We start from the raw sequence: 72,089 nt of genomic DNA on the forward strand, positions 1-72,089 counted from the left end.
GCGTGGTGCAATAGTGGTCTAGTGTGACTTGGGCATAAAACATGCTCCTTGTTTCTCTACCTTTCCTACTGATCAAAATGAGCAACTGGTTCTCGTCTTGTATTCTTGGTACCGTACGTAATCAATACCGAAGAAACGTTGCTATCTTATTTTTTTCTTATTTTCCCCTATAGCAAGTATAAAAAGCATCACCAATTGATACGTTTACATATATAAAATTCATATATGTATAGCATGTATGGCACATGAAAATATATAACACTGCCGCGCGCTCTCCGTGTATTCATTTACTCAATTCGTGAATGGCGTGCTTTGTAACTAAACTCACGAATACTAGTGTTTGTTTTATTCATAATTTCATTAAAAAAAAAGATGTGGTAAAAAAAAAACTATGATTGCAAGAGAAACATTTTTTTTCCACCAGACATTAAATGATGATGAAGTAAGCAAGTGTAGTCGCACTATCTGGGCATGAATAAATAGTAGACTGTATAGGGTTCTGGATAGTTTTATTGTTCAATGAAGCATCAAAAGAAACCCTGTAATATAATATCACATTTAATAACAACGTATATAAATCAATTCTCTTAAAACATGTATTTATTTATATCAATCTGATAAATTTACGTAATATGTACATGTGTACTTTCAAATAATTAACCAATTTACTGTAAAATACGCCACAGCTTATGAAATTACCAAAATGTGCAATTAACCTTATCTAATCAAAATATAACTTTCTGTGACATTCGAAACAGAATTTAACTTGTCAGAAAAGCAAAATAGAAACATAGTTTCTCATTTAACAAAACATTATTATATACGAATTAACCGTTAAAACTATAAACAAACAGTCTAAGCATAATAAGCAAAAACTGGGAAAAAAGGCCTCATTTTTTTTTATGAATAATTCCTCATAACTCCAAAAATGTAAATATTTCATAAAAGTTGGTAAAAGTGTTTTTGAGTTATGTCCAAAAACTGGGAAAATTCCCCTTTTTTCAATAAAAAAAATTCAGAACTGATAAACCTAAAATCTGATATTTATAAAAATTTAAAGGTAGCTTAAGTCAACAGATATATACAATTCACTAAAGTTTCATAAAATTTATGAAAGTGTTTTCGAGTGATTGTCCGAAAACAGGAAAATCCCCCCCTTTTAAAGCATAAAAATTCATGACAGGGAAACGTAAAATCTTAAATTTATAAAATCGAAAGGGAGCTTACGTCAATAGATATAAACAGTTCAACAAAGTTTCATGAAAGTTGGAGGAAGCGTTTTTTATTAATTGTCCGAAGTGTGGACGGACGGACAACGGTATACCATATTAATATATCCCGTTTTAGACGGGCGTATAAAAACCAAGAAACAAGTTTTAAAAAAGGCTTAACACATAGTACAGATATAAGCGTGCTCGAAGTTTGTGATAGTTAGTTCAAAGCGAATAACAACCAATAAACCATCATGTGTCTGAGCCTATAAAATCAGTCAGTAGAATTGCAATAGATTTTGACCAAAAAAAAATACTGTAATTTTATTATCGACACCTGTGAGGATTATAAATCAATTATGTTTCAAATATATCGACCGTTAATTGTTTATCAGTTTTTTTTTCTGTAAGTTAGTATTATCAACAGAATCTCTAATAAAACTATGGCTTTATAATTCTCTTCATACCTTTTTTCTATTACATCGCAACACAACGATTTGATATATACTGATATGAACAGAAAAAGATGTCGCTTACACGGAGGCGAAATAACAACCCAACTAAACACATAACCAACAGTCTCTTGGGAAGCACTTTTATTGTATTCAACAGAAGACAGGTGTCTCAATACATATATTATGTCAACTTCCTAATCGTTTGATAAGTATGATCTGCTTTAAGCAACTATCAAGTTATTTTTGAAACTGAGTCACACTGGAAGTACATTCGCTTGCACAAACTAAATGTACTTATAAAAAAGTTAAGTAATATAATAGAATAAAAAAGAAGAAGCTGGTAGCCTTAGTTCGTTTTGTATTTAATTTTTTGTATTTAAGTTTATTAATATGTTTCGGAATTAAATGTGACGTCCATTTTTGATGAACTAGTACACATTTGTGTAAAGGGTACAGCTTGAGCACGACTCCGTGTTCCAGAATTTCTCGCTGAAAGGATTTATAATAGTAAAAATAAGGGTTTAAGAAAACATTAAGGATGTTTTTATAACATTTCATACTGTGAACTGTATATTGTGTATCACGAAACATTCATATCTAACATATGCAAGTGTTATTTTGATATATATTCAGGCCTGTGACTTAAAAAGACCCAATAACATAGTTTTGCCTGTTTTTCTTATAATGACCCATATGACCATATTTTGCAATCATTTTTTTCTCAAATACAGTTAAGAAAAAAGGGAATTAAGTTTTTTTTTAGCCTACCTTGGACTTTTGATGTCGTCCCTTACTTCTTGGCTTTCAGGAAGCGTCGACCATGTGCATTATATTCTGTCATCATTACGCCACTGCTGCAGTCGTAAATGATGGTAGCGAGGATTAACTATCGCTAATGCTTTACCAACTCTAGCCTCAGACACGTTGATTCTTTTGCTTAACAAATGGCCTGTCATCATTTTCCCACCGTATGAGGTTCCAACCTGAAAATAACACACACTATGCGCACATCACGTTTTAAATGTAATTACTAGTATATTTTCCATGTACATGATGCATATGGTTTGGAATATGTTTGAGTCGATCTATGTCGATCTGTTTTTTTGTTTTTTTGAAACTTTTTTTGTTATTTCAAAAGAAGATTGTCACTGACTGAGACCCATTTTTTGTGTCGACACATTTGTCCTATAACACTCGTTTTGCTTTCACGTATTAAAGATGTAAAATCATATTGAATAAAAGGTAATAGAATGTACATAAAACAGAACCTCATGGGAACTGTTTTATGTTTGTTGAAATACTATTCACATAATTATGATATATTCTTTGCTACATTTTTTTTCTCCTGTAAAAGCAAATATAAGAAGTCATTCATCCTTCGAAATATACATTTACCACACATACATGCATGCAAGTTAATTTCATATTATCTTTTATAAGATGATGCTTATTTGATATTCTGCGACAGAGAATTGTAAATATTATAAGCTTGGGATAAACAAGTTTGTTAAACAGATTCAAAATTAGAAAAAGCTGTACAATGCAGAAAAATACAAATTTGAAAACAATATAACATTTACACCCATCCCTCCCAACCCCACTCCACCCGCGAACCCTGCTCCTAGAGCATGTACAGAAACTGGCATGGACAATATCTAATATTCTAATATTTTCCCTCCTTTTCTAACCTGTTTGACATATTCAGCCACGATATGGTCAAATGCTCCTTCGTCTACTCCGCATCGCTTGATAATTCCATTTTCAGGACAAAAACGGCTTATTGTTTGCGCTGATGCATGCTTGATTTCTAAAGAAGTCAAGTGTTGAGAAATGCCTTGGTGTGTTCTTCCGTCAAGTATCATTTGTTGAATCAAACATCGATGGTATAAAAGTTCTTTTATTCTTACAACATGTACATGTATGTAAACAAGTGACTTCTTCACTTCGAGAGAACTAAATTAAAGATTTCAACACCGACAATTCAAAGAAAGAAAAGACAAACTAAAACAAAAATAAGATAGATAGACAGACAGACAGATAGATAGTCACAATGAATGACATATTGATAGATCGAAATATAGATATAGACATGTAGCTACAAAGACAGCTAGATATTAGATAAAAGAAATAATGATTTTTTTTGGGTCATTATTGTACTTGTCAGTGTACCATTCTTGTTTGGAATTTGTTGATACCACACATAGTTAACACACACACAACTTAAAAAGATCTTCAAGATATATTGGGCTTAAAACAAGAAAAAAGAAAACGGAAATAGTAAAACATTTAATAAAAAGTGTCAACAATTTAAACATTTAAAACGCCTATATTGAAACAAATTACATTTCGTTCTCATTATTAGACATTTAAATAATGAAAAATTTTCAACTTTCAATATTGCACAGTAAAATGAAAAATGAAAAATTGGAGCATTTTTCATTTTTCAATATTTGAAGTCAAATTGAAAAATGCTCCACGTTGGAGTATTTTTAATTTTTCAATATTGTAAGTCAAATTTTTCAATATTGTAAACTAAATTGAAAAAGGTATTTTCGATATTTGCTTTTAAGAATGATATTGAAATATGTTTTGTTTTCTAAAACAAGCAACTACAAATGTTTTAATCAACTACATCTCTCAAGGACGTTGTAAGTATATCAACACACCTCTACTTTAAACCTTAAAATACACATCAGATGTTGGGAGAAAAACAGTTAAACAGGAAATTTTATTTCGTTGCAATATGTAAGAATAACAATTAAAATTTATTCTGCAAGAAGTTTGAACTATTTTTTGAAGAGTGACACTAAATGTAGATTCATGGTATACCGCCAGTTAGAATTGTACAATCGCAGTACTAAGTCGGTCAAGTTATTTTCCCAAATCTGCAAATTCGGAGACATAATTGTAAATTATTGGTTAGACTGTTTATTTATTTATTGTATTATTCAAAATGTTCAAACAAATATCAAATTGTGTGTATTTAGAATGAATGTTTTTAGCTAAGCCATTTAAGTGGAAATAACTGCTTAGAGTAAAAAAAATATACTAGACTGAGAGGGAAATTTTACTTGCATCAAAAATCTATCTCAAAGATTTTTTAATGCAGGCAAATGTGTTTTTTTCATGAGCAATTGAAACAAATAACCAATTTTAAACGACCGATAGCTTGAAAAATAGTACGGTGACCCATACTATTTATTATATTTTTGAAAACAAACCATAGAAAAATCTCAATTTTTGAAAAGTATAAGACAAGTCTATCTCAGGACATATATACCGATGATCTACCTTTTAAATAGATTGATATGATGTAAAGACAATTTACTGTTTTCAAAGCCTTAGTAGTGCCCACCTGATTATTCTCGTTTTTGTGGTTGGTTTGTGCTATCTGTTTGAAAAAAAATCCATCTCCTTTCCTTTAATTTATATCATTATCAGAAAATAATATCAGGATGTAAAACTCAAAACATATAGGTATTTAATATACAAAAAATCAAATAATTCTTATTTCATTTTAATTTGTCTATGTCCTAAAAGGCACATTTAATTGACAGAGTCGTAGGAAGCCTCGCTGAATGAACACATTGGAAAAATGGCATTATTTATAGTTTTCTAGGAAAGCTTGCTCACATTTTGGTAGCCTAAAAAGCACACACAATAGCAACCAGTATTTGTTCAATACATTTAAATTCTTACTCTAGTGTTTAATTACAAAACTGTTTCTGAAACATTATTTGAAAGAAATTATGCGAAGAACAATAACTCAATGAAACAATTCTGACTTTGCCAATCTTCAATATTTTAAAATTTAAAGAACTGATCATACCTTTTAATACATTTTAAAGTATTTGTGTACTTCCTGTCATATATCAGTATTAATTATATATACTACCCCAGGCATAGATTACCTTAGCTGTATTTAGCAAAACTTTAAGAATTTTGGTCCTCAATGCTCTTAACTTCGTACTTTATTTGGCCTTTTTAAATTTTTGGGATTCGAGCGTCACTGATGAGTCTTTTGTAGACGAAACGCGCGTCTGGCGTATATACAAAATTTAGTCCTGGTATCTATGATGAGTTAATTTACTATTATTGCACATTTGTTTACTATGTTGTTCTAGTGTATATTTGTTGTTGTTAGTTGAAATAATAAATTCACATACCCCATGTTGAGTCTTTAGTGAAATAAAATGTCTAATGTCTTATATTAACTATAATGTCTTGTGTTTTACATTTTAACAGTACATTCAAATATTTCACAATTATAATGTTTTTCTTTTGTTGATTTTGTGATGTATGTGATAAAGAAGAATTGGCTAATGACTTTCATTATATCATCTAACTGTTCCTTCTTTAATGTTGAGACAGAAGTCTAAACCTGCACATAAATGTAAAGTTTAAAATGTTATTAGGTGCGTTGAATTAATAGATAGCAATCTTGATGGCTTGTCTAAATTCTGCATCATTACAATGCCAATATGTAAGCGATATATTTACCTCCCTCAGTAATTCTGTACATGTACATATGTTTCATTTTGATCATGCATTACATTCATTTGAATTGTTTATTTGTACCGTTATTCCTGATGTTAAGCTTTAGTGAAATAGATAGTTTCAAAATTTCAATGTTTCAAAGTTTCAAAATTTATAAGTCCAATACTTCATTTATGTATGATATATGTATAACGCATGATATTGTATAATCTACTTACTACTTCTTGATTATATGCATTAATTAGAGACCTTTTTTGTCACACAATATCACTGTTTGGATTCGAACAGTACTGATTATTATCATATATATACGAAACACGCGTTTGGGATATCATAAGCCGAATAATGAGTACCCTTAGTTGTTCCACCTCTGGGCACAGAGTATCTTAGTCATGTTGATTTTGTTTTAAATATTTTGATGTGTTCAATGCTAGCGCTCTTCGATGTCGTAATAAACTTGCATTTCAACTATTATAATTGGAACACGACTGATGATTCATATGAAAACGAAAACGAATAGATATGAACTGTCATATTCCTGACTTGGTACAGGCATTTCCTTATGTAGAAAATGGTCGATAAGTTTTGATCTACTTACATTTTGATAACAAGTCAGAAAATCAGACAGCACAAATATGTCATAAGGCGACAGCAACAAGTTTTGTTTCCTTCTTAGAGAGCTATACCTATAGCCTCTCATGTACTTTTGATAATTTCTGCAGTATGGGTATCATTGTACAGTCTAGTTCTTATTTATATACCTATATGGAGTTATTTTCTTTCAGAACTATAGGTCATTCTTTCGAAGAATCAACCCGGACGATACCATGTTTCAATGAAATATGCTCAAAGGCGTAAAATAATGACCTGTGCGAGGTCATTACTTTCCTTGATAAAATTGTAACCTATAATTTACTTCAAAATTATATTCGTCTGATAGTTTTTTGTTGCCAATTTGGGAATTTATTTTTTTTAAGTTCAATCTATGATAGATGTAAAAAAAAAGTCATGCCCGCATTTTAATTTTAGAAACAAATAATGTGAAGTTTTGTTAATTTATCGCTACAATCGTGACATTATCATATAGGTGAGATCAATTTAAATGTAATACTTTCATAACACTTTAAGATAATGCCAGATTTAGGATATTCTTGTGTAAGATTATGAAAATCTTATTGATTCACATTGAATAGGTTGATTGATTGATGGTTGATTAACGTCCAATGACAAATATTTTATGCATGTTCAGGGCGATACACACTTAATAGGAAATCATACTGTGAACTACATGTATTGATACTCGTTTTCGTGTAACATGTACATGTACATTTGTACCACGATTTTGTGTCACCTTTCTAAATTCTTCTTTCGATTCAATTCAAATTGTTGAAAAAAAAACTTTTTTGCAACAGATAGAAAGAAAAAAAAACATAGCACACACACACCCTTTTTTCCATAAACTAAGTTGGTAAAATAAATTACTTACAAAGTGTTTTGTATTGTTTAAGCACCATTATCGGATGGTCACAAATAATTTTTGCCTTACTTCATGCAGTTACAGTAACATTTTTGTTGTGTATGGATAATAATTTCTAAGGTTTATATGTAGATTTATTAGTGAGTTTTATTTCACATTCTAAATGAGCCGTAGGGCGTATTAAAATCTGAACGCATTAGGAAGGAATATCCCACTTTAGTATTGTCGGTAAAATAGGATGCTAAATTTTGCAAATCATTATAAAAAGCATTATCTTTTTGAAGTTATATAAGTCAGATAATGATATTTCATGCATGATATTATCTATAACATAATTGACAAGGTGTCTGCCATGAAATCGTGAGTTCAAATGCATTCAAGATACGTTCGCCATGATTTTAAACCTTTCCTGCTTCTGGTCTCCCTTTTGTGCATGTCTTGCTGCAGCGGAAGTATTGTTAATTGCTGTTTGTATTTTGAAAGAGGGACGAAATATACCAGAGGGACAGTCAAACTCATAAATCGAAAACAAACTGACAAAACCTGGCTAAAAATGAAAGAAGTCAAACAGGCGAACAATAGAACACATGACACAACATAGAAAAACAAACAAAATAAGCAACACGAAACATACCAACACTAGGGGTGATCTCAGGTGCTCCGGAAGGGTAAGCAGATCCTGCTCCACATGTGACACCCGTCGTGTTGCTAATGTTATAACACATCCGGTAAACAGTCTAATTTAACCTGTTGCAAATTGTAAAAGACAACAATGTTAACAATGTCTAATTAGCTTATGTGTTGTGGTTTTGTTATACAAGTCATTAAATGTAACCATTGATACTTACGACATTCGTAAAACATTGTATGGATTCAATGCTAATAAAGGAGGATAGAAAAGTAAATAGAATGATACAAAATGTCAGCACAAAGAATCTTCTGCTTTATTTGCGTATCTGACACTTATTTTTTATCTTTTAAAATTTGGTACTTTCAGATGAACCTTTCTAAAAAAGAGAGGAGACGTTCTTGACAAAATCCTAGCTTATTATTTGTTCAAAAAATAAAATCACAAAAATACTGAACTCTTCAAAACGGAACGTCCCTAATCAAATGGCAAAATCAAAAGATCAAACAAATCAAACGAACGGATAACAACTGTCAAACACCTGACGTGGTACAAGCACTTTCTAATGGAAAAAAATGTCAAAAATACAGCAGTGAACATTACGTTATATCTAAATCACCGAAAATATACAAATATGTAACAAAGAAGCACACAATGGCATATAGACCAAGCATATTAGCAAAAATTAGAGACAAGAATTTACCATGATAGTACAATAACAGAATTAAAGCTTACTGTGACTACATTTTGTACCAGACCAGGTTAGAATTATATATCGCAGAGCATCCTTGCAACCATTGTATACATTATTTTTTTTAACGTCTATAGTTCGTATCAATGCGGTTTAATCAAAATTGTAATTGACTCATTGACATATGTATATGTATCAAATGTATTTAGTTAGGAGGTTTGCCCTTCAACCAATATTTGGGTTACCATAATCAGGTTTTTATAAGATTATGATTCATAGCAATTCGTAAAACTATTTCATACATCTTCTTATATAAAACGTTTTATTTTATCAAATCGATGCGGTTAAATTATAGCATTTGTTTTGGCCTGACATTCGTTTAAGTCCATCATTTCTATGTGATAATATAGGTAGAATATGTGTATAAAGTTCTGAGTTGATGCCTGTTTCGTTTCTTTTTTAATATCAGATAGAAATGGATTTATAGATAAATCAAATCAGTTTAGAATTAAATTAAATTAAATAGATGTTGTTAAATACTGAAAGCGAGAAAAACGAAAATAAAAACAAAACAAAAACATAAACCATAAAACTTGGCATTATATGTTTATCTTCAGCTTGTAGCATATCAATATCCATAACCATAAACTTTAAAACATGTTTCCTCAACAAAATGAATAATGGTCAATAACAATATTCAATATTTTATTAAAAGGTAAATTTGACTTGTTTGTTTATATGTGTAACTCATATATATATATATATATATATATATATATATATATATATATATCAGGTTTTTTTTAATTCGCATTAAATCAATTCATAAATGGAAGCAGAAATGGAAGCAGGAATGGTGTAATGATTGGTTCCTACGTGTAGTTCAAATGAAATCTTAACATATTTTACGCGGTGTATTTTTCGCTTTCATATTTACATAACAATCATGATCTGGTGCTTCACTACTTAGTTCAAGATCAAATGATTTATATATATATATATATATATATTAAAAATTAAATACACAAAAAGAGTTTTAAAAGCAGCATTGTCTAGCGCTTTCATCCATCTTGGGACTTTTCAAGACTATGAACGTCGTTATGAACGTCGTTATGGGGAACACATTAGTATTATGACGTAACGTCATTGTTCGTAAAATATTAGTATAGTATGACGCAACGTTATTGTTCATGTAACTACTAAGCATTAAGCTTGGCGTCAAACACTTTTATAAATTTTCTTTCTAGTTCTTTACGGTATTCTTCTGTTGGTTCTGTACATTTGAAGAACGGGAAAAATTTGAATTTTCCTCCCGCACAAATATCTAAATGTTCGCTCAACGGAATTTGTCTGTACTCGGGTTGCCGTATTTGCTGTTTATGGATCCTGACCCGTTCACACACACTATTTCCTGTTTGACCGATGTAGTTTTCTTTACAGTTGACACATGTTATACAATAGATTACATTTTCTGATTTGCAAGTCATATTTGCGTTTACTGTAAATTTCTTACCGTTTTTGAAATATTTCGTACTGCCTATTTCTAAGTAAATATAATTGTCTCTGGAACATACTCCACAGCGTGAATCGCCACAAATTTGTACGGATGATATCTTCTTAACTATATCAAATCGCGCTTTTGTAAGTTGGCGTTTCAAATTTTTCGGTTGTCTTCTACTATAAATGATCGATTCTTCTGTTACCAAATTTTTCATTGTTTCACTTTGATGTAAAATCGGAAAATTCGATTTTATAAACTTGAAGGCATTTGGTAATGACGGATCATGAGTAGTCACAAACGGGAGGATATCATCATCGGTTGTATGTTCCTTCGGTGTCCTTAGTTGATTTGTAGACATTTTATTTGTCCTCTCGATACTGTCATCTATAAGTTTTAATGGGTATTTCTGCTGTAAGAGATACATCTTCAGTTCTTCTAACCTTCTTTTGCGAAGAGTTTTATCTAATACAATTGAACATACTCGTCTTGCCATACAATATGGAATGTTTCTTTTTGTATGTGATGGGTGGCATGATTCAAAATTTAAATACTGGTGTGTATCTGTCTTCTTGTAATAAATATCCGTAATGATTTTATTGTTTGAGAGTTTAATTAAAATGTCTAGAAATGGGAGTTCCAAGTTACTACTTTCAATAGTGAATTTTATTGACGGATGCAATGAGTTAAGAATTTCATGGAATTTTTCTAAGTCGTCTGTTGATTTACTCCATAATATGAAACAATCGTCTAGAAATCTTTTCCACTGTTCATAAACATAAGTTTTGAATTCCTGTCCAAAAATCTGACCAACTTTTTCGTATAGTATTTTTTCTAAGTAAGCCATAACTAAATTGGCATAGGTAGGCGCAACTTTTGTTCCCATTGCAGTTCCTTTAATTTGTTTGTAGTATTCACCATCGAAATAAAAAATATTTCCTTCAAGGATGATTTTCAAAGCTTTTACAATTAATTCCGTATCGAATCTGCCGTCGACAATTTCTCGGTTTATTTCAACCCAATATTTTATTGCCGTTGTTCCTAGATCGTGCGGTATATTTGTATACAAGCTGGTAACATCAAATGTTGTAAGGAGTGTATTTTTCGGAACTGTTTCAGGTATATACCTCAAAAAGTCTATATCATCTCTGACGTAACTTGGTATTAGCGGACATAACTTTTTTAATATTAGATCCAAAAAGTGACTCATTCTTTGAGTTGGTGATTCAGGGCCAGCAACTATTGGTCTCAGTTTAAGATCGCTAGGGTTGGGAGATTCAATGTACTTTTTATTCTGATGTTTTACAGCTGTTTGGATTGTATTACTTTTGTGTATTTTTGGTAACCCATAAAAGTTAGCTTCTTTTGGAGTAAAGTCACACAAATAAGCAATTTCATTAGCCGTGAATGATTCTGAGTATTCTTTCACCAATCTTTTAATTTTTCTGATTGTACTTTTATCATTGTTTTTACGAAGCTTGGTGTAATATTCGTTGTCATTTAGCTGTTCTAAAACTTTCTCCCTATAAAAAGTTTTGTCCATTATAACTATTCCTCCTCCTTTATCGGCTTCTTTTAAAATAATTGACGGATTATTCTTTAATTCTTCTAGTGATTTTTTCTCCCGTCTTGAGAGATTCTGTTTTGTATTATGATAATTGATCGGAAGTTTCGAGATAGTGTCTATGAAGGAATCTAAATACTCGTCTCTTCCTGTGTTAGGAGTGAAAGTAGATTTGTTCCTTACAAGTGATCCATCGTCGAATTTGCCGTTTCCGAAATATTCCCGTAGGCGCAGTCGTCTTGAGAATTGTTGAATATCCGATTTTAAGATAGTTGTGTTTGGAGTAGGTGTAGGTGTAAATTTAAAACCTTTAATTAATAAGTCTATTTGCGAATTGTCAAGTTTTGTAGATGATAAGTTAATAACCTTCGGATCAATTCGATTTGTAGTTTTATTCAGTTCGCTGGAGCATGTAGGTTTGGCGGTTGTTTGTTCCGGCCTCTTCCTAAAAAAGAATTGAATGTGCCCCGGCCTCGAGATGCGGTCCTCCTGTTAGAGTCTTCTCTTTGTTGACCACGTCCTCTGTTGCCTCCACCTCTTACAGTTTCTCTATTACCTGTGTTTCTTCCGCGTCCTCTTGTTTTCCTGTTTCTTTGTCCACGAATTTGTGTCCACTCTTCATTATCCCATATATCGTTTTCAGGGTAACTTGGTGATCTATCGCGACTTTGCAGGAGTTCAACCGGCTTAGAGGTATTCCGTTTTGCATTCGTTTGTTTCGAATATTTTACAGATTTTGTATTTTGTTCTTTTCCTCTGTAACCAGTAACTGCTGTTGCGTAACTTTCAGTTTTTTTCGGTTGTGAGCGGTTCTTCGACGCGTTTCTTTTCTCATATATCAAAGGACTTTTTTCTTCTTTTCCTTGTTCTTTGTCCTTTGTTAGATATTTTGGCTTTAGTTTGAGGATGGATTTGTCACCATATGAGGCTTCATGTACACCGCTTGAAAAGAAACTTTTTTTGTATATATATATATATATATATATATATATATATATATATATATATATATATATATATATATATATATATATATATATATATATATATATATATATATATATATATATTTTGATAAATAAAAAGTCCTTGGTACAGAAAATATAATTTAAAAGTAAAAAACACAAAAAATCACATCATAAATCGAACATTGTTTCTGTTCCAAATTTATTACTATTGTGCATATACGTCGGGCTAAATTAAAAGGAATATTTCGTTTGGTATGTGACGGGTGACATGACCTAAAATCCAAATACTGATGGGTATCAGTGGGTTTACAGTATAAGTCCGTTATTATTTCTTCTTCTTCCTTGATAATATTGATGTCTAGGAATGGGAGTTTTGAAGAGCTGGAATCGTAAGTGAATTGTATTGATTCATTTAAGGCATTCAGCATTGAATGAAATTTATCTAGTTCAACTTCACTTTTTGTCCAGAAAATAAAACAATCATCAAGATATCGCTTCCAATTTTCTTCAATGTAAAGTCTGAAGTTTTCATCGAATTCGGAAGGTATCTTTTCGTATAGTTGTTTTTCTATGTAACCCATAACCAGAGTGGCATATGTTGGTGCCACCTTTGTACCCATCGCGGTTCCCTTGATTTGAAGGAAATAAGTGTCGTTAAACTGGAAATAGTTGTTCTCAAGGATAAGTTTTAATCCTTTGATGATGAAGTCCTTAGAAAAACGTTCCGGAATTTCATCTAGATACTTTTCCAACCAGTATTGTACAGCTTTTAATCCTAATTCGTGCGGGATGTTCGTGTAAAGGCTTATTACGTCAAAACTCACTAGTATTGTATCAAGAGGTACCCGGTCTGGAATATAGTTTAGAAAATCCATGTCATCTCTGACAAAACTTGGCACTTTTATACAAAGTGGTTTAAGTAGGATATCAAGGAGGTTGCTTAGCCTTTGGGTACTACATGAAGGTCCTGCAATAATCGGTCTTATTTTAAGATCAGTAGGCCTGTTGATTTTGATATACATAGAATCACAGTTTTCTACATGGTCTTGAATTTCCTTGGATTTGTGGATTTTCGGAAGGCCGTAAAAATTGCTAGTTTTAACCTCAAAATTTTTAAGATAATCTTTTTCCTTATCGGTAAGGTTGTCAGAATATTCCTTTATTAGTTTTCTTATTTTCGACATTGTGCTTTTGTCTCTATTTCCATTTAGTTTTTGGTAGAATACCCCGTCTTCAAGTTGATTAAGAACCATGTCTTTGTAGTGATCTTTGTCCATAATCACTATACCCCCGCCTTTATCCGCCTCTTTTATTATAATTGATTCATCATTTTGAAGTTTCTTTATAGTCTTTTGTTGAGACTTCGGCAGATTTGATTTTACGTGTGAATCGACAATTGTCACCCGTCACATACCAAACGAAATATTCCTTTTAATTTAGCCCGACGTATATGCACAATAGTAATAAATTTGGAACAGAAACAATGTTCGATTTATGATGTGATTTTTTGTGTTTTTTACTTTTAAATTATATATATATATATATATATATATATATATATATATATATATATAACATCTTTGAGTCCAGTTATATAAGCTTACACTAATCAATTGTTTCCCGATTGCTATAAGTATTAGTTTCCGCATTATAGATATATTTATTCATTTCGATTGAATGGCATGTTCCGGAGGTCAAGGAAGTAAACGTTAAAGGAAATGTAATTGACGGATAGACCGATACGTTGCTATTACCTTTAAACAGGATACGAATAACATTCACAGATACATGGATAAAATAAGTAAAATTCAGTAACAAATACAGGCAGGACCCGAATTTGTTACTTTCTCTTAAGTATTACTTTAAAAAGGTTTAAAAAGGGTGCGGAAATGTCTCGCTACATTGAAGACCTGTTGGTGACCCTCTGCTGTTATTTTTTATTTGGTCGGGTTGTTGTCTCTTTGACACATTCCCCATTTCCATTCTCAATTTTATTAAACAAATGCATGAATTACATCAGTAAACCAGGATGTGAATGTATTCCAATATATATATATATATATATATATTTAAAGGTTGATGCGACATGTTGAATTATTTCTATGCTAACAATCTGTTGTCTTTCCTTCACTTTGATTTAGATCTGTGTTCATCTATACGTATTATATATAGCTGTGGACTGAATCTTTTATTTCTAAACATTTTTTGACCCTATAGTGATTATAATTCATAACATAATTGCATTCTTATTATTTTACAAATAAAATGTTTTTTTCTCAATTCCAGTAAATAAACTCATCATAGATACCAAGATTACAAAATATAGATTTTGTCATTTTTAATTTGTTGTTTTTGCTTTCTTATTCCTTTTAAACAGCAGAAAGATAAATTTTATTAAAATCATATATATTGTGATGCTTGATATACATCTATTATAAGTTTCATTGTGTTTAAAGCATTGACACAATTATTAGAAGTAGGATATAACAAACGTATTCCCTTGACTTCGAACAACTAAAAGTGTAAATGTTAATCAGTCAAATATCAGCCTTCATATCTTCATAGGACATCAGTATCAATGTATGACAAGTTTTAGTATTTGTATTCGTGAACACTATCCTTGCAAATATCAGTTTTTCGATCTTCAAACTCCGTGCATTATAGAACTTTCATGCATTAAAGAGACCAATGTTTTCTGTTTTTTTTTTTGCAATAATCATTGCATTATTATAGCTTTAAGAAGACTGATTTTATTTTATGAATAGAAGCATGAGTTTTAGATTTTATTTCACTCATCAAAGTTGTATTTGAATATCCTAAAACGAGAACATGTATGCATGATATAATAAACGTTTTAACATATCTATCCCTGCCTTTCAATTTTTTTATGCATAACAAAATTTTGTTAGTCCCGAAAGTTACATCAGTGAAACTTAATCAAGAAAACCGCTCCGGTCTCATCAATTTCAAAGGAATATTTATTTTTATTTTAAAGGGTTTTGAAATAATTTACTGTATAATCATTAATCCTGAATATCAATCTGGACATATCGTGTACCATTTCTTCAAGAGTGGGTTTCAATTCAATAAAGTATTACCTCCCATGTTTGTTTTAATAAATTGGAAATAAATGGGAAAAAATGCGTATTTTATTTGATTATTTGACTTCGTTAAAGTTATAAACTTTCAAAAGAATGACAGATGCTAATAGCGAAACATGATTCTTCGAGTCGTTGTCAAAACGATAACAAACTACTAGTGTATTTGCTATAAACATTCTAAAGACAAATAGACGCAGTTAAGAGTTATTATATATAATTATTATCTAAGTTTCAATGATTCAATCTTGACATTCGTAATTTTCATCATGTACTCTACGTAAAATGGGTAATATAATGATAACAAAAAACATCAAATTGATCAACCAAATTAATTTCTTTGCAAGATTGCTCTTAATATAAAAGTAAAGGCAACACAACCGTAACATGCGTAATGATTCATTAAAAAATAGAAGGTGTGGTATGATTACCAATGGGACAACTCCCAATAAAAAAACCTAATGACATAGAAGTTAACAACTACACGTTATCGTTCGGCCTTTAATAACGACCAAAACCTATACTGAATATTAAACCGTTAAAGGCCCTGAATGACAAATGTAAAACAATACAATAAGAAAAAAAAATAATTGATGTACGAAAAAAAATAAACGACAAAAGACAATACCTGCATTACAGGCTTCTGACTTCGGACATGCAAATACAGATTGTAGTGAGTTTTAAAATTTTTATTTTCGCCTATTTATCAGTTAATATTGTATTTATAACAGGAAGTCCTAAAATGTTTTATCAAATACTTACAAGTATTTGTCTAACGTCTTGTCTAGTATTTGAAATTCACTCTATATGTGTACATCACGCAGTGCAATCAATTTAAATAAGAACCGGCAATTCTAGAAATAGCTCGATCAGATTTCTTCCCGACAATAGTTCTAATGAATTAAGGCTAAATTTGAGTGAATTTGATCTGTTGAGTTATTTACCTACTACACAAAAACGGTGCATACTTTCTGTCATCCGACATGATCATATTTTTTCTAGCGATCGAAATGGCAACATTTGGAGTAGACAAGACAATGTTGACGTCAAAATCTATTTGGGCCTTGTTTTTAAAAGTACATTGTATAAATCGTAATGTTTATATCATCGTACATGCTCTTTCTTTCAGAGACACATGATATCTTCGCGAAATAATTGACAACATAAACGAAAAGAAAACAGATACACATTAATACTAAGTGTTGTAAACAGCCGTGAGCTAATTCTACTGATCCCCATATTGTGTTTAGCTTTGTTTTTAAAGAGTTATAAAGAAATTATTTCTATAAATAGTTTTGATAATTAGCAAATTGAAATATTAGTAACATAAAAAACACACAAATGACGTAAAAACATTCAAGCAAACAACATATAATAATATTCAGATGAAAAGTTTCAATCAAACAATTATATCTTGACAAAACTTTTTCTGTTTGCCCACAAAATGTAGTAGTTTGCATTATTTCAGATTCATGTTGAACAGGTTTAAAATGGTCAAAATCTTCTAAAAATCAAGTTTCGGATCCATCAGATAATTTTTATTAGTAGCAGGTGTAAGTTGCTGCATGCAATCAGAACAAATGACTTTTCCAGATGCAGATTGTGGCACGAGTCTTTACCCCCTCCCCCCCTAAAAAAAGACGTTGTGTGTGACACTTTTAAGCTCATTCATTTTTGGTGTGTTTTGGTGTGTTTCGTGAGCAAATTTTGAAATGGCAACGTATGCATGTGGTTTCAACTTCACGAAATTAGATGAACACGGCCATTGTTGAACATACAAATCAATGTATTTACAAGCGCTGTCATTGGTTGGAAAGGAAAATTAAGTCGAAGGCGGCGTTACATCTACCTGTATCTAGATGGTACTTTGCTGTATATATAACTTTTGTCTAAGTCTGTCTAGGATAATGAGGGGGTAAAGAGGGTCAGAACAACACTTGGCTAGCAAAATGTTCGAAACCGGTATTGTAATGACGAAAAGGTACGCTTGACTTGTCAATTTATGTGAGAAAGTTTGGGATGTAACATCACAACGTCAAGCCATACGGGGTTTCTCTCATGAATACAATATTACTCCATGTTACATTAACAACGCTTGATTGATATGAAATTAAATGTCAATTATTGTATATCCTATTGTGCATCGAAAAACATAGCTACACAAGCAGTAACTGTGTCATCGTTCGGTAGTTTGCATCATATTTAGATATAATTAGATTGCTTCAAAGATATTATTAACGTAAGAAGATGTGGTATAATTATCAATAGGACAACTCACCAAAAAAGACCAAATAACACAATAATAAGTCACCGAACGGCCTCCTGCAATAAACAAAACCCATGCCGCATAGTCAGCTATTTTTAAAAATCCTCGAAATGACAAATGTAAAAGAATTCAAATGAGAAACTCACGGCGTAACTTATGTACAATATAATGAACGACAGGCAAACATTGTAGCAGTTTTGTATATGTTCGCACACGTTTCTCTTATCGAATTACATCATTAATAGCTAGCTATTTCATGCATTTGTACTAACAACAAGTAAATTCTTTATGGCGTCACGTTATTGCATTAAACATGGCAAATAATACTTATTATTGAATTTGAGTTAGTTGGTAATGAATAAAGTATTCTTTTATTCGTAGTTTGAAAAAGAAAACTAGATTAGAAAAATATTAATGATAATGTGGATATGGAAAGGTCATAGCAATTCCAAAGAAATTATTTCTTTATTTAAATGTTTTGTATTTTGTTGGCGATAACTAAGGAGAAATCAGATTACATATCCAATCACGGTTTGTACTTTTGACAAAATGGCTAAATGATAAAATGCACCAGCATTTATTCAGGTTTCTTAATCAAACCAAATTTGACGATGGTTCGAATAGCTCTATGTTCTTGATTAAAGACTATTTGTTTACATTTTTGTATAAGTTTTCCACTCATTATGTCAAATGCTTCTGTTGCCTCTTGTTCCCTACTAATTTTGTTATGATGATTAGTGTAATTGATTGTATTTAAACGTTTGAAATGTTAAGATTGATGGGTAATTGGTTGTCTTAAAACGATTAAACATTTGAGATTTATTGCTATTGAACTGTTATTTATTGCAAACGACTATTCAAGGAAATCGACCGATTTTTTCCCCCTGATAATACGATAGAATCACACATTTCGAAAGGGAAAACTAATGTTACTTTGTTTGTTACAGACTTCTTTAATTTCAAAATGTCTATTTTAGACCATTATTGCTCTACTCCTTCAGAATTGATTTCGAATCTTCACGTTTACTACAATCTGGTTCAATCTTAATGTACTTTTAATAATTATTATTACTTTCCTTTAATGGCAGCAAATCCTGATATTTAATTTGGAAGAAAACTTTGGAGAGAAGATAAACTGGAGTCAACATTAATGTTAACGTTAAAGTTGGATTCAATGACGCAAATGTTCTTTTTCGTGCACTCTTTGCAAAAAAGGTTATATGACTATTATACTTATCTTTTAGAAACAAACTTGTGTGCTTATTAATGTTTTTAATAAAAGGTTTAATATGTTTTCGGTTTTGTATGCTTTTATTCGTAAACAATTCCAGTATATGCTTTTAATATTCATAAAAACAGAACATACCTATTCGCACATTTTGAAGATTTTTTTGTTTTTGTGAAATTTAAATTATTTAATACCTTGAAACTTACAATTGATCGGTGTCAATATAAAATTTTAAATTGAACAAGTAAAATTTAAATGTTTCAAACAAATTAAATAGAAATTATAATATGTGATTTTAGTGCCAATGAAACAACATTCCATCCAGGACTCATTTGTAAAAATTTAATTTATTGATTGTTGTTTGCTTTACGCCGCATTAGCACAAACAAAGGCTATATCGCGGCGAGAGCTAATTCGAATATTTTTACAATTTGATGCAGATTTTAAAATCAGACAAAATTTCCTGCAATTAACTAAATTATGTTTTAAATAGAATAACATTTTTATATTTTATAATATATTCCAACTTCTTTTAAGAATGAAACAATATTTGTAAATCGAACACTATTAAATAAATCATACATATTATTGACATTGAAATGCTTCCTACGAATATCAGTAAATAGGCGAGTGACATTTTCAGAAAAGACGCTTAGTTAGTGACTTTAATTAATGCACCCATCAAACACACAGCTGAACTTTTTATATGTTATAGTATAATATCTGAACTTTTTGTTTTGGTCGGTCGTAAAAAATCGTACGGTGCAATCTTTGTAAAAATTGAATTAAAATCGAGCAATAATCCAAATTGAAAAAAACAGTTTTAAAGCGTGAAAAATTCACATGTAGCTTTTATTTTTTGTTGTCACAATGCAAAAATAATGTACATTTAACATGTCAATGTATAAAAAAATACTTTTCAAAAATAACAGAAGTAAATTTTGCGAAAAAAACCCGATTTTTGTAACATTTATGTAATTTTAAAAAAAATGATGCCAATTTTCATATTGTTTTTCATTTCTTAAATATTTTCGGCTTGAAACCCAAAATTAATGATATTCGTATTATTCAAAAGTTCATTACTTGTTTAATACATATCGTTATCACTGTATTATTCTTGATTCTATACACTTTTACACACTCCCCCTTTTCAATCAAATTTCCGAAATCGCCTTCTTTGTTAAAAAACAAAAAGGAAAAATACAGAGCTCCGAAGAAAATTCAAAAAGGAAAGTCCAAAATCAAAAGTCCAACACATCAAACGAATGGATAACAACTGTCATATTCCTGACTTGGTACAGGCATTTTCTTATGTAGAAAATGGTGGATTGAACCTGGTTTTAATGGTAGCTAAACCTCTCATTTCTATGACAGTCGCATCAAATCCAATTATATTGACAACAATGTGTGAACAAAACAACAAAAACAATAGGTAAAAATGTCACAAATAGGGGTAAATAGTCTTATTCGGTAGGTCACATTCGTGAAAAGGGAACGGGGTTGTAGTTACGACATAAGGAACATATCCGATATCATCTGTGAAACAGATATTCCATAACGGGCAACCAACTCGTGATGGCGTCCGGTAAATTTACAAAGTGATGATTTCAACTTCACCATTTGGAACTCTTGGTTTAAAAATAAAAATTCACACAGTCTGGAAGCTGGAATCATCTCTTTTGTCGTAAAGTTTTGTTTTCAACCGACCTCATAGTCAATTTCTAGATATAAGTCATAATCAAATGGCAAAATCAAAAGCTCAAACACATCAAACGAATGGATAACAACTGTCATATTCCTGACTTGGTACAGGCATTTTCTTATGTAGAAAATGTTGGATTGACTGGTTTTATAGCTAGCTAAACCTCTCACTTGTATGACAGTCGCATCAAATTCAATTACATTGTCAACGATGTGAGAACAAAACAAACATACTCAAAGAGTTAAAATGTCAAAAATAGGGGTACAGCAGTCAACATTGTGTTATCATCTTAATCACTATAAAAACAACAAATGTAACGAAGAAGGACAAAAAGGCATACATAAAATTTAACATCCTCATTTTGCTTATCTTATACGATTTTATTGATCTATGTAAAGTCTACCCGTAAAGGATGGAAGGTTTTCAGTACTGGTGTAAAATTGAGCGTTTGAAATTCGCACAGGTAGACATCAAATAATTTTGTCGTTCAAAGTATGACGGCATACATAAATGCAGAGTCACGTAAAGTAGATATATCAAAAAACAGACTTAACAGTAAAATTAATAATAATGAATAAAATAATTGTGTGGTTCAAAGTATGACGAGATACATCAGAGTCACGTCAAATGTATATCATGAAAAACAGACTTAACAGAAAAAGTAGTATTAATGAATAAAATAGTTTTGTCATTCAAAGTATGACAAGATCCATAAGTAAAAGTAATATTAATAAATCATGAAATAATTTTGTCGTTCAAAGTATGATGTTTTACATAAGCACAGAGTCACGTCAAATGAATATCTAGAAAAACTGACTTAACAGTAAAAGTAATATTAATAAAGACAAATAAAAGAATACTATAACACGTTATTAAGATGATAACCAACGTCAGTACGCAAAATCTATACTTCAAGACCATCTTGTATTATTTGTGAAGTTGATACGGAATATTTATCAACAAGTTCTTGGTACCTTCCGATGAACTTTTTTAGAATTGCCTTTAATTTCCCTAAAGGTAACGGACCTAAACGCTTCGAAAAAGGGTATGAATAACCATGAAGGCACATTTTTTGGTACAAATATTACGCAAAGTATAAAAAAATAAATTTCAAAGGACCATAGAAGCTGATATGTCAACGTTTTTTTTTGGTAGAAAACCAAAATCTTATTATTCTTAGTCAATTTGCACTTACAAAAGGCAGATATTATGATTAACTATTGAACAAATACTTCTTTCAAAATTGGATCAATGCACATTTTAGTTTTGCAACTAAAAGTACGCAAAAATGTGTAAAATCTGATATTTTTCCATGAACTTGAACGTGAGATGTGTCCATCTTTTAAATTCCCTACCGTTTTAACCATCGCATACGGTAGACTTATTGATGATGCAAATTTGGTCTGTATTTTAGAGGAAGCATAATGTAGGTGCTGGGGCCTCGTCAAGAGCCTGTATGTTGACATGCTATAAATACTTTAATATATGGGGATATCTATTCATTCAATTGCCAATTTTTAATTCTTCGTAGATATTTGAAATACAATAAATGTTCTACCTCAGGCGTATATATTACCTAAGCCGTATTTTAAATAGGATTACGTGTTTTTAAATATTCTTGAATGATGTTTTACTTGGTTCGAGCGTCACAGATGCGTCTTATGTAGACCGGGGCCGTAGCGATAGTCCGACGCTTCGATAGTCCGACAGTTCGATAATCCGACGGATCGATGGTCCGACGGTTCGATGATCCCACAGTTCGATAGTCTGACAGTTTAGTGGTATTTCTACTTCATATGTATGTGAGTCGGAAGTCATATATATGCATGTACCAGATTTTTTTTTAATTTGATTGTGGCGGCTATCTTGTTAGCAGGTTGAGGATTTTGGAAATTTTCCTCAAAGGGGACCACTCAAGGACCATTCAACCAAAGTTTCGTCCCAATTGGCCCACTGGTTCAAGACAAGAAGATCTGTATGTGAATTTTCCGTAGAATCCTTTGTTTAGCTAAGTTCAGCTGTGGCGGACATCTTGGTTGGAGATCGGTTATGTCGGACAAAGTTTTCGGAAGGGGAACACCCAATGACCATTCTACTTAAGTTTGGTCCCAATTAACTGGTTTCAAACAATCTTTAAGTGACGTTCCCATAGGGTCCTATGTTTAACTTAGTTGATTAGTTCAGCTGCGGCGGCATTATTGGTTGGGGTTTGGGGACACTGAACAACTTTTAAAGGGACCACCCAAGGACCATTGCTGCAAAGTTTGGTTCAAATTGGCTTAATGGTTTCAGACAAGATGATTTTGAAGTGAACTTTCTATAGGCTATGGCAGCAATCTTGTACTATGGATTGAGGCATTAGACACAATTCTTAAAGACGACCACATAAGGACCATTGCTGCCAAGTTTGGTTCAAATTGGTTCAGTGGTTTCATAGGAGAGACTCTTTAAGTAAGATGTTGACTAACGGACGACGGTCGCCAAGTGATGGCAAAAGCTCACATGATCTTTTATGGCAAAAGCTCACATGATCTTTTATGTCAGGTGAGCAAAAAAAAAAAAAAGGGCCCCGTGTAAAACAATTCAGACGAGAAAAAAACAATAAACGGAAAGCAAGTGTGAACTTACAGCAACAAACAAAAACAACCTCAGGGTTAAACGTTTTTTCTGGATTAAAGTTTTCCGTAGACAGTGGTGAAACAGCACGATAAAAACCACTCTTTCCTTCAACATCGCCAGTATATAGCATGAATTCTCTGTCAGTTTTTCTGGTATTTTAAACCGTTGTATATTAAATCTTTGCCTCCGCGATTTTCAGCAATGACCCTAGCAGCCATTTCAGAGATATAATAGAAAAGGGCAGCAGAGTCCTTTATATACCATCTTTTCATGGGAACTTACTCAAAGATGTCAATTTTAAAACTAATTATTATCTGTGTAATAAGTTAAAAACAATAATGGGGATTCAGTTTTGAGAAAGTTAGGTCTGTCGCGTCTCGGAAGCCAGATAGAACGTCTTGTGCCTGTGATTAGTCTATATATCTAGTTGTATATGACTATCGAACCGTCGGACTATAGAACTGTCGGACTATCAAACCGTCGGACCATTGAACCGTCGGATTATAGAACTGTCGGACTGTCGAGCGGACCCCGTTTCGGGGCGGGGTTTACCTCAAAGCATTTAGTCTCTGGTATACAGAGATCATAGTGTCCTTTTAATCATATTTATCGGGCTTATAATATGATATCTTCAGGCTTCTTATTCTTAATACGGATTAATAATTTAAGAGGAATAATGTCCGAGGGTCAACGATGACCTGACACGTCGTTGTATTCTAGACATAGAATAACTATGTGCTCTTTACGAGTTCTATAACTAGTGGAAATTATGGTTGGCGATGCACCATGTTTATTGTGCATATATAGTTTTTTTTATTAAATATATGTACCTTTACCAACAGTTTATGCTCTTACATGTTCTAACAGCTCATCATCTATCTTTGTTCTTAAGAAAACTCTCTTTTAAAGCTTTCGAAATCATTAATAGATGGCGGGTCTATCACAATTTAACAAAATTCATAATGACAAGTAGATCGTTGATGCAAGAAAACTCTAAAATGTCCGAAACCAAAAATAAGTATGTATAAGTCTAATCACGACGATTTGAGCAAGCTATAATCAGACTTCCAACCAAAAAAATTGCCATCGTGTCACGCCTACCACCAAGTGCATCATCATTCAAACAACATGTTCTGAAAGCTAGTAAACAAAGACATGGCGTCATAACAAACAAATATGGCAGAAGGTTTACACAGGTATGAGTACGGATGTCAAATAGACCCTGGTCCTGTTAAGTGGTCTAAAGACGTCATATTTTCTTCAGGATTTGATAAATTTGTTCTTGTGAAGGAAAAATATATCCATTAGGGAACTTGAACATGTACTGAAATCATTGTAAGCCTCTGTTACACAGAATTATGTCAATAACAGCGAATTATTAGGAATTGTTCCAGTAACGCAAAAGCTTCACAGACTCAGTTTTAAAATATGATTTCTCGACTGTCTTATATTATTAAAAATCACAAAATTGAAAATTGCATTATTTGTAATAAAAAAAAAAAATTTCGTTTCTTTTAAAGAAATAGATTATTCACAGAAACTCCTCCAGAGTGACAAAAAACCCAACAATATATAGGTTTAGCCGAACTAAACCCCCACAAATTCATATTAGTTTATAAATATCTATATATATATATAAGTATTGAATACTGGTAAAAAATTAATGTTTGCATTTTTAACTGCAAACCCTTTGACTGCACAAATGTGAGTGAAAATAAATGCAGTCGTAATAAAAAAAATACGTTAAGAAATTAAAGTGTTTGTAAATTATATAATCTCAAATGTCAAAATAAAGGTCACTGTGGACCTAACTTTAGTTTGTAAATCACCGCATTCTAAATAAACTCATAACTTACGAATAATCTTGTCTTAATTTTTTTTGTGAAACCGACTTCTGTATCTGAAGTTTGGTAAACCTTAGTTTTGCAGCTATATATGTCGCGGGCAGGATTTCATCATGATTGGATCCATATCACAGTGACCTGGTTTTAGTTTATGACCATCATCTATTTTATGATGTATATGCATACTTAGTTTGGAAAACCCAGGTTCAACGGTTCAAAAGATATGGACCGGACACAAACAAGACAAGCACAGATCAAACAATATTTGAAAACTTGATGGCTCAAATTTCAAAGTCAATGTCAAAATGAACTGATTTAATTTATGAAGAACCACGTGCCATCCCATAATACATTTCTGAACTAAGTGTGTTTGACATCAGCTCTATAGTTCTAAAGCAATGCATTTTCTATTTGAAATCATTGGTTTTTGGATGACCTGTATATCTGTATACATGTATAAGTTACCTGATTTAATTCAACACGGTCCGCAAACAAGTGGGGACTGACGGACGGACAGACTTAAAATGTGATTCATATATCCTCTTTAACTTTGCTTGTGGTTATATTAAACAGGTAAGATGGTGGTTTCCGATCTTGAAACGGTTTGTAGGCTGATAACAAACAGGACACTATTGTCACTGTTGATGTGACAAAGACGTCTACTTTTTACTCTCTTTATTGCGTTGTTTTCTTTACCTTTAACTCGTCCAACTTACAAACATTTCATCATATTTTTTTTTATTTTGCATTGCACACCATCAGTTATAGTAAATATTAACACATTTAAGGTCAAATATTTGTTATAATACGTCGTTTTTGTAGAAAGTACCGTTTTACCTATAGCAGAGTGAAAACGTCAAAATGACGTCAATTATCGCCCAACTATAAATGATATGCAACTAAGAATCAGAGAGACGTTATCACATCTTCGCTAGCCAAGGGTTACGATCCACTCCCGTTCTCTTCACACTTGGTGGATTGAGATAAAATTTCGGAGACACAAGGTAAGGATTTTTATTGGTTGCAGTCGAAACTCGCTGCATCCAATCAAAAAGCGCCTATAACATGATCACGTGTAAATGTAGGAAGTGTTTGTAAACAATTGCCACGTGTTTATTGTGCAACAAGTCTTTACATTCTATAAACATACGAATATATTTAGTGACAACTTGAATGTGTTTAATCAATTAGTAGAAGTTCCTGTGTATTCATGCACAAATGCATGAATGTTGACGTATATTTTCTTTTCCTGCTCTACCAAGTGTTTAGAATCTAGACGCTACCGTGTTTTTACCTCCAAATTAAAGAGTTCAAGTGCTACCATTGGTAAAGAATAATGTATTCGAAATGGGCGTGACTTTAATCTTCCGATAGATGACGAAACATTGTTTTCACAAACGTTGGCTCAATCTGCCAAGGAGGAAGAGAACGGGAGTGGATCGTAACCTTTGGCTAGCGAAGATGACGTTATCATAGTACCGTGTAAAGTAAAATTTGAATTAACTATATTACCAGCTGCTTCAAATAAGTCAATAATACTACAAAAGTGTTATTCTTTCAATTTGTTATGAATGACATATGAACCCAATTAAAAAAGAATGCACAATATTTCACTTTTACGACAGGGGAAAATGGAATGTACACATATTTTCCTTTCAAATGATATATAATATAGCTGTGTGTTAAGTAGGTGCATTAAAAATATTTTTTAGGTCTGAATGTCACTCGCCTAAAAGTCAATACAATTCATTAAAACGTGTTTAATAGTATACATGCAGTTGCAAGGTATGTGGTTCATCTTCATTTTTTAAAAGATGTTCGTGCGTTATTCTAGTATGACCAATACGAAATCTAGAAATAACACGCTGATATTTTCTGCACATAAAATTGGTGAAAAGTTTACCTTAATTATGTTTAATTTCGTGTAATTTATTATCATCTTTTTAAAAAGTAAACAATTATAGCGTAATGTACGGCTTCAATGCGGAGGCTTGGCTCACACCGAATAGCAACCTATAACATACTCCTACATGACTACTGGACAACTTTCTAGTAATCTAGAAAAAATATTTTGTTTTAGGGAACATAATTAGTGCGTATAGTTTCTATTTCTAGTTTCTCCTGCATGATGACAATCACGAAAACGCTTGGTAAACTTTTATTGTGCAGAGATACAGGTGACCCATCTATCTGGTAAAAGGACATCATTAACATATGAACTACACAACCAACACACGATAACCACTGAACAACAGGTTTGATGTGTTTGAAGTTTTGATTTTACCATTTGTCAAGGGACATTCCAGCCTACGTTTTTAAAATTTCTTGGATTTCTGGATTTTTGTTTTATGACTTTGTTTTATATAATATGCACAATATTAATGTCGTATAAACTCATACTTTAATATCAAAGTCTTTGAAATTTTCTGTAATAAAAAAAAATACTCCTAGCATAGTTATCAGACAGCAATGTACAAGATAACATAAAAACAACCAATCACTGCTGATATTAAATGATGAATGAAGTGTAAATTGACGTTTCTTACATATATGGAAAATAAGATACAATCTATTCTTCGTAAATAATATAAGACACAGGACAGAACCTGTTATAGCTGCGGGTTAATGAACATACTTATTTCACGTGTTGACAGTGATGTATGACAATATATCTTTTATATGAACGTTCTTTCTGATTAAAACACGCCAACGTCTATTATAAATCAATGTAACCTTATTACTACGTACTGGAAAGTTAAGTAATGTGTAATGTTCTTTCTCGCGTACACAAAAAGCAACATGACATCTCCAATAATTATAGAACAAGTTTTAGGATTGGAGATATGCATGATACGGAAAGAGGCGGAAAACACAAAGAGACATATAAATACAGACACCAATACGTAGAGTAAACCTTAGTTTAGTAGAAGACAGAGTCCGATGTAAAAAAAAGGGGGCAATATTAATGATCAACAAAAAATAGCAAATTACTACTAGCAGTTACTGACATGCCAAAACAGACAGCATATAAGCTTGTCGAAAGATTATGTATTTATCAGACTCCGTTTTGGAGTTTAGTTTTATGCTAATATAAATTATACGAGAACGTTATCCGTTTCATGCCCACATCTGGTTTCATAATGAACATGGTTATTTTTTATGAAAACTACTATTATATAACTACACTATCGTTTGCATTTTTATAACTTTAAGACAAGTTAGACTTTGTCGGTATACTTGGTGAGCTACGATGTCTTAAAGCGAGATCATAACAAAAGGAGTACTCAAAGGCATATTGATATCAAAACAAATTCTATATTTAACAATAAATATTATCAAACTAAATTAAATTCAACCTTGTACAATTTATACGCTAACTGGAATGGTAGGGTAAAATATTTGACCAACAAAATGGGATTTTTATGATGGATAACGTATATGATATGAACAGATGCATCGTTAAATAGTCAACTTAAACAATTGAATCGTGATTGATCCTTCGTAAACTGAATAAAACTGACAATAAATTAGACAAAAACATTAAAATAGCCATAGGTCAAGATGAGTGAACACAAAATGGATGCCTCCTTTGATGTAAACATTGAGTCTCAATCTCAGTCCGACACTATATTGACTAGCTCACAGCCAAGTCCATCAATCTCTTCCATAATAACTGGCAGCAATAAACGTGGTAATCCTGATAGCCCAGACTCCCTACCAGCCACACAAAAACAGTCAACTCGTCAAATCCGAAGACGCCATAGTAACTCAATTGGGGATCTGCGAGGAGTAGGCGAAAGAAAAACTCCAACACTTAGGAAAACAGTTGCCGATAAAGTACTTGATGCCCTTAATAGATCAGAAGTTCTTAACGTTATGATACCTTTATTGTCACAAAAGATCAGTGATACCCTTACACCAATAATTGAGCAAGAGGCAAAAAGATTCGTTGATATACAGATACAACCACTACTAAAACAAATAAAGGAACAAGAAACTGTAATACAAACTCACAAGCAACACATCCTTAAACAGTTCATACAAATATCCAACCTTGAAAAGGCTACCTCAAACCATATTACAACAATCAAAGAACAAGGCAAAGACCTTGACTGTCTGAGTGATGAAATTGCTGACCTCAAAATTAGAGTGGAAAGTCAGGAACAATATTCTAGAAGAACAAGTCTTCGTTTTCATAACATTCCAGTTCCTATTGACAACCAAGTAAAGATCTTACACCCTGTCAATACAGATGAGATAGTATTGGATATCATCAGGAACAAGCTAAATATAAACATAGACCTGAATGACATAGGAAGGTCACATGTTATAGGCAAGGCAAGAAAAGGCAGGTCCCAAGTTATAGTCAGGTTCATATCATATAGAATGAAACATTTGGTGTACAGCAATAAAAAGGAACTAAAGGGTGACACAAATGGTATTTTTATAACCGAAAACCTATCACAATATAGAACAGAACTAGTAAAAAGCCTGGCCGATATGAAAACTAAAAATCAAATCAGTGCTTACTGGACTGCCGACGGTCGAATATTCGCTAAAAAATCTGAAAGCAGTAGAAAGCTAATTATACAGAATTGACAGGACGTTGGTGATCTTAGACCTCCATTTAAAAGGCCTGCTGCTTATGACAATCATCCTGACAATCATCCTGTCAATCAGCCAGACAGTGCAAACCAGCAATCAGAAGATCATGATTGATTGGAGACAGTTACAAAAACTGATTTATTCTAGCTTTAAAAGTTGTTATCTGATCAACAAAAGTTTAAAAAATGTTTACCAATACTTCATAACCTAAAGACATTGTTTGTTTGCTATATGTGGGTTTTTTGTGGGTTTTTTTTTTTTTTTTTTTTTTTTTTTTATATGTTTGATTTAATTATTTTCATGTTGAGTTCATTTTGTTCTGTTTTGTTGTGTTTTCCACCCTGTTATATATGCTCTGATAACGGTTAACTTAGTTACACTTTATAACGGTATAGCTGATTTTCTTCTAGTTGTTCTGATAGCCAAAATACAACCAAAGTCTATAATTCAATAAAAAAAAAATAAAAAAAATCCCCAAAATATTTTTTTTTCTTTCCACATCATGTCAACTATATAAAGTTGGCTAAGTAGTAGAATGTTCGTACATATCGTAAGATCTTTTCAACAGTTGATAAAATTACCATCTCTCGATCACTCAAAATAAAAACAAAAAGCAGTGTAAATGTGGCATTCTATAGTGAACGTACACATGTTCTGTTCTTCTTTCGACAACTTTGCTTATAATCATATCAGCTTAATTGTACATTTTTTATAGCTTGTAATTAAATAAATCTATTAACGAAAAATGTCGATTTCGATCAAAAGAAGTTTTCAAAAATATAATAAAAGTCAAACAGACCGCCCTTGCCTAACACAAACACGCACCAAAAAATATTATAGTAAGAAATAATTGAATACATGTAAATGTACAAATATATTCTCCGTGTATATAATTTTGTTTGTAAAAAAAGGTATCTTTTTGTTTTAATTAAACACTATTGGGGGGAAAAAACCAGGAGATACTGATTAAATTCTTTACAAAATAGTATTGTATTCACACACAATTGTACATAATATTTATATTTGATTTATATATATATATATATATACATATCATGTAAAACTGTATACTCAAGTTGCAAGTATGAAGTGTTTAATACTATTACTATATTGGTAGGTATTCGTCTTTAAACCAACTCTATGTTTGGACCTTATAGCTCATACAATTTGTCTTTTAAATATAGTGGCTAGATCACGGTTCACACTGATTTATAAAAATAGTAAAAGTTAAGAAAAATCCCATTTTATCATCCAGTATGACTCCAGGTATCCTTCTGATAACCGTTTGTTTTTCCGTCACCTTTATTTTTTATTTTTCTTGTTTTATATTTACCTTCTCCATTTTTTCTGATGATGATGTGTGCAAGTTACCATATGAAAAATGCCGTTGGCTGTCGTTATACTTAATTTCTGTACCCCCTAAACAATATGGGAGTCAGCATTGAGGATTACAGGGCAGTCATTGGCTTATTTCATTGTACATGTAGCAAGAGGAAAAGTAGTACTTATATTAATTATAACTATTATACTTATTTAGAAATACTAAAAATTAACTTACATTGCTCCTTCTATGTTTTTTCACTAGCTTGTCTACAGTCTATAAATCCCAAGATTGACATTATCTTTCTGTTGTTTGTGCTTCATTTTATTCTTCTTGTCGGAAATATTGAACCAAACCCTGGTCCAGATGAAAATAACATATCGAGTACACCCTCTAGTGTCAGATTTAGTGAAATCGATAAATCCATAACTATATGTAATTTTAATATTCGTAGTATTAGAAACAAATTAGAATTCTTAAATAATTTCACTGACGAATTTGATGTCCTGGCTGTAACAGAAACACATTTAGATCCTAGTGTATCTGAAGATCAATTAAAACTAGATTCCTTCAATAACATTATAAGGAAAGATCGAAACAACTTTGGTGGTGGATTAATGATATATGTGAAAGATGATATCGGTATCGTCCGAAAAAGCGAACTAGAAAATCCATTTGATGAAACACTTTGGGTTGAAATACGAGCCAAGGGTCAAAACTTCCTTCTTTGTCACTCATATCGTCCACCGAATGCGGACACTGACTTCTGGGCACGATTAAATCATGCAATAGAAACTGCCTTTCAATTTAACGAAAATATAGTGATTACTGGTGATCTAAATTCTGATCTCTTTAATGTCAATAATAATAAACTTATTGACACTATGGACTTGTTCAATCTAGGAAATGTAATTGATAAAGCAACAAGAGTTACTGATAAAAGTAGTACACTCTTAGATCCCATAATAATAAGTGACTGTATGTCATATTATCTATCAGATGTTTTAGATATTCCCTCAAATATTAGTGATCACAATGCAGCAGTAATATTTCTTGAGTGTCCCTCATCAATGTCACGTACTTTTAAAAGAGAAGTGTGGATATATGATAAAATGGATAAAGATAATTTTTTGAAAATAATGAATGAAACAGATTGGTATGCACTTCTTCCCGATGACAAGGATGTTAATGAATTATGTGAAATATTTACTGTAACTTTTCTGAACATTGCAAGGGAGTGCATACCTACTAAACAAGTAACTATACGAAAAAACGACAAACCATGGTTCAATAGCGAGCTTAGGAGAGAAATACGGACTAGAGATCGATTACGAAAAAAGGCTTTTAAATCTAAAAAACAATCTAATATTTTGAAGTACAAGCGACAGAGAAATAGGGTCAATAATATGAAAAAACTTGCTAAAGAAAAATTTGAAAGTAATTTAGACCACATCATTCTAAATAATGTATCGAATACAAAAACTTATTGGAAAATTATGAAAATGTTAATCAAATCTAACAATGGATCAAATAACATCCCCCCACTCCAAAATATTATAAATACCGAAAAAATAGACGAAATAGCATATAAAGATGAAGAAAAATGTGAGCTTTTGAACAAGTATTTTAATTTAATCTCCAAATTAAATGAAGAAAATATCAACTTACCACAATTTGAAACTAAATCTAACAATAAAATTTGTGACATACATGTCACTATTCAAGAAATTATAGATATGATTAATATTCTTGATCCAAATAAAGCCTCGGGATCAGATGTGATTAGCCACAGGATGCTCAAGATCTGTCCAGATAAAGTTGCAATACCTCTTCAAATTATATTCAATAAGTCCCTTAGTCAATGTATATATCCAACCAGCTGGAAAATTGCAAATGTAATAGCTATTTTCAAAAAGGGGGACTCTTCTTTGACAACTTATTACAGACCAATATCTTTAATTAGCTGCGTGGGGAAAGTTATGGAACGAGTTGTGTTTAAACATGTATATAATCATCTATTTAATAACAAACTAATTTATGAATACCAATCAGGTTTTTTGCCTAAACATTCAACAGTGCATCAATTAATAGAAATCTACGATTGTATCTTAAATGCACTAGAAACAAAAGAAATTTGCTGTTTTGTTTTTTGTGATTTTTCGAAGGCCTTTGACAAAGTTTGGCATAAAATGAAAGCATATGGCATTGAGGGAAATCTTTTAAATTGGTTCACTAGCTACCTATATCAAAGAAAACAAAAGGTTATCATTAATGAATCATCCTCTACTTTTTGCAATGTTTCAGCTGGTGTACCCCAAGGATCCGTTCTTAGTCCTTTATTGTTTATCATATATATTAACGATATTGCTGAACAGTTAACTTCTTTATGCAGACTATTTGCAGATGACACTTCATTCAGTTACTCGGGTCATGACGAGGAACTTATACAGTCAGTTGTTAGTCGTGACCTGAGACAGCTGGATGAATGGTCAAGAAAGTGGCTTATGTTTTTCAATCCTGAAAAAAACAGAAATTATGATGTTTTCAAATAATGAGATACAAAACCTTAATTTCACTATGAACAACAAAGAAATACCAATTGTGCGATCTCATAAGCATCAAGGGGTTACATTTAGAAGTGACGCAAAATGGAACAACCATGTTGAAAATATATTAAATAGTGTTAAAAAACATCTGAATATACTGCGAAAACTCAAATATCAACTTAGCCAACAAAATTTGGAAAAATTATATCTAGTATTTATTAGACCAATTTTTGAATATGCAACTGAAGTATGGGACAATTGTGGAAAAGGTTATTCGATTAAACTAGAACAGCTACAACTTGAAGCTGCACGAATTGTAACAGGTTTGCCTGTTTACACACACTCTGAGACTGTCTTAAAAGAGGTTGGTTGGGAAACTTTAGAGGAACGAAGAAAAAGAAGAAAACTACAATTATTTTATAAAATTCAGAATAATAATGCCCCTGAATATTTATGTAACCTTGTGCCCCCTAAAATTCAAAGTACAACACAATATCCCTTGCGAAATGGACAAGATATCATTTTACCATTTTGCAGGCTGACTCTAACTTCCCAATCCTTTATCCCATCAACAATTAAACTTTGAAATAATTTGAACATAGCAGTTCGAAATGTAGACTCGTTATCAAAATTCAAAGTAGAACTAAAAAACTACGACATTCGAAATGAGAATCAATCTAACTTAAAACATTATTTATATGGTCCAAGAAAATTGAACATAATATTAACCCAATTTAGATGTTCGGCATCGTTCTTGAATTGTGACTTGTTTAGAGCTAACATTATATCTGATCCAACATGTAAATGTGGTTTAGATATTGAGGACATGCACCATTTTTTCTTTGATTGTCCTTTCTATCTAAATGAAAGGGCTATTCTGTTTAAAGGTCTCAGCTGGCTTCCCGAAGGCTGCGATTTGGACTTAACACTACTGGTTTTTGGAAGAGACACTCCTATGATCAAAATGTGCAAATTGTTAAACAAGTATTCAATTTTATAAAGAGATCAAAACGATTCCTCGTAGTATAGTATCAACATAGGTAAAACACACATCATCATCATTATCATCATCAACCTAATCTCTGTCGTTCTTTCCTCATTCCCTCTACTTTTTTCAGTATAGATAAGTTATATTTATGTTGTTTATATTATATGATGTATGCTCACGTTCAATTTGTATTGTTATATATATTGTATTGTGGAGAAGACTTTATAAGTATGTTTTACTTGTGTCTGATCCTTTTTCGCTTTGAGCAAATAAAATATGTTTAAACTAAACTACAATTTATACTCTCGAGATCGAGATACACACTTGATTCTGATGTGTGTATATATAGTGGTTATATCAAGGTGATGCACTTGATGTTTAGCAATCGACATGCACATATATATTTACAATGTTTACTTTTCACACTTATATGTCTTACATTAATTTAAAGCAAATTTTTAACTGAAACAGTCATTTTGATCTGGACAGCTCGTAAAATATTAAACTAAACATAATTATAGTATCAGTCTTTCCGTAAATTTTCAAACTTATATGCGGTAAATTCGGTACTATTCAGAGTAATCTGGCTGCAGCCAATTTAAATTTCTTTACATAATCAACCTCAGTGATAGATTAATTTTCTGCATTTGGAAAACATTTCGAAATTTCTACTTCGCACTTTATTTGACCATTAACATATTTGTATTCGCCCGTTTACGAACTTGTTATGGTTATACGTTGTCTATCTGTTTGTCCGGCCAAATAAGTGTGAGCTCATGCTTTATCTAAAGTGATAGTTTACAAAGAATAGCAGCGTTGTAAGGGTTTTTGTTCCTGCAAAATATGTTTTAGAGTGAAGCATTGGCTCATATCTTATAAGTAATTACTATCTCTCTAAATGAAAGAAGTCTGTAAGTAGAAATTGGCAGTTTTATTACGGATGTTACTCCGTCTATATTTTTATTTATTATACCTCAGATATTATTTTCTATCTGAAATAAGTACACAATATTTTCAAATTTTTTTCAAAATGCAAACGTTGAACTATTGGATCGGTCAATAGTTTTCAAATATTGGACCTCTTTGAAACTAATTGACCCCTCGCGTTAGCATTTCATAATATTTATGATGAAGAAAACGTTAAACAGTATGGTTTGGTTTCTGGTTTTTTTATATAAAGATTGTTGATTTATACCCTCCGTTTACTGTCTGTTGTCTTTTTCGATATAATAAAACTGACTGACTGGATATTCATGGAGTAGTAAGTTTTTTGTCCCCTCGGATACAACTATTGTCCTCGGCTAGGGCAATAGTTGCACCTTGGTGACAATAAACGTACTATTCCGCTCATACACAGTCAATAAGTATACAATGTTGTGTCTTGTGTATTTTGTGTACTGTTGTTTGTCAATGGTTCTGAATAAAAAGGGTAAAAAGAGGTACCATCATACCTCCGTTTTCATAATGTTGCAATTATATATGACTGTCATGCTGTTAAAGTTAGCAGACAGTAATATCATTATATAACTATATGCTACTAATGACTATTGATAACAAATGGCGACTTACGTGTTAAATTATGAGTTCATTATAAACCAAGTAATTGCAAGACGACTATCTATTTTGATGTAAAAATATAAGATACAGAAAAAAAAACTCAGTTAGATTTACTGATGGATGAATATACTTATTTTTCTTGCTGACATTAATGTATGACAACATATATCTTTTTGTGGCCGTTCTATCTCATTAAAACAGTCTTCTCAACGTCTATTATATATAAATACACAGTATTCTGATTAATTCTTAATGATTGTACATCAATATAACCGATCTTTATGGCACGAAATTTATTTTTAATATATCTTTCTGAAAATTCATGCTGTAATAATACGCTGTTAAGGTTAGCAGACATTACTATCATTATATAACGATATGCTAATAATGACTATTGATAACAAATGGCGACTTTCGTGTTAAAATATGAGTTCATTATAAACCAAGTAATTACAAGACGACTATCTATTTCGATGTTAAAATATAAGATACAGAACATAACATAGTTAGATTTACTGATTGATGAATATGCTTATTTTTCTTGCTGACATTTATGTATGACAACGTATATCTTTTTGTGGCCGTTCTATCTCATTAAAACCGTTGATAAAAATTGATACCGTATGAACACGTACAACACAGTATTCTGATTAATTCTTAATGATTGTACATAAATATAACCGATCTTTATGCACGAAATATTTTTTTAATATATCGTTCTGAAAAGTTTAGATTGATAATAACGTCATGATCGCTCATCTTATTTAGTTTAATTGAAAACTGTTTACAATGTATGAATAGGTAGACAATCTTGATCGAATACGTAATTCTATAGTGTCCCCTGCTTTCATCAAGTTGCTATGTCCACACTATACTATCGATACATACTATATAATAGTCAGTAATTTTTGGATTGGTACTGTTCTACTAGTAAGAAGTGCATATTTGATATTGTCTTTAATTGATATTTGATTATTTTGTCTGATAAATAAGAATGTATATATCGTTCTGAAAAGTTTAGATTGATAATAACGTCATGATCGCTCATCTTATCTAGTTTAATTGATAACTGTTTATGAATAGGTAGACAATCTTGATCGAATACGTAATTCTATAGTGTCCCCTGCTTTCATCGAGTTGCTATGTCCACACTATACTATCGATACATACTATATAATAGTCAGTAATTTCTGGATTGGTACAGTTCAACTAGAAGTGCATACATTTGTATTTGATATTGTCTTTAATTGATATTTGATTATTTTGTCTGTTAAATAAGAATGCATTCACTATTAATTGCGCTTAAGAAGAACTTCATATTGCAAGTAAAAGAGGGACGAAAAATACCAGAGGGAGAGTCAAACACATAGCTAGAAAATAAACTGACAACGCCATGGCTAAAAATAAAAAAGACAAACAGACAAATAAATGTACAGGAGACACAACAAAGAAGACTAAAGACTAAGCAACACTAACCCCACCAAAACCTTGGGGAGTTCTCAGGTGCTCCGGAAGGGTAAGCAAATCCTGTTCCACATATGGCACCCGTCGTAATTGAGGTCAATCTACCTCCCCAAGGCAAGCAGTGTGTGGTTTCTTTTTAGCTGGTATTGTGTTTTAGGGTGGAGTTATTTATTACTTTATTTCTCTTTCTGTCTTATTTCTACACGTGTTTTCTGATACTCGTTTTGGCTACTGAAGTCTCTATCTAGGTTACATGTAACATCAATAAGAATCAAATTTCCAATTAGCTAGCTATTAAACCAAGTTCAATCCATCATTTTCTACATAAGAAATGCCTGTACCAAGTCAGGAATAAGACAGTTGTTTTCTAATCGTTTGATGTGTTTGAGCATTTGATTTTGCCATTTGATTAGAAACTTTCCTTTATGAATTTTCCTCGGAGTTCAGTATTTTGTTTTATCTTACTTTTCACAAGGAAAAATACAGCATGCATATGGGTTTATACTTGTGTTATAAATCAAGTGTATGATTTAATGCACTTTTAGTAGTAACAGTTCACTGGTACTTTTTACTCCTTTTTATGATTTAAATTAAGTTAACATCAAACGAAATTCATATTAACTGTAAATATTATCAACTGACGGAAAAGATATTTAAGTTACAATGATGCAAGAAAGAACAATTGTTTACGCTTGCTGAATAAGCGACAAGGCTTTAATTTCTACTTTGTAACATTGATAGAAATTATGTGCTAGTTGGTATTCTAAGGATGAAAGTCAGCTAGCAATTTATTTAGATGATTTCAAATTTATACCTCCAGTACATAAAGAGCAAATGGTTATTAACAACAGTATTGCATCAACAAGGAAGTTGATTGATGATTGGATCATTCACTAATTTTAATGAAATATTGCATGCTGTTAAGATATTGTTAGCTGCTGAAATATGCTGCTAAAATTAATCTTGCATACAAAGAAATTTAAGTTTAGGATTACATCTGCAATTGGATGATGTCACCATATACGTGAATACAATACGAAGCACATCTTATTTTATGCAAACACAAAAACACGTAGCTTCTGAAATAAGAGGCATTAATTTGGTGTTTTGCCTTCTGTTTTGATAATTTCGAACGATGTAATATCAAAACGACGTCTCTGCATATTTGACGCTTGTTCATAAGATTCCGAAGGGATATTCAAACTCAGAAGTCGAAATTAATGCCATAGAAGTAAAAAACGGAAAACTATATTTCTGATTGTTTCGGAGACACGTATGATATTTCCATCTAATGTACAAAAAAAAGTATTTAGGATGTTCAATTTTTCTTGAATTTTACTTTTTGTCCGATATTCAGTAGATTCTACTTTATCCATGCATATGTCTTGCCAACCAATATATTGCACGCAAATCTACTTTAATTTAAATAGTTGTAATACATTAAGGTTAGAAAAAAAAGGCAAATTTTTAAAACCTTTTTTTTTTATATCCTTGTTCTTTTTTAGACTTTTTGATAGAAAAAAGATGCATATAAAAAGTGCGAGAATATCATTAACCTCCAAATTTTCAATAATTCATTTCTAAAAAGCATGGACGCAAACCTTAGATTTTTTCTACGTTTCTATTTCCGTCATTTAGATACTATCAATTGAAAAAAAGTTTTTAAAAAGCCTGTTATTTTGAAACAGATTTCAAACATCCTTAACACATTTTGTTATCATGTGTCTCTAATCTAGTAGTTATTTTACTATCTCTGCCTGATTTTAAAATACACTGTTGTTTATTTACATTGATAATTGGATGAGTGAATATGTAATTGATTCTTTATACATTTTTTTAATATTCATACTGTGTTCGTCTTTTATGCTATTAGCGATATGTTTATTATTTAGGTGTCGCCAGTAAATTTATAAGTGTTGCGTTACAAAAAACAGCGAAGATAATTTTATCAGCAAAGTGCCGAACATTTAAATACAAATGTCAAATGTTTGTTGAGTTTGGTGATTTGATATTTCAGAAATCGATATTACAAGGGGAATAATTGTGCACCTGTACTGACCGATCGGATTTTTTCACATATAAAAGAGAATATATACAGAACCGTCCCAAAGTCAAAAAAGGACCAATCATCTTTGTATCAACATTCCAGCAGCGACTACTTATTGAGTATATATATCGCAGTTTATTCGATATGTCAAAGCTTATATTTTGTATCTTAGTTTTTATCAACTTTTAAGTCTTTAATTTTCCAGGTATAAATCCAATCTTTTACAGTTATAAATTTCAATTTAAGATACATGTACATAATGAGTATCTGTCTTATCTCACTAGCGACATGTTATTTTCGTATCCATTCATATATCAGCATAGTCGTTTGATCTGTACATTTATCGATTGTCTAATTTTCCTGATTGCTGTAAACGATAGGCAATATAAAAAAGTCATTCAAACTTAAAGTAACAACACCATGGCTATAAATTGAAAAAAAATACAAAAACACTATAAAAAAACAGATCATGGATAACTAAAGAATGAGCAACACGATTCACACCAAAAAACTGGGGAAACGCAGGCCCAACAAGGTGGGCAAATCCAACTCCCCTTTGGCACCCGTCGTGTTGTTTAAATAAGTACAAATTCGGTGATAGGTCGATAGGTCGGTCGTATTCGGGATTAAGAGGACGGGATTGTTGTAACGACAATGGAAACATGCAATCGTCAGTTCTGTTACAGCAGCTATTAAATAACGGTCAACCAACTAGTGGTGGCGTTCGTATAAGTTTTGAACCACTTAGTTTCATACGTTCTTTTGTGCAGCAATTCTCTATCAAGCAAACTGTGATAGAAAATGTGATACATTTGACATAGTATTAACTTGGTAATATATCCTCCATATAAAGGCACTACTTGAATATGGCTACATAGAAATGAAAGGTTCACAATTGAGAAGCTAAAATCATCTCTTGTGTCGTAATTTCTTTTCTCAATCGGCCCTCATTATTAGTTTCTTGGTGTACATCACGACACGAGACATTCTTAATACGATCTGTTTAATCTGTTTACTCCTACACATTTTGTCAATATAATGATTTTTTTTGGCGTATGTCATACACGCGTGAAATTAAGATAGCTATAAAACCAGCTTCACTCTATCATTTTCTACGGCATGAACTGTCTTTACCAACTTGAAGTCAGGAATAGGACAGTTGTTTTCCATTCATTTGATGTGTTTGAGTTTTACTTTCGGAATCAAATTTTCAATGAAGGACGTTACATTTGTTAGTTTACTTTGTATTTCAAGTTAGGAGAGATTGTAAGATGATATGTTACAAAAACAGACAGTAATGTCTACTTCCGAAAACAAAGGGAAAATTGTATTTATCATATAGGTCCCACTCTTTTGAAAATTTCTGGATCCACCACTGTTATTCAACGATAAAACTGTTTATGCATGCAATGTATTTTTCTAAATGGGGCTTTGCTATTCAAGCACCTGGAGTAACTTATACCTTGAGTACTATTGTTTGTCTGTTTGTCTGTTTTTGTCTTTTTTATTTTTTGTTTCTCAGTTTATTTTCGATTAATGAGTTTGACTGTCCCTCTAGTATCTTTCGTCCCTTCTTTTATAAGGAACCCAAGGTAAAACTGGTTGCTATCATCTATGCATTGCACATGATTACAAAGGAAATGAAATAAAAGAATTTATCATACGAACAGATATTCTGGCTGTGATGTTTGTAAATTACGATATGGTGTTCATTTGTGGCAGTTTACCGGTGAAACGTGCATTTAAGAGTTGCATTCACATAAAGACATATAAAAAGTAAGCATAAGTATTTATAAGAAAGGCAAATTATAAAGAAAACATTAATAGAACGTAGATATTTTTTATTTATATTTGATATACAAATCAAATTTCAATTTTAATTGTGTAGAACACATATTCGACTGATCATTAATCCGTATGTATCACAATTGTTCTGGCATTTTAGACTAGTAAATGAATATTTAAAATCATTTATTTGAAAATTCTAACCAATAAATTATTCAGTCATGTTCAGTCTGTCAGTCAAATATCAAACTTATCGACTTATCGACTGCAATACATTCAGCAATTTTCAGAGATTTCAGTATGTGTACAGGTTACTACACCCATTATATATACCAGGAATAACAAAAGTTCTACTGAATAGACTGAACATAAACCAAACATATTTTTATTGACATCAAGCGAATTTTTTGAACAGAACTGTATATACAGCAGTGAGTAAGTATGAAAATTGACTAGAAGACGAAAATAACTTAATAATTTATTATTAATCAAACATTCTGAATTTAACACTTTGAAAATGATATATACCAACATCGGTTGAATATGAAGGCAGAATTGTATTTGAGAAGAAAAGAAGGAGCAACGTTTAGTTCGATGTTTATGATATAATTATATGGTAATCTAAACATAGCTTGGATGCCTCGCAGAACTCTGTGACAGTATTTCCATTGTTTCGTTTCTGAGGGATAAATCTGATAATTCATATGCAGATCCTTCATCAGAACAATAACAAAAAAGTCTACATTTTGTCTGTATTCTGTGACACTGGCATCTGTTCGTAATGAATAGACTTATTAAACAAAATAATCCATTTCCATAAAAGATAAAACTTATCGCAAATAAAGCATCTGATGAAACAAAAATTCCATTTGCATTAATAAGAATTACTAAATAGTAAATGAACGTTACTACAAGACACAGGATAGATGCTGAACTAAACCAGTTCAGGACAAAAATATCGTCTTCGTTTACATTTTTATCAAGAACCATAGCAGAACGTGGGTTTTTCGCATAAACTGTCACGTAACATACAAAAATTATGACGTATGGAATAAATGTTGAAATCACTAACTGGTATCCCGACCATATGATGGCATGACTGTTATATGAAGTAAAATCAACACTACACATTCCTATTTCTGAAATAAGAGAGAAATAGGTAAGGTTACAAAAACATTCTACTATATAAGGTTACACACTGAGCAGATCAATTTTGAAAAAATATAATTACATGCTATTTTTCCATCGCTGTATGATGCAAAGACTTGTGGATTATTATTGAAATCAAAAGATTTGAAATTGCTGATAAATTTAAAATAATTCTTAAATGATTCCACTATCAAATGTTTGTGATGTTTTCAATGATTTCAATAACCATCTTTTGAAGGTGGTAATGGTCTCATGTAACTTGAATGTTTTAAGAAAGGGAACTTTTTATGGGGTTTTGCTTTTGCCTTTTGCCAAATGCTCCGGTCGAACTATATACATGGAGGGAAAGACACACAATCTTATTGTAGAGAAATTTGTTAGTACCCTGCTAGGTGTTATTCTGTAGTTTCCAATAAAGGTATACATTAATATTCGAATATACCATGATATCAAGCAACTGAATTCATAATAGCATACTATGTATTTAATCCTACTCACCTTGAGATTCAAGATACACATTGGCATACAGATAATATTGATTTTCGTCCGCATACGTGGTAATTCCCATACTTGTGGCACCTATCGTATGACCTAAGTATGGTTTCCATAACAATGAACGCAGCAATTGTTTCACAGATCCATCATTATAATTTGTCCAAAATGCTTGAATGCTCTCAATGTTAAATGCCCTAACAATAATACTGATGACTGATGATACTATTACACGGGCAGATACTCCCATGTCAGAAAGAAAATGATTTGTTATTAATGTCTTTGGATCATGTTCTTTTCCTTGCATCACAGCTTTTTGGAATGTTGCAAGATAGTATGATGTCATGTCAGGATTTGATTCAACTGTTGTTTGATTGTTAGAATACATGTTAATTGTCACTGTAAGATTGATATGGCCTAAAAAAAAAATAAAAACAAGTTTTCAAGCATAGAATTCACTGTTATTTCAACAATCTACCAATACTACAATATGATTGACTTTCACAATTCTTGTGTTATTAATTGATTCCCTGTTCTTAGTGTTAAAAATATTCATTAGTATACGTGTTTGTATTTTTAGTATAAATGTTTGCCCTTTCCTTTTTTGGTATTTTAGTAAGTTTCCTATTCATTACTAGATCCAGATAGTGACATAGTAACGTAGACAGTAAGGATGACTAAGTTTAGTATTCATTAAAATATTTTCTGATTTAGAGATTAGAAACGTATAATTAAATATGAATTTTATAATTAAAAAAACTAAACAAAAAAAAACTACTGTGTTTTATTTCTTAAATTTTTTGTTAACTGTTGTCGATTATCATAGTCTAATTATTTTATTAATATTGGATAATTGTTTTAATATCATCAATTGATAGTCTGTTAATATGCTTTTTGTGCTTTTATTTTAGTTTTTAGACGAGTTAAATATTGTCATATTGTAGAGACGTCTGTCTATTGTGGAAAACACTGGGCTTACGTCAGGAAATTTTATGTGTTGCTGGGCCCACGTCTCATTAGCGTATATTAATATATCATTTTACTTCCATTCCAAATAAAGTATTCTATGTATGAGCGTGATGATAATAAACTTACGCAGAACCAGAAGCACTTAATGTAACAAACATATTGTTTAATTTGATTACTGTTTATGTTTTCTATGTTTTGTTTGTAAATGCATTTGCTTGTAGTTTTGTGAGCTTTACCCATTATTAACTGCTTGCTGCTCTAACTATTTTCAATGTACGGTTTCTTTATGTAAAATGAGATACGACGTATAAATTTAGATGTAAAAAAAACATTAATCATGTTTGTTCTGTTTTTGAACAAGTTAGTATTTTATCATCTTGTTTCTGCAATAAATTTCTGGTTATCAACTAATGGACGGATAAATCTAAGTATATTTCTATGTTTACTTTGTTCTTCATTAATGCAGAAATAATGTTCTGTTGTGTGTCTCATATAATCGTCATTAGTAACGACTGAATCGAACTGACACCAAACAGTACGAAAAAGGCAAGCTTAACTTCTCTTTAAACAATTTTCACCCTAAAACATTACACAAAGCCTTTCAAGATTCCACACAATTCAAAATAACAAAGGTTTCATGTACAATATGTTGTATTATTAGCGTGTTGTAAGCTGATAAAAAGCTGTCTGCTCTTTGGTTGAGTTGTTGTTTCTTTGACACATTCCACATTGCCATTTTCAAGTTTATGATAAAAAAAAATAATGTTTAACGGTTAGAGCAATTGTTGTAGACTCGGTATAAAATAATACAAGAAAAACCTTTGTCAATAAAGAAGGCTATTTATTTTTTTCTTTATCAATTCTAGATACGGTGTTCTTTGATATCATCTTTAAACTCGAAAATTTTAAATTTTGTAATTAAGTCCTTCTCAACTGCAATTGCTGCTGTTGAATTAATAAGGTTGTAATGCTACATCATATGCGACTACATGTTTTCGGCACGACGAGGACACAAGTGGCCCCACTTGCAAAAGAAAAGCAGAAAATTCATCATATTAGATGGACCAACTAACAAATCTGCTCAGTAGGGGAAGGTGCCTCGAAATAAAGTTCGTAAAACAGTTCATTGCTGAATGACGGAATGTCGGATAAGAGTAAAAATATATTGTTGCAACCACCTTTAAACAAGTTTGTGTATTTTTTCATCTTTTTGTATCTATCTTTATTGAATTTGGTCTAATTTTGTTTTATTTTAACCCTTATCGTGAAACCCCTTATAACCTTGATTTGTCTATCTCTAAATCGGTTTTTATGTTTATCGCATCGATGATTGATATTTGGACAACTAACAACCGTATCAATTTTCAGCGCTTAACATTACTTATTCACTTTCATTCTGCACATAACCTAGCACGTTAATGAATGATAATAGGCATGGACAGAAACATGATATGAAATAATGACAATACATTTTGCAAATCAGTCACACTTCATTCCCGACAACATAATTAACCTAGGTTAATGATTTGTCTGATGTTCGAGTGTTGCGGTTATACAATAGCGAGAGTGATACAAAAAGGTATGTCTAAAATATATGCGTTCTTATAGTGGAAACTTATCTACTGTGATTGTGTGTGTGTGTGTAATTAAAGCATGTTTTTATTTGTTTTATCGATTATAATAAGCCACAACATTATACAACATGGAGTCAAATGTTGTTATACAAATCTTTATTAATTCTCTACGAATAAAATACCTTTAAAGAAAATTCAATTAGCCCTGCCTATGAAAATTCTTTTATAATTATATAAAGTAACAGTCTACCTTTACTGCTTACCTCTGAAATAAGAATATTCACCAAGTCCATAGAGTGGTCCGGAGGACAACAGTACGACCAGAATGTAAATGCCACATACAATTATATTAACGTTTCTTGGAGAAAATGTTGATGGGTGGTCAAGTACAGCAAGGAATCTGTGGTATCTGGAAGTATTTGTTTCACATAAAAGTAAACATAAACAGATGAATTAATTGCAAGTATATCAGAAGCATATCTATATTCAAATTTCTATCCACAATAATAGGCTGTCGCTTATCACAGTTGTAGTACTTCAATCATCCACATTTTTAATCGATGACTTTATTTACACAATATGACAGATTTCTGTTGTACATGTGAAAAGAAGATTAGCTAATAATTTCTGCTTAGACTATTGAATGTTTTTCTCAATTATTTGTAGATGTATTTGATCACTTTTTGTTTTCGTTCATGGATTTTATTTTAACTTTGAATACATATTCTTATTTTAGTATAGCTATCTACTTAAATCAATTATGACTGAGTAATTCATTGATTTCTTTTATCATTTGATACTTCAAAAATTGTTGCATGTGAAGCACGATATTGTACGGTTATTTTTCTTGCACACGTTATATTATTTCCTGTCAAAATGTAAGTTGTTACTCTTCTTTCTTATACTTTTCTTGATTAATATACTATTAATATGCATACACAATAATACCTTTCAATTGATACTATAGCCATGACCCATACATTACCAGAGGTAAGAATAAGATTCAGGAAACCAAATGTTTGGCACATGAAATCTCCAAGGATCCACCCACCTATTAACGAAAAAGAATAACAATTAACTTAAACGTCATAAATACTTTGTATTATAGATAAAAGCATGCATTTATATTTTTCATAAACGTATACCATTGTGTGTTTAATGTTGGCTTATCTAAGAATTTTTTTGTTAAACTCATGTATTTAGTATCTATATGAGGATTTTATTCTTTTTTTTTGTTATTTGTAAGCGGCAAAGGCTAGACAATTCAATTGATGATTTGCACAAAAGCTAGTAACCACATTTGATTTTCATACTCAACAACGCGTTACTAAAATATCAAATTATTTAGAATTCAGTTATTAATTGTCAGCAGTATTATAAAGATGAGTAAGACTTATGCAGGTTTCTTTCCAGGAAAATTCTACAACTTTGTTTAATGAAGAGAAATTGGCTTGATTAAAACCGCTAGTTGCTGCGTTCGTTTTATCATTCGTTTTAACATAATTACATTCTAATGATAAGACTTGCTGATTTCAATTCAATGCAATTGCTTTTTAAAGGTTATATTTTAATTTCATATAACATCGGCGTAAATGAAGGCATGATACATTTCAGTACAATTAACAAATTTAACGAACGCACAGCATATTTTTAACATTTATCACACTGTCAAAACTAAAAATCGTAACGTCTTCGATGTGATCAGAAACTTCTTATACATATATAACTAGTTTATTGCACTTGACTGGGCGGAGTTTAAGAAGTTCGCTCATTTTAGACTAGTCCATGTATAGACACGAGTTGTTGAATAATCTCAATAATGAAGTGTCCAGTTATTCATTCCGTATCATACAATCAGTTCTTTTGTATATGCGTTTGGTGACACTGATTAGTGATTAGAATACAATTAGTATTATAACGGCAATCATCCTTATCACACACATCTTCATATAGACTGTCATTATGCACATCAAAACTTAAGCACCGCCCGATCAGTTGAAATAACATTGGTAATACAAGGTATAAATAAATACCATGTCGTCAATACAGAATAATGTTAAAATGACATCATTTACACAAATGTTTATATAGGCACATGTCATATATCTGCATGTCAAAGGTCTATGTTCTTTGGATTGTAGAGGTAGCTGTTATACTATGTTAACAGGAATATACTGCATACATTTTTATAAGTAAATATGATATTAAAACGATACGTCCCTTAACAAAGGTATAAATCACTTTCAGGGACAATCAATTTTCAGCAGAATATCTAACTCTAACACTGTTGGTCATAATTTTTCAGACGAAATATATATTTTATATAGATTAGACCGTTGTTTTTCCCGTTTGAATGGTTTTACACTTGTTATTTTGGGGCCCTTTATAGCTTGTTGTTTGGTGTGAACCAAGGCTCCGTGTTAAAGGCCGTACCTTTACCTATAATTGTCTACTTTCATAAATTGTTATTTGGATGGAGATTTGTCTCATTGGCACTCATACATCATCTTCCTATACCTATATATGCATGTGTTAAATTGAGACCAACAATAAAAACCTGAATTTGTTAACTAACGTTAGTCTATTTGTTTAATGTATTTGAGCTTTTGATTTTGTCATTGGATTAAGAACTTCACGTTCTGAATTTTACTCGGAGTTCAGTATTTTTGTACTTCTACTTGTTTGGTTCTTGATATTGATATCGTTCCCTTGTGTGTTTAACAATAAGACAATTGAAGTAATCCTTCTTGTAATAGATTAACCTTTAAGCAAAGAATATCCTTGTCGATTTTACTTGAAAATTTATATACGATATCATCTTATTACAGCTTTTGCTGTATAGGTAATAGGATATATATCTTTAACATTTAACTACGGGATAGCATTGATTGAATTACAGAAACAACAATATTTTCAGGATGATTGCTTAACTTTATATCATTGAACTCATTCGATACACTAGCTGGACTATATGATATTTGATAAAACCAAATTTTGCATAACTTGGTGTAATCAACTGTGCATAGTTTATTCGTAGTTTTGTCCGATTTCTAATAAAAAAAAAATCAACAAATAGTAACTTTCATTATAAATATCGCAAAATGTAACATTCAGTCAAAATTGATATTATTACTTCAAAAGTAAGTCGACCATCACCATTTGACCGAGAATGATTTGCAATTATAAAAGGTGGCAGACTTGATTCCTTAATGTCTTCATATTTCAATAGTGATATAGGCCCTTACGTTTTGTCACAAGTTTTACTCTTGAGATCACCCACATTTGTTCGGTGTGGTTCTGTTTTGCTAAGTGTTTATTTTCTATGTTTTGTGTAACATTTTTTGTCTGTTGGTCTTTTACTTCTTTAGCCATGTAGCGTAGTTAGTTTGTTTTATAATTACTGTAGATTAATTATTATTCGTTGAATACCAATGTTCATGGATTCCGTGTATACACAAAAAAACCACACAATTAAAGGTTCAACAAATTGAAAATTCTCTTTAGGATATCGATGGTATGAAGACTTCGGCAAAATCGCTTAATTAATTATCAATGAACATACAAGTTTTCTTTAATGCACGAAAATTGGTACCCACGAAAATAAATAAAGCAACCATATGAATGTGAATGTCCGTCTGGTATCTTTTGCCTATCTTTTTAATCATTATTATTGTATTATTGTTATCTATTCTAATACATACAATAGGAGATGGTGTATGATTGTCAAGAGCAACTTTTTACCAGAGAGCAATAACAAGAATTTAAACAACTATGAGTAAAATATCTACGCCCTTAAACAGTACACAAAATCCATAGTCTTGTCAGTATTTGTCCATACTTTTGTCTCTGAATATTTAACTCGTTGGATATTTTCGTATTGAGATATTTCATTTCGGTTATAAGCCCCAGTCCCACTAGACCACGATTGCACCACGCTCACCGCGATCTAAAATAAATTTAGATCGTGAAGAGGTCGCGGTATGAGCGGCATGAAAATGCAAATTTTCGTTGCTTTCACGATCCTACTACGTCCTCATTACGCTTCTACAACGATCCCACTACGATTAAACTACGTTATCACCGCGCTTATTCTGCGACCTCACTACTTTTATCAAGATCTTTCTACGCTCATCACGTTCTTACTACGACCATTCCACGAGTTATCCGATTGCAACACGATCTTACCACGCCTCTACTGCGATTATAGCACGTTCTTACCACGATTTTACTACGTTCATACCGCGATTTTACTACGTTCTCAGCAATAACGTCAATATCAATACAGTTTCCATTTTCTATTTCTGATTAATACATAGATTTCTCGGAAACAATAGTCATTCCACCAAAATCTACTAGAACACGTGGGCGTGGAGGTAGGGGTTGATGTAGAGCCAGAGGGAGCTCTGAGATAGTAACGAATCCTTGGGTTAAAGTGATAAAACATTGCTCAGTGCTCGGAGCACACAAATCAGGCTCGAAACATGAAATCCAGTATTTTGATTGGTTGATTTTTGCGTACAAAAAAAAATGACTCGAAAGTTTTTTGACTTCAAGGCCTGATCAAGCAGAGATAATCATGTCGAACCGAACAATCCAACCTAAATTACAACCTATTGCTAGTCCATAAAGCTCAAATGACGATATTTCAGTGAACGATAGCAGAGATGACACAGATGTGTCAATAGATACAGGAAGATGTGGTATGAGTGCCAATAAGACACCTCTCTATCCAAGAAACAATTTATAAAAGTAAACCATTATAGGCCCAGGTACGGGCTTCAACACCGAACAGCAAGCTACAAAGGGCACCAAAAATTACTAATGTAAAATCATTCAAATGGGAAAACCAACAGTATAATCTATATAAAAAACCGAGAAGCATGGTTGAGCCATTATAGAAAATGAAAAAGAAGTTCTAATTACATACAAACAAACAAAACCTGGAGAGATTTAATATTATTTATGTGAAAATGACAATGAAAATGATGGTCGTAGTATGAACGTAGTCTAGTCGTAAGAGGAGCGTGATGAGGACAGCAAGGGCGTGCTAGAATCGTACTATGGGCGCAAACAGCGTGGTATAGTCGTAGTGGGAGCGTAGTTGGGTCGCGGTGAGAACGTGATGGTCGTAGTGAGGTCGTAATAACGTCGCTGTGAGATCGTAGCGCGGTTTTCCCGAATAGAATCACGCTTTCGTTACACTCTCGCTACGATGGTACAGCGACCTTCGCGATCTTAATACGATCTTAGTGCGCTCTCACTACGCTTCTATTAAGACCTGATTTCGCCACGACCGCACCACGATTGTTTTGAACATGTTCAAAGTTGGCCACGCTCATTACGATCTTGAAGACCTCATCACGACCGTGATACGACCTTACTGCGATCTACACGATCGTACTACGATCATCAAAATTTTCATTTTTTTTACAGATCGTAGTGCGATCGTGGCCTAGTGGGACTGGGGTATTACAAGGCCCAACACAACTGTGTTTGTTCAATTTAATATATTTATCCAATTGAAAAGTTATTTCCCTCTCACAAAGGTAGTAATTTTATTGTTTGGTCAATAAAAACTGAGTTAAGGACACACTTAGTTGAGGTTTTGGAATTTATGTCAGATGTTCGGACTGCTTATTTTTTTTTTCCTACGATACAAGGTAAAATATGTTGCCCCATAACACCAATTCATCTTTTCAGTTATAAGTAGCCCATAAAGGTCATTAATCAAAATTTAAGCAGATTCTGGATTTATTTCGTTTGGTTACAATTGAGACCTCAAAAGTATCACTGCTAATATAAGGTAAAAGTCCGAGTTACATTTTTCCAGCCATATTTTTTAAATCAAATATCTTGAAAATGAGCTCCAAGACCTATCAATATATTTAGCTTATTTTGTTCCTTTACTTATGCTCTTCTGTCTAATAGTAACAACTTTTAATTCTTGATTATTTTTAATTTCAGCTGAGTACATATAAAACAACAAAAAATGTATAATATGATAAATACAATTAGATTATACTATTGATTGTGTTCGCAACCACAAAAGAGTGTTCTTATCATCGTCTACTGTAACAGGAAGTCCAGTTAATAACATTAGACTCCGCTAACACCAAACTAAATAGGATGTTCATTTATATCCTGTCGAACATTTTGTTTATTTTGTTAGAAACTCTTTAGCGATATATTTTATATGGTTTCAAGCTAGAAAGGTATTTTATTCTACAAGACTATTCTACATTACCGGAACAGCTCAAAGCAAACACTTCTTATTGGTTCACTTCTTAGTGTGTTTGTATGCTTCTTGTAATTATTTCTTTTCTTTTGGGTAGATTGATATATTTTTTCGTTGATCATAGGTTCCTGTTATTATCTTTTTTGATATATTGCCAATAAAGCAAAGAAATATTGTTCACTGTGTATACTAAAGAAAGTTTAATGTTTAATGTTTTTATCACAAAAAAGCAATGTTTTACTCAAATATTTACTTTGCATCTGTAAACATTCAATCAGTTATGTTTCAAATCTGAAAGAATATACATGTAGATGTATACACACAAGGTATACCCATCCACATTATGTGTGTTGCTGTCACAACCCTAGAGCTTGTGATCAAGTAAATGTCGTTGGTTGCTGACTGTCATAATAATTAATTTGTTATTTATCTGATAATTAAAGCCGCTGATTTAAAGCCAGCACGTTTAAAAGCGGAAAATACACCCTGGGCTTATTTGTAATAATGTTTGTGTTATTTCCTTTTAGGCATATAGGCAAGTTTGTATACTGAGTACCTACAATCGTTTTTTCATGCCCTACTTAGGAGAATATTTTTTTGAGTCTGTGCATCCGTTCGTTCTATTGTCCGTCCGTTCGTTTGACAGTTCGTCCGTCTGTTCGTCCGTCTGTTCCATTTCAGGTTAATTGTTTCGATTAAAATGTTTGATCAAGATATTTTTTTTTTTTGTAAAGTTGTATTCAATCAACTTTAAACTAAGTACACATGTTCTTTATGACATGATCTTTATGCAAATGTAGAGTTTTGACACAAATTTCATGGTCAACTGAAATTATAAATTGATAGTGAGAGTGGGCATTCGTGTACTATGGACAGGTTTTTTGTTTTATAAAAAGAAAAACAATTTCAACTTAAAAGTTATGGAGCTAATCAAAACCCGTTTTTTGAAGATAGGCATGCTATTATTTTTTAAAGATCCAATATAAAGTGTGTAAGTCAATTGAAAAATGCAGATGAAACTAACTAGATAAAAACCTTAAAGAAATCAATTATATGATAATACTATTATCATGTATCGTATGCATAGTTTGATTGGAAATCAGATCATATACTGAAAGTAATCGAAGCAGAATAAATGGAAACATCATTTTTTCTAAAATTTTAATGATCTAAACTCTCATTTAAAGAAAAACTAGTCGAACGAAAGATAACAAATGGAGTTCAAGGAAATATTTATTTAAAATTGATATATTACAAATAAAAGCTGCCAAAACATTATGATACAGAAATTATTTAAACAGTTTAAATTTTCAGGCGTATACAAAATATTTTGGGTGTTTGCATGCATGTATAAGAGTTAAACATACAAAGGAGCAAAATGGAAACACTGGCCTAACAACGTTTACTACTTTTGGAAAACTACACTCAGTTACAAGGAAATGTAAGTTTTCCTAAAGCATTCAATACAAAAGAACTAGTGATAAAACCATGATTTTTGATGATCCCTTGTAAAACAAAACGCTTTGTGATGAAACATTTGAGGTAGCCATAAGAAGATAAGTTTGCAAAATTCTACAACTATCGATGATGATAGTCATTTTTTTTCGATGGCAACTGAGAGTTGAAATTTAACAAACTCATGTTACGTCCTTTTAACTGTAAGACATGTAACAGCATAGAGCCTGGAATGAATTGTCAGTAGTTATCCATTCGTTTGATGTGTTTGAGCTTTGGATTTTGTCATTTGATTATGAACTTTCCGTTTGAAATGTCCTCGAAGTATTTTTGTGATTTTACTTTTTTGCTCATGGGTACTATTTTATTTTCTGCATAAACTGATATTATAGACTTATCAGAGAACAGAAACGATATGACAACTAGTTAAGTTGAGAATACTGTATATACTACAGTTTGAAAACAAAAATAAACATGACAAATATTGGATAAGCTAATGTGAGCTATGTTTACGTATGGTTACCAGATAATAATCTGGTCTTGATTAGGATTGTTGAAATCGAGATTTAAAAGGATTTTCAAAATAAATTATTGTTTTGTAATATCATGACAGTCTAGTAACTTTAACAATGTATTTGGCTTTATGATTCTAATTTCTGCAGTTAACCGTCAGAAAGTTACTAGTTTTTGAATGGTGTAAACTTTCACTAACACCATACACCATTACACCTTTCACCAAACATCATTACACCATACATGTTACACCACACTCATTTCACATTCCGAAATAACCCATAATGATATTTAATTTCTACACATCTAGCAATTTCAACAATAGTTCACCTTTGCAGAAATGTATAAACATGAAAAACAAATGATCTGAACGCATCGAATCATTGAAGTCTTTGTGTACATGTACAATATTATAAAACTCCAATTTTGATTTTGAAATGAGTACATTTAATGTTTACCTGCAATGGTGGATATAAGAAATCCTGTTAGATTCCAAAGACTGCAAATCAATTGAGAGACCAGGAACATTTTTATCATCGTTTTCAGAATAACATCATTGTAGACGGTAAAGTTTTTGAAGACACATATAAAATGTCCAGCAATGACAAAAATCCACAATATAAACACACTAACAATTTTTAGAACTTCTGCCATTTTGTCTTTAAAATTATATAGTATCTTTGTTTTCCTTTAATAGTTTCCTTTCACAAGATAGAGTCTTTTTGGTACAATATTTCACTGTATTTATTCTGTAACACTGATGCATTTTGTCGAAATTACTCCACTAGTATATTATGATCCGAGTATATCCTTGAGTTTTAACATCCTTACGTCATTCATTTACATCTTATGTTTTAACACGTTGAGCTAGATTATCAATTGATCAAGTAATTTATAGAATGTAAAACAGAACTATTATTTCTACGTACACAAATACTCTTGAACATATATCCAACTTTGTTTCATTTTCATATCACCAGGGAACTAACTAATGCTGCTTCTTTGAAGACAAAGACACAAATAACTGTCGTTGAAAGGTTACCTAGACGTATCTCAAACCATTGATTTTACAACTAATGAACGACTTCTGTAGTTATATAACGTATACTGTATTGTAACGTATTAACGGGAATTAATTAGGCGCAAATATAATTTAAGACTTGGCTTTGTTGATGTGTGGGTATATATAAGATATTTTCATTACAATTATCGTTTAACTTGATTTTGTATATGCGAAGGAAAAAGAATCAATTTTAAAATAAAATTCCATTAACATGGCTTATATTCTACGACTATTCACAGTACAACAGCAATGAAAAGGCGATCTTCATAATAGGGATCAGACGGATATATCCTTTTTTTTAAAGTGAAACTAATGCAAATAAACTTCATAAAATAAGAAACAGAAAGAAAAACATATTGTGAATAATGACAACAATACTGTCGTATTCATTACGCTTTATGTCTTTAACGTTAGCGTTAGCCACAAAGTACTTTTAAAAACTACTTTTATCTATGCGTGAATCAAATATAATTTCTCAAGACTTAAAACAATATATCCTGTATTTACTTTGTATTAAATATGTCTGAATTAAGTTACAGGAGGCAATAACAAACGTTTGCCTTCTCAAAACGAGTTAATTACTGAACATAGGTCGCATATATATCATTCCAGTTTTTTAGTGTTTACTAATTTTTACATAGAATTGTTCAACTATTTCTTTCTTTTCTTTTATAATTGGTTTGTTTAATTTGTATCGGTAAAGCTGTTATTGTAGAATTATTTTGTAAATTTGCTATTTTCCTGATGGTACGATGCGCAATTATTCGCTTTAAATGCTATCTTGTATGCTGTACAGCCTGTCATCTTTCTGTAAATATAAACAGACACACCACATGTACACTTAAATGTTGTGCATATCTCAATTTTAATGGATCAAAGAAAATCTGCATTATGTATTGATATGAAATTTTACAATTTAACATTTTAACATTTCACTCGACATAAGTTCCGTTTTTATGATAAATGTTTCAAACATATTCATTTGTCGTAATTAATTTTGTCTTAAGATACAATTCAAATAAAAGATTGTACAAAGGAAAGTCGAAATTACCAGCTGAATAGTTTCACAAAGATTGATAATAGTAATCATCTTGGTCCCATTCCAAAATCAATCTGACTGATGATCTTGACTAATATATTCAAATAAAGACCTATTTAATCATGTAAGCATTGTGTGATATCGTTATTCAGTATGTCATAATTGATTGGAGACATTATATCTGTGTATTTAACATCGTTTTGCAGAGTTTAACCTACACAATGCTATTTCGTTTATACCAAATGTAACCACTTGGCATAATACACAAAATAACATAAAATTGACCTTCAGCAAACCCTCATATACATGTAGGCGCTGTTTTAGAATGTAGTTGGTATTTTAAAACAATGTTCAGTTGGTTCGTTATTCTTTGACACGAATAGAGAGGTACTATGATGTGTTGCCAAAGAGAAACAACAGAAAGATAAAAAAAAATGCAGTAGTTAGGTTACTGACATAAACGAGAAAAGATGGAGAGGTCGCCCCATTGTCAGACATTTTATGAGATAAATCTTTTAGTGTTAATGAATATAAGAAGACAACGATAAATTTATTATTTTTTAATACTACGATCAGAAAGGAAAGTATGATTTCGTTTTTCATATCCATATGGTTATTCAGAGAGAAAATCTAGTCGAATTATATTTTGTAAAATGATTCAAACTTTAAACATATTTATCTACTATCTTTTCAAGGATAGATTTGTTGTCATAAATGCATGTGTATTAGAACCAGATCGAATAAAACTCAAACTGTGAAGGTCAGCTAATTAAAAATAAATGTACGTAGCGGCTAGCCACGTGTGGGGATCTATTACCGAAAGGGACACAACTTATTTTAGAGATAACTTTGATTTTGATAATTTGAACCTTAGTTTTTGCAATACCTTCTTTATTTATCAACATGGCATTTAAGAGCTGAATATTTACAAATGATGTTGATTATTGGCAGAAATGTTTTTCTATTGTTGCAGCCCAGAAATTGACACACAGAAGCTATTTGAAAATTGGAATTTTTGTTTCTAATCTCTTAAAGAGGAAGATCCCTGTACATTTCACCAGCAGAAGCGTATTTCAGGTTAATTAACATGTTACTTTTGATAATATAACATGCCGTGACTCGTGTAATGCTGAATTTCTTAATACCTTAAACTATTGTTCTCAAATTATTTAATAATAGACAGACTTCGAATATTTATTGTTTGGTTGCGTGTCAATCATAGTGGATATATTAAAAAATCAATGCACTGCTTTCATTACTGTTAAACTTTTTCCATGCTTGGTACATAATATGTTTTATTTTATAATGTGTAATTTGTATCATCTACAACAAAAACGAAACAAAAATGATTACCCTACCAACCGAAAATGAAGCATAGCAAATGATGCTATTAATGCTTGTTTTGAGAAATAGTGAAGTATATATTAGTCTTTACTTCTAAAAATCTAAATCAATTTGATTGTATTTCATTTTACATAATTATGCAAATAATAAGCACAACAATAACATTGAAGATTACAAAGAAAAGTCTTGTTAATGTTATTCTAATAATTCAAAGAATTCGCATATGACGTCAATGAGGGAATAATACGAATAAATAGGCATAATAAACGAAAATATTAAGAAGTCACTAAATTCGTTAGTTTTCTTCTTCTGAAAGTCAATGTGTAAAGTAAAACACGAGAATAAAGGAATAAATAGGTTTACCGTCATGATTCAAAATCCATTTTTATTTATCAAAATTGATTAAGTAAAATATATAAAATGTATCCATCTATTAATCACCTTGTATTTGCATATCATTTACTTAGAAATGTCACCTCCTCATACGAGTCGACAAAGTCATGTACGATGGATATGTGAATCAACTCTCGAGTGATAGTTTGTTCGCGGACCTAGATATTTACATAGCAGAATGGTAATCTCATCTGTAAATTTGCTGATCTTGTCCTTTTGTATGCATTATGGATTTGTAAAATTTTAACATTGGTTAACTACCATTTACTCAGATTGCCAAAACCACCTGTTATATTTTAACAAAACTATGTGGGCGGATATGTTCGTGGAATCGCAATCTATTGATTGAAATGAACAAACATTACTGTTTTCCTGTTTTAAGTCCATTTTATACATTTATACAGTTGACTGATTTCTTGATTTTTTTAAAGATATTTTGAACTCAAGTTTAACTGACAAGACATTGATGATTGGTTATATCTGTGAAGGTATAAATTCTACACCTAACATTTTTTTTATATCTAGCTGAAATGAACTAAATGCATTTGCCATTTCATAAAAGTATAAAATACAGCCCGATTACGTATAGTTTGCCTTCAACAGTATATATACTGCAGGTATATTGAAAATAATTTATGAAACAGTATTGTTTCCAATATCAATGAGGACGTTTACAACAGAAATTTTCTTATATCTAAATACTTTCATTGTGATTAGATACCGAACTTTCGAAATTAAATAATGCGGATTCATCAAATGTTTCTTCTGGATTGAACACAACTTTCATATTTTACATCTTATGTCCAACATATAACGACGTACGGAAAATTCATGTCAACGAAGCTATGTGAAATAAGAATACTAATTTCCGATTAACTTAAGGTACATGTATACTGTTCGGTTTATACATTGTAGTCTGAAGAATTAATAATCGTGTTGTCCTAGGAGATCCCCGAAAGGCACATGTATGGGGAAATTAACTGACTTAACTCATGCGTTAGGTCACGAAAAAGCCGGTAATTGAAGATTGACATGCAATAACAGACTCATCAGAAAAGATTTCCTCCACAGAGTTTTAAACAAATTATTCTTATGTCACAATATTTCAATAATTACACCTACCCAATTAGTTTATATACTAAAGCTCACAGTACGAGTATTCCAGTTTACCAGTACTAGTGTTTCATGTAATTAACTCTCATGCTGCCATGCCAACTCAATTAAGGTTTCAAAATTTCTTCCTCAACTCTGGCATAATGACTGTAATGATTTGTTACACATCATCCAATTCATGACCTACTTCCTGTTACAGGTAATTGAGTTATTCATTATCCTAAGGGGCTTGTAAAATTATATCTATAACGACATGTTTCCATTGTATTTAGAACTGCAAACAGCATGACAATTTGAAATTCAATATTATTTAGGGATCCTTCAGCGAGCTAATTAGCATTTGATGACTTGGTTTTCCTAAACTGTTTCTTAATTTATTAATGCAACGTTTTAAAGAGAACGACGATATTATGGGAACATTACAAAAACTAAAAGTCAAATTCAAACTGACAACATCATGACTAAAATATAAACGGAGACAACATTAGATAATACTGTATAAGAAACGTTTTGATTGGTTGACAAAAGTGCAAAACTTACGATATGGAATGAAAAACTTACGATGTGGAATTGAAAACCAACGCGTTGATTTTTCATATCGTTTGAATAACGAATCAATGTGTTAGTTTTTACACGTTGCAAATAAAAACAAACGCATAAAAAGTAAAAACCAATGCATTGCAAATGAAAACCAATGCATGGAATGTAAAATCCAAGGCGTTAAAAACCATTGGGTTTGTTCATACCGCCAATGACATGAACGGCCACTCATACACTATAAACAATAACAAAATAATACATAGAAACTTATATGACGAAACAGCACAAACAGTACAAACTACTGATTTACATTAAACTACATGATCTACAATAATTTAAATGGTCTACATTAATTTAAATGATCTACATTAATTTCAATCCTCGGGTATCTCTAACATGCAAGTACGAATTTCGATGATAAGTCACATTCAGTAATGCAACGATATTGGAACTAATTGTCATACCTTTGTATGTTATAAATATTAATAATTATTTAAGGCAAAGTGAATATGTTGAGATAATTTTCATTTGATGTAACAATATTTGTTCTCTTTACTTATGTCCGTAGTCAGACAAATCTATGGTGCAATATTGATGATTTAATTGATCTTTGTGTTGTCCTGTTATCTACATTTTAATTCCGCGGTTTCTGTTGCGATGTTAATCATTAATTGTTGTCGGAATTGTTTTCACAACATCTTATTTTATAGATCAACGTAATTTTCCTTTTCAAATTTCCAATACTTACACCGTTAGTCATCTGTTCATGTTCTTGAAAAAGGACAATACCGGTTAATAACTCTGTACATGTATTTGTAAAACATGGACTATATAACAACTTTGTATATCATGGTTTTTCTAAAAGTAATTACCACCGTCCAAAACTATATAACAATATGGTGTATCATACAATTTACGATCAGTAATTGTAACAGGTAATTGATTACACAAACACAGAATGGATCATTCTGAAACGTACATTAAGTTAACATATTACTTGTCCTAGTCATCAATTGAACGCAAATGTCTTCTGTTGATTATAAAAATGTTATAAATCAGAAGACGACAGTATCTGAGAGGTATATAGAGGCAACAGTAGTATACCGCTGTTCGAAATTCATAAGGAATGTTATATGACTGTCAATTCTATGTTATTATGTTTAGAACACTCATGTATACATTAGTCCTTTTAAAAAAAAACGGGTGTCGCACACGTTAACAGCCGTTCATTTTCTTTATTTCAATATTTCAGATGTTTAAATAGGAAAACCAAAACCAAATTTATTTCAAAAGAGAGGATTTGTAGTTCCCTATCTTTTCTCATCCTTTTTATGATGACGTTCTTTGGTTCTTTTAATTGTGTATACATTTCCTAACTCATTTGATTTGCCAATGTCTTCAGGAACTTAGGAAAACAGTGTTTTAACAAGTTCTTTTATAGATACAAAGATTTCATTATGACGATTTAACTGTAACTTATTATAAACGGGAAATCCTTATCATCTATTACACCTTTTTTTAGGTTATCAATTTAATGGTGTTTTCATCCTTTTTTCATCTACAGTTGGAGGAAATACTGCAAAATATTAACGTAATCGGACGGCTTATGTGAACATTGTCCGTGTCGACACAACGGTTCTGATTTTGAACAATACTTTTAAATTAGCAATCGAAGACGGGATATCACATCTCAATGTTTCCGGTATTGTTATTTTAAAGCCCGCAAACGTTAATACGACCTACACAAACTCATTGATCATTGGAAATTGTTCATTTCTTAAAGGATATTGATTTAACACCGGTCATGGAAGTAAGATTTTTGAATATAATTTAATCGATATTAATATTGATTTTGTGTTTGCCAAACATGGATAAATATGTATGGTCCTACATATTATGTTATATATTAACAGTATGTACTTGTATTTAGGCCTTGAAAAGAAATCATGTTTTTCTCTTACTGCTTTTGGTGTATTTACACTAACTTTGTTATTAGTTGTTATTACTTTTTAACATGCAAGTACTCACATATAAGGACTTTGTGTCCAGTTTGTCCTTATATAAATCGGGTTTTGTGCTTTGTATCTATCCGATGAGATAATTTCCAACGGATTTTCTCTTTTTGTTCTTTTTTTGTGCTATGACATCACGTGCACCATTCCATAGTAACTGGAAGTGCAGAGCGCACACAAACATTTAAAATCAGAATTCTATAGATGCCTGTCGGAGAGCCTGCTACTCAAAGTTTGTCGTTGTTTGTTGGTAGTCATTGTTTGTCGTTTATTTTTTTTTATTTAATTTGCTAAATATAAAGCGGTAAGAATTATAGAATAACTAATTGAAGAATTAAAATAGAGAAAAATATTCAACGAGTGACCGAACAACACATTAATTCACGAATGCGCGTAGTGCATGAGTTTATTATCATTGTCGTTCGGTCACGAGTTGAACATTTTTCGATATTTGAATTCTTTAATTAGTTATTATTTTTATTACATTCGCAAATGGCTGTTTAAAGAAATTAATGTAAATCATGAAAGGAACTATATCTTTTTTCTACGCATTCATAATTTGTTTTGATCCGCCGTTATCGACGTCTTGACAACGCCTATTGTTGTATGACGTCAGAGAGTTATTTCACATGTGAAATTATTGGTTTTTATTTAACTGGGAAACCAATGTAATTCATTGCAACCAATGTTATACTAATTGATATACAATATCAAATTTAATCCCCTCTGTCATTTTGATTTATTCTGTCAATCAAGTAAACGTTGTAACGATATTATGTTATTTTCATCATAACACTGTTGTGACTATTATTCTTTTACTATTATGACCGGTTATCTTGTTCACGCATGAAGATACATTTCTCTTATATTCTCAACTGATTGATAAACGAATAAACAATGCGTTAGTTAGGATTGCTTATCACTTTAAAGAAATTGTCAATTGTATCTTGTACAGCTGTCTCGTATGACCGTTGCAAATGGCAATTTATAATTTCCTAAGTAATATACATACCACTCATACATTTCACACAAAAGTATTTATTTAATTTAAATCTTGATTCTATGTTGATTTGTGCAAAACCGGACTGGTGCTAGCGTTATTTTTTGGTCCAGACCAATACATTATGCGGACTTATATTTTCCAGAGAAGCTTGCAAAACTATCAATAATAAATTCAACAGGACAAAGATAATGTTTGCTTCTAGAAAACAGCTACATCACAATAATACTGAACTCCGAGGAAAATTCAAATTCTTCCGTCATTGTGTTAGTATTTTATGTGATATATATGGGGAAAATGTATTCTTGTCTTTCATTTTGGCTAATGATATTTGTCCTTGTGTCTTTTTTTTTGTGCTTCTTTGTAACATCTTTGTTTGTTCTCGTAGTGACTAAGAATATGACACAATGTAGACTGATATACCCCCTCTTCGTGGCACTTTTACCTACATAATTATGTCTGCTTGTTTTGTTTACACATCGAAGCAATATAAGGTAATTGTAGGCAACTGGCATACGAGTGATAGATTTAGCTTGCTTTAAAACCAGGTTTAATCCACCATTTTCTATATATAAATCCCTGTACCAAAGTCAGCAATATAACAGTTGTTATCCATTTGTTTGATGTGTTATATCCCGTTTGAAATACATTTTTTGAATGTGACAACAGAACTTCAAAACCAAATATTTTTATGAATGAAAAAAATTGTGAAAGGTTTTTTAAAAGTTATTTGTGGTAATCCGCGACTGAATAATTTACCAGGAATACATATATAAATTTAACGACAAAGGGATGATTCGAAGTTCCCTCTTGCTAATTTTCCTTTTGTGGATGATGATGTTGCTTTGACATTTGTATCACAACTCATTCGTTATACCCGTGTCTGTTGTGAACATAATCTATGTATTTCTAGTAAATTATCAGGATATGTCGAAAGAACACTTAACAAAACAGATTTAATAACAGTTTTCTAACTTTGTGTTTTCCATACATTCAAACAGCGGTTGCTACTGTACACACATATAGTAATTAATACGAGTGTACTGGGAATCAATTTTACGTTTTCCTTCGACTTACGGTTTTGCATGGACCTTTTCACTGATTTTGGGAAAATTTATATAGAGCTTCAAATGTTTCGTAGACACGACTATTATTGTTATGGTCGAAATAAATCGGTTCCTTACTTAACCTGAATGTAGCGTTCCAGCAATTAGTGTCCAATATCACAATAATTTGTTTGTTAATGTTACTTTTCAACGTAATCAGAGCAAGTGCATATCAGCATTTTGAGTTTAACTTATTGTATTTAAACCTCTTTTTGCATTAACGTTATGCTGACCTATAGATGTTGTTTGGTGTATTATGAGTCATTACGATATCCGCATTGACCTTTATCCGACATCTTCGTTAATATACGCATGAAATAATTTCCTTTTTTAAAAGAATTGGCACAATGTATCCTAAATCAGCTTTTAATCATTTTGATATTCGATAATTCTTAAAATAGTTAAGATGATGATAATTTTCCTTGTCATAGCCAGTAAGTGCTTCGGTGGTAGTTAACCGATGAAAGCTCTTTGAAGCTTCTGGAACGTAACAGAATCTACTCATTAACGTAAAATATTCAATAGCAAAACACATTTAGTTAAGTCACACAATCGCCCAGTTTCTAAACTGTAACAATAAGTCTTTCATAATTAGCAATTAAATTTATTCGTTATTATTCATTTCTCCACCCTTCATTAATGTTAAATGCGTCAATTAATTACCCAACGGCAATCAACTATGGTTAGCTGTACAAAACTGACTATACGCATAAAACCGTCCTGCTAAGCGAAACTAAAAATAATATTTTGTAAGAAATGAAGATTTTTATGATCAAAACTAATGATATAAAGACAGAAACATTACATTGATACAAACATGTCGCAGACATTAATTTCCAATATGTATACGTTAATAAATCTGCTTATAAATCTAAGAATAATTCAGATATAAAGTCTGAAAATAGAAGTCAATTAAATTGATATAAGAAAGTATACATATCGACTTTAATGTGCTTTGAACCAATGAACATATGACAAAAGGAATAGGGAAATCAGATATTTAAAAGCATGCAGGCACCATAATGGAAACAATAAAAAGTCTCTTTTTTCATGGTAGTCTTAATATAAATGTTTAAAGTGCTAAACAGGCCGCAGTCTGATAATTGTTTTGTATATATATATAACATATAAATAAAGATTTGTACCAAATAAAGTATAACAGGAATAACCAACAATATCTGGTTCTTCCAATCAGATAGACGTAAAAACAAGAGTGCACACCTGTACAAGCACCTGAACAAACAGGAATGCAAGATTGAGCAGTAAGGTATAGCTTTTGAATTGGTTCCAGGTAACTTAATTATTTTTTAATAAATTTTTGGTTTTTAAATATATTAATTATGATTGTGTTACACGCTTTTCTGAATGTACAAAAGATAAATGAATGGACTATTTCTGCAATCTTGGAAAAAAAATCAAAAGATACTTTTATTCAAACATGTTAGAGAACTTTGTTTGATCTTATAAAAGTAACTCGTGCATATTCTTATGTGCAATCCATTTTTTTCTCCTCGTCATAGAAATAACAATGTTTTAGATGCTCTTCATACTAGTTGCGTGTCTCTTTTACATTCATTGAAGCAATTAGATAACAGTTTCCTTTCCGAAAGAAAATCCGCGACATATTTTGTTTGATAGAGATTAAGATCATAAAGACATTGTTGACTGCTATACCACTATTTGTGTTATATTTTACCTATCATGTCTGTTTGTTTTGTTCATACATTGTTATCAATGACTTTCATACAAGTAAGAGGTTTATAAGCAGGTTTAATCCACGAATTTCTACATAAGGAAATGTCTTTGCCAAGTGAGGAATATGACAGTTTGTTTTCCATTCGTTTGATGTATTTGAACTTTTGACATTGCAATTTGATTAGAGACTTTTCATTTTTAATTTTCCTTGGAGTTCGGTATATTTGTTATTTAATTTTTTCCTCACTTTTGTATACTCAATTATCTTAAGTCAGTTCTGTTGCATGGTTTACTAATAACCTTTTTTTCCCTAGTAAAGCATCTGAGATCTTCAACTGTTTAGGTTTTTATACATCCTTCGCTTTCGAATATTCTGCTTGAAACGTTCTTGATGAAGATAAATCCAGAAAAAATTGCATCGAACGCAAGCAATTAATAATAAGGTTTTTTTTTTACATGGAAACTTATTTTAAATCTCCTTAATAAAAAGAAAAACAATATGTATGGAATATTTTTTCAGATATATTGCTTTTTGAATTCATTGAATATAACGACCATTTTCGTAGTAGTTCGAACTGTTCGATGTAATTTAGATATATCTGTCTTTTTTCTATATAAGCCACTGTCGTATAACTTCAGATTTCTAATCAGTGTCACAAAGAAAGATTATTTATTTTCTACCTGTTATACAATAATACCACACCATGCTGACATTCAATAAGTTGGAAATTGATTTCGTGTAATTTCTATGCGGATTGTAGCATTTCATTTTAATAAAACGAATGATGTTATGAATGATCAAGCATGATCAAATAAATGTCTGCCTGGCCTTATCCATTGATCACCAAGGTTAAAAATAAGCTTAATTTAATTGAAATATCTAATAAATAATGGAATAATCAGAATTTCAAACACGTGAATGGATTGTTGCAGTACCATTTTTAGTTGATTGTTATTGTTATTTTGTAATAAGAACATCACTTAAATTTAAAATAAAAAAAAAGAGATAAAAAAAACTATTTAAAACGTCATTAAGCAAAATTGCATTGAAGTATATCAATATATAGCATTTGAGTAGACATTATTTAACTATTACTAGTGTATGATTATATTTTCCTGCTGAGTTTTTTTTTTAAAATGGAAACATAAAATGAACAAAATGTCCTTTATAATCTTCTCATTTAAATCTTAAAATAGTCACAATTCTTGAAATGTATTTCTTAATATTCTTATATCCACTATGTGTTAATTGTATGGGAAAGTTCATCAAACTGAAACTGTTGGAAAACTTATAAATTTGTAATGAGGAATATAATTGTAAAGAGTAAAGACGTTAAATACATGTGTGTTTTAACTAGTACATACAAAATCAAAATTACATATTTAAAATGCATGCATTTGAGGTGCTTTACTGGATTAATCATTAATATGGACGACTCTAAAATCAAGATATGTGAAGCCAAGGATGCATAAGTAAAGAAAAAGATAAATAGCTAGTTTACCAAAAAGACCTTAAATCAAAGATAAATATATCAAATTTCACATATACCCGTGTAAGAGACTGGTTGCAAGTACTCAGACAGATGGTCCATAATATCCTATGCGCCACGTAATGAGGTATTTAAATAAAGTTTCACAGTAACAGAGATTTGTTTTGTAACTTGGTTGTACCTTTATACAAACGGGATATCGAAACCTTACGTTGATGGTGACGCTGTTTATAGAGCCGTATATAACGTTTGATACGTATAAAGCAAATGATATTAATAACATATTGAAGTTAGATTTTTCAATTGTATCTACAATAGATGCATGCATATTAACGATTGTTTACCACCAATAGTACTTAATATATTTTGAATCTAGACAATCAAATAATTTGTTATATATCATATGGCATATTAATCTATTGTAATAAAAATTCATAATATCTAATAAAATTTGAAGATTTAACTAACAAAGTCCTTATATTTGTATAAAGTGACATTCGTTTATAGTGGTAAATTGTTTTAACGTTAAATAAGCTACAATAAAAAATTGCTTGCTATTCCAGCTCTGAGCTTAATATTAAATAACTCTGGTTATTTTCCCAATCAATCTATCATGAAGGGGAGATACAGAATTCTCAATTTTTTTCAAAAATGATGAACAGTTCTTTATATTGGTATGTAATCATTTTAAACGTTTCAAAATTATGAAATTATATTCGTACATCAATGTTTTTGATACTTTAATAACAAAAACTGAAATATATTGAATTGATACATTTTGTAATTATTCAAAATTATATCAGAAACCTATACCAAATTATAAAATAATGAACCTGTTAATGGGAGACAATAGTCGCATAACTTTTTTCGAATCGGTACATAATACAAAGGAATGTCACACTTGCATACAAATGGCACATCAATATAATTAATTGACTGTGCATTCGTGCTCCACCTTCAATGAAGATTCGAAATTATAAGTATAACCAAAAGTTGTTAATCTATAGGATAGTAAAGACTGATGAAAGCTAACCCACTGTAAAAATGTTTGAAATTTTTTTTAACTTCCTCAGAAAAATGATCGAGCCGCTCATGATTAACGTTTTTTTCACAATATGTTAATGAAGTTGTAAAATATTATCTGCTTCTCAAAGTGTAAGACGCAATAAAAATCGTATGCTTGCATCATCTTACCCAAATACAGATTTAATTAAGTCCTGAACATTTCGACATTTGTTTGTTGATTTTAAAAAAATACCGGTTTGTAACAAATCACAAGTACATGTTAAGATCCGACTAAATACCGATTTCCCGACATCATCAGGTAAATATGTTATTTACCTGATGATTCATTTTTTTCACATAAATAAGGCCATTATTTTTCTCGTTTGAATTGTTTTACATTGTCTTATCGGGGCCTTTTATAGCTCACTATGCGGTATGGGCTTTGCACATTGTTGAAGGCCGTACGGTGACCTATAGTTGTTAATGTCTGTGTCATTTTGGTCTTTTGTGGATAGTTGTCTCATTGGCAATCATACCACATCTTCTTTTTTATATATCATATATAAACAGTAAAAAAAATTATTGGGGTCATTTATCCTAAAGGGTCAATTGACACTGAATTTTTTTTTTAAATGACATTATGTGTTTTATCAACATGGTTATACAGAGTTTATCATTTTTGCTCATTTGGATTGTATATAGTTCATCTGTATTAATCAATATCCGTATTAAGTTATAAAACAAATGTTGCTGTTAGTGCAATTGTATGCGTTTTTTTTATAACACCTACATCGTTCAACGTTTATAAATGTCAATGGAGTTCTGATTTACAAAGCAAATATCAACTGACCAATCTTCTCTAGAAAAATACTTTTGCTTTTTGTTTTATTTGTTTGGAAAACGTTAACAAGGTTTTAAAATTGCAATGCTACTTTTATTCATCGTGGTCGCTATACATTTTGAATCGCAGCAAACATCTTTATTTGTTTTTAAATGTAACATATCAAGTCTCTACAAATACTGATTATTTCGACATATATTCACAAATTGTTGTTTAGAAACTTCGAAGGTTTTAACATCAATAACATTAAAATAAAACGGAATACACAGAAGCAGAATGATACCATACACAGCATCAGATAATTCATATCTTTTCCCTTAAAATGTACATTCAATTTGTCAGATAAAAACATACATTTCTCTCGATCATATCTATAAACAATTTTGTTATTCCCAGGGGAAAATAACAAAGTATATTTTTCGATGTATATGAAACTACAATATTCACTGTATAGACAAACATGCTTAAAGTGTACCACTGAATTGAACATTTGTAGTTATATTAAATGCCTTGTTTAATATATACAGGAAGATGTGGTATGAGTGCCAATGAGACAACTCTCCATCCAAATAACAATTTATAAAAGTAAACCATTATAGGTCAATGTACGGCCTTCAACACGGAGCCTTGGCTCACACCGAACAACCAGCTATAAAGGGCCCCCAAATTACTAGTGTAAAACCATTCAAACGGGAAAACCAACGGTCTAATATATATAAAAAACGAAAAACGAGAAACACGTATAAATTACAAACGACTACTACTGTACTTCAGATTCCTGACTTAGGAAAGGTGCAAACATTTGCAGCGGGATTAAACGTTTTAATGGTACCAAACCTACTCCCTTTTTCTGAAACAATAGCATAACATCACAAAATAGAAAAACACACGATAAAATATCAATTGGCAGGCTTAACTCAATCAAAAAACGTAAATTTACACACTATGAACGAATAAATTTGATCTGCGATATCTGAATGCAAATCCACAGTTAATAAAATATTAGGGACAAATATTCAAGGCCAAAAAGCAAACAAACAAGTCCAAACAAAGCCATTGCAAGACACAACTGCGAAATATGTAACCCTTCGAAAATAATCACTTTTGAAAAAAAAACGGTTTTAATAATGAATACAGGTAAATGAAAAATAACTTTGTCGTTTTAGGTATACTACTTATGTGTATAAAATTCCTCTAATAATGAGGAATACCAAGACAGTTCTGTCATATAAATACATAATTTAACACTAGATACAAATCGGGGTGAATATCAACAATAAAACTATACAATTAGAGCTATACAATTAAGAGCATACATTATAATGGTTCACTAGGTAATTTACTTAATAGCCAAGACATCAGAAGTCTGAACGTACATGAAATCATAAGATCAAGTACCCTTTCAAATATATTTCATACAAAAGATGTCAATGAGCAATGATCATAAAGTCGATAACATGAAAAACGTGACCACATGTGAATTACATGGCCAAACAAACAAAAAAAAAAACAATCAAGTGTTGGAAAAATGTTGTTCATATTATGAACTTGCATTTAGATTATATGTAAATCTTTTCTTTGCCTCATTTTTTTTTCAAAGAAGGACAACAAATGTAAATATTGTTTTTATATACTTCGTGTCATTGGGTTACGTGTCATTAACATATGCATCCTTCGTCTCCATTCACTTGTATCATTATGTATTCCTTTATAAAATGCACGAATTTACCAACATTCGGAAAATGACATCTGCAACAAACATAAACTTCCAGATAATGCTTACAAGCAGAACCAAATACAATGAAAGTTCCAATTATGTACTGGCTTTTGAAGCCTCACAAAACACCTTACAAATATGGATTATTTCTATTGTAAATTATCTATTTTCAGATGGAGACGTTCCCTTGTGACCATCCTTTCGTGTTTATATATCTCAACCTGTACGTGTATGTTACAACGTATAAGATTTTAGCGAAAGAAATATATGTATTACTAAACAATTATTACACCAGGGTTATCGATATCACAAATAAGTCAAAACATTTCAATAGTTTTATCATCGGATCAAGGACATAATTCGTAAATATAAATCAGCATACAGACATCAACATGCAGACATCAACATCCGCAAATGCCTGTATCAAGTCAGGAATATGACATTCGTTTAATGTTTTTGAGCTGTTGATTTTGCCATTTTATTAGGGACTTTCCGTTTTAAATTTTTCTCGGAGTTCAGAATTTTTGAGATTTTACTTTTTTTCTTATACGTTTAGGTACATCCAATTGAAAAAAAAATGTCGGGATAAATCTCTTAAAATAACCAAACATTTAAACAGACGTATTCAGATGGTATATACATATGATACTGTTGTCAGGTCATTAAAGCTAGGTTCACACTGCCGATCAGATCAACTCGATCAAGCCCGATCAAGACAAATTACGTGATCGGGAGGCTGGTCTGACTCAATCGACAAGATTGTTCTGGATAGTCTACCTTACTCTTCATCGATCTGACTTTCTACCCGAGAGTTTTTGACATGTCAAAAACATTCGAGTAAGGATCGAGAAGCAATTCACTCGAGAAGAGATCGAGAATTCGTCGAGTAACGGTCGAATTGATCGGGAAAGGATCGTGTAGAGATCGAGTTTGGTCGGAATACAAAATATTTACTGATCAGTACTCGATCATTTCGACCTTTGCTCGACTAATGTCTGATCATTTCCAGATTAATTCGACCAATGCCCTATCGCTTGCAGATCACTGCGACTTCTATATTTATTTTATCCCAGACCAATTCGACCAATACCCGATCCATTCGCGATCACATTCGACCAAACCTCGATCTCTACTCGGCCATACACGAGAACACATAACTGCTACACGTATCTCTAAAAGTGTGTGCAGATCTGATTAACATCATATTTCTGCTTCCGCAAAAATATATTGGCAACATTTTTTAACTGTACAAAATATCCTCCATGTACAGTACGTAACATTTTAA

General features: G+C 31.4%; 1 protein-coding gene across 1 annotated transcript; it reads right to left on the reverse strand.

Moving 5' to 3' along the window:
• Nucleotides 1-42,098: 42,098 nt before the first annotated feature.
• On the reverse strand, nucleotides 42,099-55,757 carry LOC139482851 (uncharacterized). Its single transcript, XM_071266891.1, has 5 exons — nucleotides 54,905-55,757; nucleotides 47,192-47,294; nucleotides 46,507-46,652; nucleotides 43,707-44,117; nucleotides 42,099-43,198 (listed from the first exon to the last, which is right to left on the reverse strand). Exons 1-5 carry the CDS (start codon nucleotides 55,098-55,100, stop codon nucleotides 42,681-42,683), a joined length of 1,374 nt encoding a protein of 457 aa, XP_071122992.1. The 5' UTR covers nucleotides 55,101-55,757; the 3' UTR covers nucleotides 42,099-42,680.
• Between the last annotated feature and the right edge of the window lie 16,332 nt (nucleotides 55,758-72,089).

The sequence above is a fragment of the Mytilus edulis genome, chromosome 7, assembly GCF_963676685.1.
Source record: "Mytilus edulis chromosome 7, xbMytEdul2.2, whole genome shotgun sequence".
NCBI classification, from domain to species: Eukaryota; Metazoa; Mollusca; class Bivalvia; order Mytilida; family Mytilidae; genus Mytilus; species Mytilus edulis.

Bases quoted from the DNA above. Each gene is read 5' to 3' on its own strand.
- LOC139482851 (XM_071266891.1), bottom strand. From the start codon at position 55,100: ATGGCAGAAGTTCTAAAAATTGTTAGTGTGTTTATATTGTGGATTTTT. The intron at 46,653-47,191 runs GTATTATTGTGT...AAATACTTCCAG, and splicing joins GCTATAGTATCAATTGAAAG to ATACCACAGATTCCTTGCTG. The intron at 44,118-46,506 runs GTAAGCAGTAAA...TTTTTTTTTTAG, and splicing joins TGAATATTCTTATTTCAGAG to GCCATATCAATCTTACAGTG.